Here is a 60,948-nt window from a genome sequence, read left to right on the forward strand (position 1 = left end):
TGGCTCACACCCTTCCGGCCAAATGTCATTGTTCTTGAGATTTCTGGACGCACACAGGCCCTCCCCTTTCGCTGCTCAGGCCGGCGCATCCAGTCATCCCAGAAGGCTTTGGGCCACTTGGGCTCCAGTTCAGCCCAGAGTTCAGCCAACAGTAACCAGCCTAAGCCAGGAAAGAAATCTGTGCGGTAGAGTAACTCTGGCTTACTCGAGTCTACCATCTGTTCTTTGCCATTGTCATTCCAGGCAGACACACACCAGAGGGAGGGGTCTGCTTTCAACAGTGGGTAAGTGGCCTGGAAGTACTCAAAGAAGTCTGGTGCCACCTCGAGATCATCTTCCACCACCACAGCTGCTGGGTAGTTGAAATTGTGGAAGATTTGGCCCAATGCCCAGCGGTAATGCCGTGCGATCTTGTAGTAGCCCTGGAACTTGCGGTGGTCGGGCTGCACAGCAATGTTGCTCAGGTCAGGTTGCCGGATGTGTGTGACTGCGCTGCCATAGGAAGCAATGACCTGGGCTGTCTCCTCATGCCCACAGTCCTGGCTGACAATGATGGGGAACAGCTCAGCTGAAGGCCGATAATGCAGTAGCTTGTCCAAACAGCGGCGGACGGTGCTGCGGTCACAGGCAATTACCAGGATGGGGATCACAGCTGGCGGTGGGGTCACAGGCACATGCGGCTGAGCAGGAGGGGCTGCAGTAGGCACCTTCCACCGCTGGCTCCAAAGAGCATGGTGCTCCCTAATCTGCTGCAACAGTCCCCGCTGACGTTCCAACTCTACCTCGGCATCCTGAGCTAAGCGGATCACCTCACGGGTGAGGCTGGCAGGGTCATCATCGAGAGCATTGTCTGACGGCAGCCTGCTAGGCACTGGACGTGTCCAGAAGAAGAGGAGCAGCAGGGCATTCCAGGCCACAAAGAGGATAGCACCCCACAGCACAAGCCCAGCAGACTGCTTCTTCAGCATCCTGGCCCCCACAGGGGAGGGCAGGCAAAGGTATGACTTGAGGCTGCCGTTGGCTTACCTGGTGCACTCTCCCACAATTCTAGAGATGCTTCCTCTATGCTACAGGATCAGAAAGCAGCCATACACCTAGAGAGGAGAGAAAGATAAAAACAACATTCACCAAAAAGGAATGAGGCCCCATACCCATATGGAGTAAAGGAATGTTAGCAGTAGGAAACAGGTAAAAACATGAGGGAAAGGGAAAGTAGGAGGCTGACTTAGAGATCTCATAAAGAAAAGCTACCTTTTCCCTTATTAAGACAGTCAACCTGCACTGGAAAATAGGATTAGGAAGATACTCTGCTCCACCAACCCAAAATGAGCTGATGAGTCTCAGAAAAGCAATTGAGGTTTGAGGGAAAGTAGAGGATGATGTTGGTGGAAGGAAAATATAAAAGAACTCTAGCTCCCCTTTTCCCTTTTATTTCCTATCTTCCATCTGGAGTTTAGGGAGAGGAATACGGGGTGAGATAATCTGCCTCCCATTCATCAAATCAATCTGCCCTAAAATTACTGATTTGAAAAAAAAACCTTAGGACTAAAGTCAGCACCTTACCTAATAAGAAAGCACAAGGCATTCCCATGAATGTCAGGAGCAAATCCAAGCTGCGCAAGATCTCCAAGGGTATTTAATACTGTGTTGGAGGTATCGGCCAATGCAACTGAACTACAGAAAACAATTAAAGATAGAAATGAAAAAGAAGCAAAACTATATCCAATTGCTGATACTAAAAATACACCTAGAGGACTCTAGAAGAATCCATGATAGACCTACACCAAAGAACTGAGAAAGGCAAAAAAATTTGCATACAAAAATCAGTCCTCATATCCACAAATAACTAGAAGAAATAATGGATAAGATAAACCTGCATGCCAAAGCTATGAAAATGATAAAACATTTAGAAATAAGCTTAACAACATTTAAAACTTACATGAACTAAGCTACATATTCTGAAAGACACAAGGATTTGAACACCCTTTGTTCTTGGTTAGGACATCTAAACATCATCAAAAATATCAATAAAAATACTTTTTCATGGAGCTACCAAAACTGACAATGAAAAATGAAACACATAAGAACGACTAGGAAAATAAATGAAATAATGAGCTATGAAGAGAGACTATCCCTGTCATGTATTAAAATATCACATTTACAAAGCCTCCATAACTAAAACTATGGTGCAGGTACATAAACAAACAGATCATCCAATGGGATAAAATTTAACTCCAGAAATAGATCCTCCATACATGGAAATCTAGTGTATGATAAAGGTGCTATTTAGAATTAATGGGGCCAAGATGGTCTAATTAGCAGTCTTATAGTACTATTTAGCCATTTTGAAACAAATTAAAATTAAAATTATTATAGAGAAGATCAAGTTTATCAGATATACATATATAAAAAATAAAAACTACAGAAGTGCTAGAAAAAAAAAACACAGGCAAACTTCCCTATAAACTGGGTGTAGACAAAGACTTTCTAGGTGCTATTCAAAATCCAAACACAATTTAAAAAAGACTTCTACATTTCTGTACATGAAACACTTTTGTATGAATAAAAATATTATAAGCAAGTCAAAAGACAAATGACAAACTGGGAGAGAATTGTTACTTTGTACATCACAAATAAAGAGTCAAAACCCTAACAGATGAAGAATGTTTAAAAACGGAGGAGAAATGACCAAAAATTCTACAGAAAATGGGCCAAACACAGATAAGCTACAAGAAATACATATTAAAATGGTTCTAAGACATGAAAAAATATTCAACTTCACTCAAAATAAGAAAAAAATATAGATTAAAACTATCCTGAGATATTTCTCATTCATCAGACTGGCAAAAATTCAAAAAACGTGTCCTTTTCTCTTAATATCAAGTGAAGAACAAAAATTCTTAATATTTATTATGTTCAATTATCAGGGATTTATTTTTCTTTAATGGATCATATTTTTGGTATTATATCTAAGAAATCTTTGCCTAACCTCAAATCACAGATTGTTCCCTATGTTTTGTTCTATAAGATTTATAGTTTCAGCTTTTATATTTAGATTTATGATTCATTTTGAGTGAATTGTTATATATGGTATATGGTATAGATCTAATGTCCTTTTGTAACAATTGGACAGTTTGTCAAACATATGACCTAGAAAGCACACTTCTAAGTATACAACCAAGAGAAATGAAAATGCACAGTCACACAAAAATTTATATTGGAATGTTTACAGCAATATTCTTCATAATCACCCCAAACTGGAAATAATAAAAAAAACCTTTTCAGAGGAATATGGATTGTGGCTTACCCATGGGACAGAATAATAATCAGCAATAAAATGGACAAACTACTGATACGTACAACATAGGAATAAATCTCAAAATAATTACACTAAACATAAACAACAAAATATTTTCAAAGGAATAATTATATTTATATAAAACTCTGGAAAATAGAAACTCATATATAGTGAGAGAAAGCAGATTGGTGGTTACATGGGGATAGTGGAAGAGAGAGCCACTGGGGAAGTTTTTCAAAGGGGCACTAGGAAATCTGGGGGAGGGTGGGTATGTTGATTACCTTGACAGTCTCATAAGTGTATACATATGCGAAAACATACCAAATTGTACATTTTAAATATGTATGAGTCATTGTTCATCAATTACACCTCACTGAAACTTCTTTTGAAAAAAAAGGATTGAGTTAAATGATAAAATTAGACTACAGATAGTAGCTCAAAGCATCAGTGCTGAATGATAACTATTATAATTATATAGGAGACATCCCAATTCTTACTGAACACACACTGCCTCTGCCATGAAAGATGCAACTAGTTCAGAACAAAAATATCATGCATACTTATATGGAGAGAGTGAGCGAGTGTGTACAAAGTGAGCAAAATGTTACCAATAGGCAAATCTGAGTAAAAGGGAATATGAATGCCTTATGCCATTATTATTCTTCATTTTTTATAAGCTTGAAACTATTTCAAAATAAAGTTTCTTAAATCAAACATGGAGACAACCCATACCTCTGTAGAGTTTCATCCATCAATAGGGCCCCAGCTGGGCACATAAGTAAACAAATTGAAATAATTCACTGAAATTCTTCACTCAGTGACATATATCACAAACCTGTTCTTTGCCAGGCTCCAGGAAGGAACCAGAACAAAACCTGCAAAAAAAAAGGCATAGTCTCACCAACCTTCCACAATACTATACCCCTGTTACTTGAAAGGATCTGAAACACCCTCCAATTCCCAGAGATCTGTCATTCCAGATCTTGTTACTACCTGGCCTTCTTGCTTCTGGTCTCAACCCTTTAGACCTCAAAGCTTCATGTATCCACTCTCTTCTGCCAGTTACATTCTGCCTTACAGTACAGTTCTCTATTTCCAGGCAAAACTTTGGGTCCCAGATATCTGGGGCCCTGGGTTCTCAAGCCCAATCTCAAAGATTGATCCTCAAGAGTCACCAAAGAGTCCTAAGAAATTTTCCCCACATCCCCAGTCCCTGCCAGCATCTACTACCATCCACAGCTCCAGAACACCAGTCTTCTCAGAAACCTTAAGTCCATTTCCACTTAACTACTAATAAATCCCTTTTTATCAGGGCTCTCATACTAATTAGTTTTCAGTTTCTTCTTCACTCCCCATTAGGATGTGATCAATTAGAACTTTCTCTCCAGTTTCATGGTAAGGATTCCCTATTCCAACTTCCCCCTTCCTAAGTAATCAAAAGGAGAAAGTCATTAGGAAAAGTGACTGGGAAAAAAAAAAAGAGACAACTCCATTAACTGATCTGCTGTCCTCAGGGCGAGAGGAGCAATCTGTCCCATTCAGAAGTGCAAACTCTCTGGCTAGAGGCAAAATCCCAAGGAACCATATCTGCTCTACAGATGACTTTTCACTCTTTAGACAATGGAATTAGATAGCCACACTGCAGGCATTACCTAAGGCACAGGAAGGAGACCACTTCCACAACCCTTCTAAACTATGCAATAGCAATTCTGCAAACTAGAGTGGACAGACTGCCTACCAGAAAAGCTATCCAGACTAGCCTTGGCTTCCAATATAGCCCTTATGCCAGGGTGAAGAACTTTTTTTCCTGCCAAGGCCATACATATTTATAATATAATTTGTAGACCATATAAAATTATCAACTTAAAAATTAGCCTGTTACACCGATGCTGTGGCACAGTGGGTTAACACCCTGGCCTGAAGCGCCGGCATCCCATATGGGCGCCGGTTTGAGACTGGCTGCTCCACTTTTTTTTTTTTTTTTTGTCAGGCAGAGTTAGACAGTGAGAGAGAGACAGAGAGAAAGGTCTTCCTTCAGTTGGTTCACTCCCCTAATGGCCACCACAGCCGGCGCTGGGCCAATCCAAAACCAGGAGCCATGTACTTCCTCCCAGTCTCTCATGAGGGTACAGGGACCAAGCACTCGGGCCATCCTCCTCTGCCCTCCCAGGCCACAGCAGAGAGCTTGACTGGAAGAGGAGCAACCAGTACTAGCACCCGGCGCCTCAACGGGGACTAGAACCCACAGTGCCGGCACCGCAGGCGAAGGATTAGCCAAGTGAGCCCACGGCGCCGGCCGCAGCTGCTCCACTTCTGATCCAGCTCTCTGCTATGGTCTGGGAAAGCAGTAGAAGATGGCCCAAGACCTTGGGCCCTTGCACCCACGTGGGAGACCCGCAGGAAGCTGTTGGCTCCTGGCTTCTGATCGGCAAAGCTCCAGCTGTTGCGGCTAACTGGGGAGTGAACCAGTAGATAGAAGATCTCTCTCTGTCTCTCCTCTCTCTGTGTAACTCTGACTTTCAAATAAATAAATAAATCTCTAAAAAAAAAAAAAACTTAGCCTGTTACAGATGTATTGAAAGTCCTGCCTGCAGTTGCCTTGTCAGGGCCAGACCAAATGATTTTGCAGGCCTTGTAAGCCCTGGAGGCAGGCTATTCCCCATCCCTGCCTCAGATCGCCATCCAAGGGTCTTTTTCTGTAAGTTTGCAACCAAAACCTATTTCTTTTTTTTTTTAACTTTTATTTAATGAATATAAATTTCCAAAGTACGGCTTATGGATTACAATGGCTTCCCCCCCATATCGTCTCTCCCACCCGCATCCCTCCCCTTTCCCACTCCCTCTCCCCTTCCATTCACATGAGGATTCATTTTCGATTCTCTTTATATACAGAAGATCAGTTTAGCATACATTAAGTAAAGATTTCAGCAGTTTGCTCCCACACAAACATAAAGTGAAAAATAATAGATGATTTTTAAAATGATGATGAAATCAGATCAGACCTATTGTCATGTTTAATCCCAGTGAGAGTCAAGTTGGGAATTGATAATTTCTTCTTCTTTTTTTTTTTTTACAGAAGATCAGTTTAGTATACATTAAGTAAAGATTTCAACAGTTTGCACCCCCATAGAAACACAAAGCGAAATATACTGTTTGAGTACTCATTATAGCATTAAGTCTCAATGTACAGCACATTAAGGACAGAGATCCTACATGAGGAGTAAGTGCACAGTGACTCCTGTTGTTGACTTTACAAATTGACACTCCTGTTTATGGCATCAGTAATCTCCCTATGCACCAGTCCTGAGTTTCCAAGGCTATGGAAGCCTTTTGAGTTCACCGACTCTTATCTTGCAAAACCTATTTCTAAACATGACATCTTTATACCCAGGTCCTACCTGTTCCTCCATATAGTCTCAGTGCTATATTCCTCCTGTTTATCCATATATTTTCCAGGGCAGAATTATTAGCTCTGTCTCTAAGTTACTGGTATGTGCATATATGCAAACCAATGACTGCATGTACTCTCCAGGAACTGACTGTATCCAGAGGGATGACCAAACCCAGCAAAGCTGATCCACTCCTCCAAGAAACACTACTCTGAGTCTTGCTTAGGCCACCAACAGGAGGGTATGGCAGTAACAAAGTCAAACGAGAAGACACAGAGGCAATGCTTGACATCACATTTTTTATTTTCCATATCTTAGAAAATCAATTTAATCACCTCTAAGATAGAAACCATAATAGATAGAAACCTTGGATTGCTGTAAGGACTGGATGAGATAATCCACGTCAGATGTTTAGAACAGTGCCCAGCACATGACAACATAATTGCTACCCAGTCATTTGTTTTGCTCCACTCTTTGTGCTGCTCTACTAGACTTCCTTCTAGTCTCTCAACACCTAACCCTACCCTTAGGGCCCTTAAATGTGCCTGTATGCCTGGTCTGTTCTTCCCTGTCTTCTTCACCTGGCACACCCTCATTCTTATCTTGGCCAGTACTTACTGGATGCCTTTGGACCACCTAACCACTTGTTCAACAGCTGTCAAACCCTCTCAGTTGCAAGCTGCATGAAGACAAGGAACACCAGTACTGCCATGGTGTGGTGCTAAGATGCTCAATGAAGATTTGCCTGTGACCTAAAAACATGACTTACTTGTGGATGCCACACACATCTACAATCCCTCAGTTATAAATCTCAAATCCCAAGAGCTCTGAAAACCAAGTTTTATTAATTCCTTTGGCAGAAAAATTCACCCAATCTCATTTGCAAAAATCTGAACTGACCTAATGAGAGGCTATTTACTTGGTGGATTATGATGTGTTGCTTCCAGTAATATATTACATAGTAAATGTACCATATCATCTTTTTTTTTTTAACATTTACTTATTTACTTATAAGGCAGTGTTTACAGAAAGAGACAGAGACAGAGAGAGATAGAGATAGACCACAACAGCCAGAGCTGGGCCAGACCGAAACCAGGAGCCAAGAGCTTTTTTCAGGTCTCCCATATGGGTACAGGGGTACAAGGCCTTGGGCCATCTTCTGCTGTTTTCGTAGGCACGTTAGCAGAGAGCTGGATGAGAAGTGGAATATGTGGGACTTGAATCAGCACCCATATGTGATGCTGACATTATAGGCAGTGCCTTTACTGCCTATGCCACAACACTGGTTCCCCCATATCATCTTTTTAAAGTCCCAAATATTAAGATTTTGAAACACATCTCACCCCAAGAACTTCAGATTTATGAAAAAGGAAAAAATGAAGTCACTCACACACTGTTTGTGTCCCATTTCAAGCTCTCAAATCCTTTAACCTGAGGTCTCTTTCCTTATTATTAAATTAGTTTAATCTTAAACTTCTGACATGGTTTTCCAGCTGGTCTACCTGTCACTAATCTCACTTCCCACTAAGAATGCTTCCTAAAGTATACACCTTCTACCTTAAAAATTATCAGAGGGGCCAGCGTTGTGGCACAGCAGGTTAAGGCACCACCTGCATCCCATATGGGTGCCAAATTGTATCCCAGCTGCCTCATTTCCAATCAAGCTCTCTGCTGGAAAAGCAGCAGAAAATGGCCCAAGTGTCTGGGCCCATATCACTCACACTGGGTGAGGCTCCTGGTTTCTTGCTTTGGGCTGGCTCAGCCCTGGCCATTGCCACCATCTGGGGAGTGAACTAGCGAATGCAAGGTCTCTTTGTAACTCAAATAAATAAAATCTTTAAAAAACAAAACAAACCTATCAGAAACCACCACAGCCCACAGAATAAAGTTCAAACTCATGACGATAACATGCAGGAGCCTTCCCAGAAAACTGACTGAAACATCCTTTTCTAACTTCACCTCCAACCACTAACCCCAGAGACTCCCTACTCTGGATTCAGCTGGCTATTTCCTCAGTAAGTACATTCACTGCTATGCCTTTGCTCTAGCCAATACCTCAGCCTAAAATGGTACTCAAAGCTCTATCGACAATCCACCCACACATTCTTCAAGGCTCCAATCAGGCAACTTCTTCTGTAACATTCCAGAGCCAGGCCTCCCAATAACTGCACTCCCACAGTACTCTCTCCACATTGTAACATAATCTGTAGCTGTATTTTACCTGGCTCTCATCTTACTCTTATGGAAAAAGATTCCATGTCCTACCACATTGTTTGGCACATTGGGAAATTCACGTGGCTAAATGACAAACTGCTTCCATTACTAACAAAATCAAGAAGAAAAAATATCAAACCAGCACCAAGTTGAATGAAATATTACATTTTCCCAAAGATGACCACCACACATCCCATTTCCCATGCTCTTGTTACAAAATGGCAATGGTATCCCTCTCTCTATAGCTAAGGGTCTATGTTCCCTCCTTTTGATTCTGGGAAGACCTGTGCTCTGGAAATGATACCATGTGGCTTGTGAGACAAGTTTCCAGTAAAGACGCTTGCTTTTGGAATCCTTTCACATGGACAGGAGATTCACAGGTACCCAAGCAACAGTTTCCTGCTGACAGCTAGCACTCACCACTAAGCAAGGGAGGAAGACTATGATTCCAGCTCCAGTCACATCTGACTGTATCACATGACAGACCACAAAGTGATTCATTATGTAGGTATATAAATTAATAAGTATTTTAGAGTAATCTAGAATCTTAAGTATTCCTCTCTGCCCTCCACATTCAAGCGCCAAGTCACAATTCTTAGGTTCTGCCTCCACTACATCCCCTTCCTTATCAGGTAATTATAGCTGAATAATGTATTACCTCAAAATTTACTGGCTTAAAATGACAATTTCTAGGTTTCAAATTTGAACAGTGAGCCAGAGAGGATGACCTATCTGCTCAATTATGTCTAGAACCTCAAGTGGAGGATTCAAAAATTCAGGGCTAGACTCCCTTGGAGGGTCATTTTTTCACGCATCAGTAGGTTGATGTTGACATCACCTGGGGCATTAGCCAGGGTGCTAGAACACCTCCACATTGTCTCTCCACATGGTCAAAGACTTCTATAAAGATGATAGCTGAGTTCCAAAGGTGAGTATCCCAAGAAATTAAAATAGGTAAGTTGCATCATTTTCCTGATCCAGCCTTGGATCACTTCTGCCTTATACACTGGGTCAAGGAAATCACCACTCCTTTCCCACAACCAAGGGCAAGACCCACAAAGCTCACTTCTAGGTAAAAGGAAGACAACATCAAATTTTAACATATGAAATGGAATACTTATGGGTGAGACCATTTTGTGAAAATACAACCTGTCACATCTTTTTAAAAACAGAATTCTCCTTAATCCTAACCTGAGTTTCTAATGTTGTTGTTTATGAGATCTGCCTATAGGGACAGATTCCAAACTGGCTTTGATTTTCTAGCGTTTTCACAACTCCTTTAGAGAAATGACATAGTGGATCTATAACAAGCACAAAGACACTGCAATATGGTGGGATACAAGAAGTCTTCAGTGCAACACCTTCAACCAAGCCCCAAGTAGCTCAGGGTAGGTACTATGGGGCTCACTCAGTTTCTTATTTGAAGGACTGCCTAAAAGCTGTGATCCCTTTCTCCCTCTGATTCCAAGGTAATTCTCCAGCCTGTCCTGTCTCTCTGGCAAAAATGGTTCTTAAACAGCAAATAAACACCAGATAGTCAACTTCTTATTATAAGCACAAAGTCATTTGAGCTTAAAATTAAGTGTAGGTGTGGAAGAAGGAATGTTGACAGACTTTCTCTTCTAATTCTGCCTTGCTTAGTATGTTAAAAAGCTCTGTTTTTTAAAAAAATCCGAACTACAGTACACAACACAGATAATGAAAATCTAACTCAATTACTTTCTTGTTCATTATTAGACCTCTGTTAGACTCTTGTGTCATGTACCAGGCTCCACAATTTCAGAAGAAAGGACTGAAAGGGAGTCAGAGAAAATATACTACATAATTCATGAACTTAGAGAATAAGACCTAGGAGGAAAGAGGCACAGGTTATTCATGGCGGGGAAGGGGGGACCTCCCCCACACATAGACACACATGGAGGGGAAATACAATGCTAGTATAGCAAAAAGCCTGAAGGCCTGAATACCAGCAATCCAGCACCAACCAGCAAGTCAGCTAACTCTGGGGAAGTTAACTGATCCCCCTTGCGCCTCAGTTCCCTCATATGTAGAGTAATAGGGTTGACCTGGATCAACTCCAAGGTTTTTGGTGTCAGGATGAAAAGACTGACAATTTTCCCAGGGCCCCAAACAAGAAAAAGTTAACCTGCACCATCACTTAAGTCAGACACACTGCAGTGCCTTGTAACTACACTGTGAGAATAAGTCACAAAAGCAGCAGGAGCACAGATGAGCTCAATGGTCTTCAGTAACCGACAGGTTCAGGCAGCTGTGATTCACTATGGGCAGCAGATCCTGGAGAACCTAGGCATCTAACAGCAAAGGCTGCACGATCTGCAAAGTATTATAAATGCAGAAAATACAACAGGACAACATCTCAGCTAATTTTCCAAAGCAAAAACTGTAAATACACTACAGCAGCAAGGGTTAACCAAAGTGCAGTTAAACCCTTGGGCTCACTCTTGTGGAGACACAGACATGAGCTGGCCACAATCCCTTTCTCTACCTCAGAATTATAAGATGGGGGCCTGCACGTCATAGGCGCCCTCTACTCCACACACATTAACAAACAGGTAGGAAAAAAGTTAATTCTTGACAATCTACATATTTCACAATTGAGTCAATTATTCCCTAGGGCTGGGCAGAAACTCCCTGTAACTTCTGGAAAAGACGCCAGGATGAGGTCTGGGGCAGAGGCCACTTTCCATTCCCATTCCCTAAACCCGCTGGGCAGATCCCACCTCCTGCCTGCCCCGCACCCACAGGCGTTCGGCGCCCAAGTTTCACAACAGCCACTTCAACCCGCGGGGCCCACCCTTCCTCCAACAGCTGGAGGCAGGGATTCTGAAATTAGAACCGGAGTTCCGACTTCCTGGCTAAAGAAGGGGAACACGCAGAGGGGACCAAGGTCGGCCAGGGCTGCTCTCGAAGAAAATCCCTCTTGCTGGGGCTCTCAAAGGGACAGGGGGCTTCCGGGTGACAAGACGGAGGCAGACCTGGCGCCTCTGAAGCGCCCTCTCCGCGTTCGCTAGGCCTCCCTAAATCGGTCTTCCAAATCCTCCCTGGGACAAACCCCAGAACTGAGGGACAGCGAAGTCCCCGGCTCCTACTCACCCGGTCCTCCCAACTTCTCGGCCCCGAACTTGGCCCGCCCAAGGGACTCGGAGCGAGCCCGAAGCCCCGTGGTTCCCTGGTGCTTGCTAGGCGCCACCCCCTTTCACCCGGCCGGCCTTTCCTGCTGCGCGTCGGGGCCAGGCGGCCGGCTGGCAACGTGGCCCTTCCCCGGAGAGGGCGGGCCGGCCGAGGGGCGGGGCGGAATGCACAGCTTCACCTCGCGCCACTGGAGGCCCGGGGCCAGCTCCGCCCCATCTTCCTGGCCCGCCTCTAGCCCACTTTTCACTAACGGAAGTTTTCCTGGAACCCCAACTTCAGGAGGCAGCTAGTACTTTTGAGCTCCCCTTGCTTCCAGTCTCAATTCTAAGGGGGGATGCACGATCCCACCCACACCTTTGGACCCTCCAGTCCAGACTTCCCCAGCCATGGAGCCCAGATGAAATGAAATACTGGATAGGCATGGTAGCCTGAGTGGGGCTTTGGGGCCAAACTAGATATCAAGGATCTGCGAACCAGTCCCACCTCTACCCCAGGACCCAACGGAGGCTGTGGCGTCTCAGCTGGGGGAAGCAGAGGAAGCAACTGGAACAGAAACCAGGGTGCAAAAAGGGAAGTCAGAGAGGAAACACCTGCTGCTAAAGGCCGAGACCCAACTGTTACACTCTTGTTCTTCTGTTGGAGGTGGGTATAAGAGCTGGTTAGATCTGAACCTAATGGCCTAAGGAGGGGAAGAATCAGTCACAGGCTTTTGCGGTAGCCCTGTGAAAGGGGATAGGATAACATCCCAGAAAAGCATGGATGTCTGAATATATATATTTGGTATTCTAGAGGATAAGAGAGCAAGAAACCAAAGAAATAGAGAAGAGATTCAAAACTCACAGCCACCGAGGGAGGAAACAGTCCCTTAGTTATCTGTAACCCAACTTAAAAGCAAAGTCAGAGAGGAGGTAAAAAAGCTGAAGACAAGCTGAAGGGCCTGACTCCAAAAAACAAAGCAATTTCCCTAGACAGCCAGGTCTGAGGTCTGAGGCCTGGATGCTATGACAAGCCTTTCCAGAACTCACAGAGGTACCTGCAAGTACATGCTTTGCCTACTTTGGCTCTTCATGAACAGGTCTGCTCCCTCCCATCAAAATCCTCCACTCTGCAAAAGCCACGACTGTCAACACCCACTGGTCTCATCATCTGACTCGAAGTGACAGTGGAGGGCTGAGAAATACTGCTGCCATGTGAAACATTCTACTGACATGAGACTCTCCTCAATCTACCGCCCTCCCCAGTGTTTCGCATCACAGAGTAGCCAGGAAACCTGTAGTTGTGGTTAATGAACGACTTTGCTTACTAATTTATTTCCACATGAATCCAAGAATAGTGTAGGTTCTAAAGACACAGAAGGTCAGCAAGTCCTAAAGGCCCCTATATGAAGGCAAAGAGCTAAAACAATTGTAAAAGGCCACAAGGCATATAGGCCTCCACAGGCCAGACCTGTTCCTCAGCCTCTCTTTTAACCTGCTCTTCAGGGTGTGTATTATCATACTCTTTTTACAGACAAGGAGTGTGAGGCTCAGAATAAATATCAACTTGCCAAAAGTCATAATCCTTAGGTGTTAGACATAAGCATTCTTGAATGCTACTGTTCTGTAAGATAGCCATGTATCCAGCATGACAGGCATATAGTGGGAAATCTTGGTAGGAGCAGCTAAAACCTCACCCTAAAGAAATACAAAAACTGACACATCACTGAGGCTGAACTGTGTCTGTGCCTGAGGTCTCCATTTAATAGATTGTGTCTCCAGCCCATGAACCTGTGCCAGCCATGCACCAAGGTCTCAGCATCTTTGCTCTTTACAATTTTCTTGTGAAGGGAGTTGGGAGGTGTGGGTCTCAGCGCACTCAAACTCAGTATAAAGGCGTGAAGAAAAATGATTGCTTTCTGAAAGTATAAAAAGTTGAGCAGCACTAATTTTTAGATATGAGATGTAAGAAGCTAAAATCATCCTCCAGGAGAAAGTATGGACATTGTGGGATGCTGAAGGTGGGGGAAGACTGACCAGCCCATGAGATGAGATTTTCACTAACCATGATACTTTTCCATCCAAGGCAAAGCAGTGGGAAATACAACTCACTCACACCCCTTATCTCTACAGTCCTTTGCTAAATTCTAAGGTAGACAGGAGGATCTACAAGTAGAAATTCTGTTTACAAGAGGACTATTCCAAGAAGAAAAGTACTGAAATGAGAATTGAGATAGGCTTAACTGTGGGATGGGGCAAAATATTTGGTCTTAGAGAAAAGAAGTCAGGGAGATAAATACCAAACTGATCTAGGGAAAGGAGACTCTTGATTCTTCACAGAAGTTTCATGGGGAAGGGTGATAGGAGAATAAGTGTAAAAACAGAAGCCAGATGCCTAGGTTCTGGGATGAGCCTGGGATTGGCTCATAAAACAGAAAAAAACAGGAATATCTACTCACAGGCTAAGAGAAATTAGAAGGGGCAATATTTCTCCTGCCTACCCCACCACCACCAAAAGAGAAAAAGAAAGAAAACAAAGTGAAAACTGTTTCAGGAAACTGCCTTCACAAAAACCACATCCAAATCTTAATCCTTTTTTTATAATTTTAAAAGAATTCATACTCTAAATTTAAGACAGATCTTGGCTCAAAATCACAAGCAGAAATAAAAGCAACATTTAAAGTCAGTATTTCAGTTCCCTTTCTTCCTGCTGTCAACATCTCTGTCCCTTCCCACTCCCATGGAGACCCAGAAACTCAGCTCATCAAGGTCAAAGAAAGAAGAGATTGACACGTAACCACCAAACAATGTCTTCAAAATGCAACTTTTGGAATAAATAATTCCCTTTGGAATAATAAAGAGTACAAATATATTCAATTAAAATCAAATACAATGTTGAGTTAAGTCTGTCACTGGTCCTGGTTAAGTGGGCTGTCACCTGGTAACTGCCATTATCCTGGCATCCTGGTGCTTCTACGAGAAAGCTGATGGCTGTATTGAGGCAGACTGTCTCTCAGAACAGTCAGGCAAAGGGCAAAACTAGTTATTTCAGTAGAAATGACAGGGGACAGGAATTCTGGCATACTCTAAGGCTGAAGGGTCTTAGCACAGAGGCTATCTGGCAGAGTTTCTCTCTGAAGGTTTGCAGCAGAAGCCAGGTGACCCCTTGTATCAACTGCTGAAGAAGCAGCACAGCACTGTACAGGTGATTTCAGTGTCTATCTTTCTACTCTTAATGCAAAATGCTCCTTCTAGTGCTTCTCCAATACAGGGAAAATAATCCCTCCTCTGTATTCTTCACAAATGATGCAACAGGCTGAATACTTCAGGTAGTACAGTAAATAATTAACAACACAACTCCTTGGTACTTCAAGGAATTGGAAGCACTAACAGGACAGTTCAGTCTCCTGAGTAGAATGAAGAAAGGCTTCTGATATAGTGGGATCCCAGGAAGCATCATGGAATCACATGGTCCTGAGGGATAACTGGGATATCTGTTCCTAGGCAAAGACTGGCACATAGAATTTGCTGGGCAAAGGTAGTGAAAATTACATGCCTAACCTGAGAACCACATCTTCTGAAGTGTCAGCAGAGCACCAAAGCAGCTATCCCAGGCATCAGACCATAGGAGAAAAAATGGCTCAGAGCTAGTGGCCTCACCCAGGCCTCTCTGCCTAGCCCTAGGCTGGTGAGTTAGGGAGGAAGGTTGGGGCTGCTTGACAAGGAAAGAAAGAAGAGAGGAGAGAATGCAATTCAGCAAAGGAGTAAGGCATAAATACAGGATTTTCAGATTGCAAATGATGTTCATCATTATTGTCAGTTCCTCAATCAATGTATGACCCAGGTGTTGCTCAACTAGCGAAAAGCAGAGATGCCAGAAGCCAAGATTCCCTGCCCTTCACCCAATCGTGCATACTCTACTGTCTCTCAAAAGTTCCCAACACTATGCTCCACCTCTTTATTGTTGTTTGCTGTCACTGAGAAAAGCAAGCACCTTAGCATAGGTAAACTGGAATTTAAGGAGCAGTCAGTAAGAAGACAACCTTGAATAGGTATGCTTGAAGTGGGAAAATAGCCTGCAAAACCACAAAGAGCTAAGAGATCTCGGCTTCAAAAAAACAAAAACAAAAACAAAACAAAACAAAAAAAAAACCATGTCATCTTAAAAGAGAAGACTAGGCTATGGCAGAGGAAGGAAAGGCACAGAACTCACTCAACAAAATGGAATCTGATGTCTTAACTAAGATATTTGGCCTTTGAGACTTAAACTTCCCTCTACTCTTTTTTAATTTGCTACCCCAAAAAAGGCACACTGCCAAGCTGACTGAAGAGTCTTAAGGGTCAGTGGAGTATCTGGCAGAATCCCTCATTTTAAGTTCTCCTCGAGTCTGTTCACCTTTCCTACAACATGACAATCCCAGGTATTAAGAGCAACAAGTGACACAAATCCAAGATAGGTTTTTAATTAAGGACATTGTCTAAGGCTTTTGCCAGCAAACTACCTCAATATAAGAAGTCCTAATTTAGAACTTTTCTCTGTGTACTAATCAAAGGCATATCAGGTAATGTCAACATTACTATTTGGCCCCGGGTACTTTTCAAAATGCACTATTATTTCTTCTCCTCATTATAACAACCTGTGAGGCATATACAAAGTAAGTTATCTCCATTTTACAAGCAAAGAAAACACAGCAGAGATAAATCAACATATCTAGGGTTGTACACTGACTTAAGAAAGTTAGAGGTGGAACACAAATACTACTGATCTTCATATTTGTGCTGTTTTATCTTTCCATGAGGTAACATGGCCTAAATTCCCTTACAGAAGGACAGACCACCATTCACAGGGTTATCAAGACCATGATGTGCCCTTCATCCTCCTGCAGTTCTATTTAGTTAGCTCCCCAGAGCAGGCTACCCCTACCTAGATAATCCATCCCACAGTCTTAGCTCAGACTGACTTGGAATCCTATTATCTCACTGGTGAAAAAGGCTTTGAAAATAATCTAATCCAATGACCTTATAGAAGCCTGAATTCTTTTTCTGTTCTCTTTGGCCAAACCTCACAATTGCCATTGCTTATAGACCCTTCAAGGTAATCCTGTCGTCTCAATAAGGAGAGGTTGGGAACAAGTCTACACCCTGAAGGAGTGAAGCGGAGGTGAAGCTTCCTGTGTACCCATTAGGTTAAGGGCTCTCAACAGGCTACAAGAGGTACCCTGACTTCCTGAATGGCAGCATCCCCAGATTTACTCCATTCAATAATTTCTGTACAGGAGCAGCAAGACCCACATAAGTAGGAAATGACATAAGAATCTTACCTTTCTTCTCTTATCTGAGTTGCTCCCCCAAGATCATCAAACTGCATCAGCACTCCATTTCCAAAACAGGGTATTCCAAATTAAATCCAGGAAAGTGCAGTTTCTCTCCTCTTATCCGGGTCCAAAGTCCATGGCTGAGTGGACCTTGATAGGGAAAGTCTGGGGGGGAAGGGGTGCGTCCAGGCCCCTCCCCCCCACTGCAGGCTTCAGCGTCCCTCTCAGAGGTCCACTACATCCCTTCATTCAGCTGGCTTATTAAACTCTTCCACTGGTGATGGACAGATCCCAGGTACTATCCCATCTCTTGCTCAGGCATGGGAAGTCATCCACTGTGAGGACTGGCCCATCTGTCTTCTGCTGGGGCTCACAAGAAGAAATAGGCCTTAGAACTGGCATGGCCCAGGAAGCTGATTCCTGTGTTGTCCTGCAGAATATTTAAAGATTACGACACCCTCTAATCTAGTATACAGGAAATGGATTCCTAAGACTTTCTAGTTCTCTTTCTCTAGCTAAATTACATTCCTTTCTTATGCTTTATCATAACAAAAAACTTTCATTAAACACTCCACAAAGTTATGGAAACTATTTCATTCACATATCGTACCACATAGCAGTTACCTCATCAATATACACACATAGATATGGTTCAGAATAAAACAAAAGTTGTTCCTATTTTCACTGGAGAAAATTAACCAAAAGCATTTATGTATGTGGAGACCGTCTTCTATAAAACAGATAAAAGAATGTCTTTCAGTTGTCTAAAGCACCACATACTAACTGAATCTCCCAAGCTTCTTAAAAGTGTTATGTGTTTTAATCCACCAGCTCTCTTGCACTGAACTCAATCTCTTCCAGAGCGAAACGCTAACACTTTCGAAATGCTGACACTTTACACATGCATTTCATGCTCCTTATCCTTCATTCCTCACCTCCCACTCTGTTTCGAAAACTGTTCCAGGTATATAATTCCCAATTTCTGTCAAACTCCTTCCCGGGCTACTCCCTACAGCACTCTGGAATGTTTGAGGCCTCCTGCTTACAGTAGCCTCACAGTGTTCCAATTTCTCATTCCGGGAAACCAAACCCTGTCCCTGTTGCCCCCTCCCATCTAAGTTTATTCTCTCTCTGGCTCGCTCGCGCATTCTCTCTCTCTCTCTCTCTCTCTCTCTCTCACACACACACACACACACACACACACTTCCTTCTTTCCTGTAGGGGCGTGGCGTCCACATGAACCCCCCCCCATGTCCCCCGCCCAGAATTTAACTCCTCCCACCCTTTTCCTCCGAACCTTGCGCTCACGGTTCTCCAGGAGTGACACTGCGATCCTCCTGGTACTCACAACTCCAACTCACAGCTGCCCGAACCACCTTCTCCCTAACCGCGCTGGGTCCTTACCTGGATCCCGCTCACCCTGTCTCCGCTGGGAGCCGCAGACTGCCCCGGATCGCAGTCCAGGCCCCAGGCCGGATCCCCACCGCCGGCCCAGGCCCCACCCCCTCGACCCCCAGCGTCCTGGCCCTCCCCTCGCGCTTCTTTCCCCCTCCCACCAACCACCGCAACCACTTCCGCCCGTCCTCCGGAAGTGGGCCCACGGCAACAGCCACCTCCCCATATCCCGCATATTTCTCTACCCCACTCCCCCGCCCATCACCACCGGCACCACAGGAGCAGGGGAGGTGGAGCTGCAGGGTTTGAGGTTGTTCTACAGTCACTGTTCACGGGGCTGACGACGAAGTGTGGGTAGAACCAGGTCAGTGTGGAAACGGGAGATGGGGATGCTGAAAAGCGGCCGAACAAAGAGGGCGGGGCAGACTACGGCCGAGAGCGCGTTCGTCACGTGGGACACAGAGAAGAAGAACGCATGCGTCGCAGTGCCTCAGTTTGTCGCGAGCCCGGACGTTCGGACTGCTGGCTGGGTGGGACTTGAGCGTTAGCGGGGCGGGGCGAGGCGAGAAGCGCGGAAGTAAGCGGAAGGTGTGCGGGCCGCCTGTCCCGCAGTCCGAGGGTCGCCTAGCAACGGCTCGGTTAACCAGGCTTCTGGAAAAGGCGGCGGCTTCCCGTTGCCAATCTCGAGAATCAATTTAGAAAGCCTGGAGGTCTGTGCCTGTGCGATTAGGTCCTGAGCACTTTGTGTAGCAGATACCAGAAGAAAGTTGCTTGGTTTTGTTCATCCCTTTTTCTCGCATCTTTAAATGAAGCAGGATCTTTCTGGTGTCTAAAAATAAAAATTAAAGAAACAAATATTGCACGCCCCTCCCACCCAGCATAACGCACCGCAGTACAGAGCGCTGAGGGTTTTACAGGTATTAACTGCGCACCTACAGGTTGACCACAGTGATCTTATGAGTGACAGAGGCTTGACTGCCTTGACAAGTCCGGAGAGTCCCTTCTGTCGCAGCAACCAGTAGTCTGCCGTGTCGCCACTGTCTCAAACTTTCCACTCCTGCAAACACTAGAATTCAAAACCCCGCGGTTACTTTTTTTCTAAATATGTTGCTCTTTCTCTTAATCTCAAACTGGATCCACGGGGAGCTACTGTTTTTTGCCATTCATATGCCTGTAACTAGATTATTGCCTGGATGGTAGATGGATTGGCAGTGTCTGTGATTTTCTCATGTTGAAAACGGAAACCTAGGTTCCAGTCTTCTGGGATATATTCTGTCAATTCTAGAAATGTAATAATTGCTGGCTCAGGGGTCTTAAGATATTTTTCTTTTTACTTTGCAATGATATCTTAATATTAGAAACAGCCTTAAAATATATTGCTACTACTCTCAAGTGTTAACAATACAGTCACAGATACTTCCTCATCTTCCTCCATCCCCAAACTTGTGCTACCCGGTTGTCTTTCTTTTCTGAATTAATGGGAACCAGAACACCAGAGCCATTTTCTACCCAGTCTGTCAGGAGATCTTGTTGACTCTACCTTCACACGGTGTGTTACCATCAGCACCTCAGCATGTGGGCAGTGCCTTCATCCCTCTCCTTCCTCATAGTACCTTGATCAATACATAGCAGCCACAAAGGTCCTGACATTTCTCTGCTCAAAATCCTGCAGTGACCCCTAATTTCACTTGAAATTAAAATACCCAAGTCCTTACAATAGCCAACAGACCCCAACACCAACTGGCTTGCTTACCAGACTGTTCTCCCCTTTGTCTCAGTGATACTGGGCTTACTGCTGTTTGTGAGCCCACCTCGGGGCCTTAGCACTGGCTATCTTCTGCTTATAAAACACTTCTGACTCCCTCCCCTCCTTCAGATATTTTCTCAGATGTCACTTCTGGTCTCAAACTACTAAACCGACCTCTTACACTCCATTCTTTCCATAATACTCAAGTATCCTCTCCTAACATACTTATTGTATTCATGTTTATAACTTATTTGTCTGTGCCTACTAGAATTTAAGTCCCATGAAGGGAGGCATGATTTTCTGCCATATCCCAAGTGCCTAGAATAGTTGCATGGACCATATTAACTGCGGAACAAACAAATGAATGAATGAATTTCAACAACTACTTTCACTATAAAACATTCTTATCTAGGCCACTCTTACCTGCAATTACATAAACTTTAATTATAATACCTAAAGTTTTACCTTGTGATTTTTAATCATGCTATAACTACTGTTCATGTTTCTAAGTATTTTCATAAGTATAACCATATTTACTTTTTAGGTTTTAAATGCATATAACGAAACTAAACAATTGTGTGAAAAAAAGATTTTATGTCCTCTCCTCCTCTAATTGTGTCCTTCTGAAGGAAACCACTGTTTTCTATTTTATGAATTTGTTTTAAAGATTTATTTATAAAGAAAAAAAGATTATTTATTTGAAAGTTAGAGTTACAGAGAGGAAGGGAGAGAGAGAGATCTTCCATCTGCTAGTTTGTTCTTCAGATGGTCACAACAGAGAGTGCTGGGCCAGGCTGGAGCCAGGAGCTTCTTCCGGGTGTCCCACATGGGTAGCAGGGGCCCAAGCAGTTGGGCCATCTTCCTCTTCTTTTCCCAGGCCATTAGCAGGGACCTGGATAGGAAGTGGATCAGCCAGGATATGAACCAGCATCCATATGGGATCCATATGGGATGCTGGTGGTGTTGCAGGTGTCAGCTTTACCTGCTATACCACAACACCAGCCCTGGAACCACTTCTTTTAAATTTAATGAGTATTCTTCCAAATATTGTTCAGTACACACACATATACATATGTAACAAGTACAGAATTCATAATTCAAAGACAGGTATACCTGAATTTTAACTTTGTTTTTTGTAACTCAATTCTATTCTTATTGTAGGTCTTATTCCCTTTGAAGGCAGAAAAATCTAATAAAGTAGATGCTAGTATCTAATTGTTTATGTAATAATGATTAGTTACTGATTAATTTCAGACATGCTCTCCTCTGCTTTTTGTTTTCACACAAGTCAGTTTTGTAAAAAATTTATAAAAATGTACCTTTATTGCAGAAAAATAATATCCACAAAAAGTGAAGTAAAGGGGCCGGAGCCATGGTTCACTTGGTTAATTGGTGCCAGCATCCCATATGGGCACGGGGTTCTAGTCCCGGTTGCTCCTCTTCCAGTCCAGCTCTCTTCTGTGGCCCAGGAGGGCAGTGGAGGGTGACCCAAGTGCTTGGGCCCCTGCACCTGCATGGGAGACCAGGAAGAAGCACCTGGTTCCTGGCTTTGGATTGGCGCAGCACCAGCCGTAGTGGCCATTTGGGGAATGAACCAATGGAAGGAAGACCTTTCTCTCTGTCTCTCTCTCTATCTACAATTCTATCTGTCAAATAAAAAATAAAAAAATTTAAAAAGTGAAGTAAAAACAAAAACTATTGTATATCCAGTAGGCAAAATAATCAAGGCTTCCAGATTTGTTCTGTTCATATATGCATACTTGACATCATATTATAACTGGCTTTTATGTTGTAAAAACATAATTCTCACTTGTTTTTATATATTTCAGTTATTTCCATGTTTTCACCTTTGCAAAATTACTTACAGCTAAATCTCTGTACTTAACTATTTCCTCTCCATAAACTCCTGGAACTGGTATCAGCAGGTGCACTCATTGTGGAAGACTTGGTGCATTTTATAGAGAGATCTATAAACAGGTGACATTGCTTTGATACCATTTTTTTTCATATCCTTCCAGCACCATTTCAGTGTTTTTTTGTCATATTTGCTGATCTCATGGGAGTAAGATTATGTATTGCTGTTTTAAATATATTTTGTTGATTAGTAAAGATGAGTCTGTTTTTTAGGTGTCATCTCTGTGAATTGTCTATTTTAATTCATCTTATTTATTTGCAAGGACTCTATAGAATGTAAGCCTTCATTGAAACTGCTTTCCCCATTTGTCATTTGCCCTCTAAGTCAAACTTTTTTGACATTACAGGAATCAACACCAGCTGAGATGGAAGTGTGATCTTGCTGATCATGCTCTGCCTTCACAATAAATACTAAGAGTAGGCTAGAGATTTTTGTATCAATCACTCCATCTAAGGACCAGCAGGTAGAATCTCATGGACAGTCATTTGGGTGGAGGGACCAGACATCAGGAGAGTGTGGCTGTGCATTTTATAACAGTTGGATTCTTCTCCTCATGAAAGCCTCATGTTTACATCAGAACAGCAGGAAAATGGCCCACCTCACTTTTGTCTTCCAAATCTAGCTCAAGGATTCCTAATTGGCCAAACCAAACTGCAGTTGGGAGTTACATTTCCAGCCTTTCCAACTAGGGGAGGAAAAAAGTCCCAGAGATCTACTAGCTAGTCCACAGTCTCCCACAAAACTAATGTATTAGAGCTTGTGATTCCAATTTGTTGGGTTATCTATTCTGGCTCCTATTCTATTCAGTGCAACTGGTAGTTAAGTAATTTTTTAAACTTACATATTTATGCAATACCATATGATGTTTTAATATATGTATACTTTGCATATGTTCAAATTGGAGTAGGTATATCAGACTTCCCAAATGTTTATCATTTATTTGTGGTGAAAACATTCAATATCCTCTCTCCTAGCTTTTCTGAAATATATATTACATTATTGCTACCTATATTTACTGTGCAATAGAACACCAGAATTTATTTCACCTGTCTAACTGCAAGTTAGTACCTGTTGACCAACATTTCCTTTTCTTTCCCTTCCCACTATTTTCCTTTGCCCTAACAATTACTATTCTCTCAACTTCTATAAGATCAGATACTTTTAGATTGCACAAATGAGTAAGATCACCAATACTTGGCTTTTGTACCTGGCTTATTTCATTTCACATAATGTCTTCTGGTTCATGCATGTTGTCTCAAATGACAGGATCCCATCCCTTTATATGGCTGAATAGCATGCTGTGGTATATGTATACCACATTTTCTTCATTCATTCATCAATTGGTAAACACTTAGCTTGTTCCATTTCTTAGCTATTATGAATAGTTCTGCAGTAAACATGGGTGTGCATGTGTTCATTATATTGGTTTCATTTCTTCTGCATATGTTCCTAGTAATATGGGATTGCTGGATCATATTTTAATTCAATTTTTTGTTCTTTGAGGCCCCTCCATACCATTTTCCACAATGACACTCTTAGTTTATTTCCTGCCAACAGTGTGTAAGGCCTCCCTTTCCTCTATATTTGCCTCAGCACTTGCTGTTTTTTTGGTTTTTTGATTATAGCAATTCTAACTAGAGTAAGGTGATATCTTATTGTAGGTTTGATTTGCATTTCCTTGATGGTTAGTTATGTTGAACATTTTTCTTATACCTGATGACCATTTGTATGTCCATTTAAAAAATGGCAAATTCAGATCTATTGCCAATCTATTGTAATCAAATCTTTTGTGTTTTTTTGTTGTTATTATTTGTGTTCCTTATATCATCTGGATATTAACCATTATCAGATGGATAGCTTGCAGATATTTTCTCCCATTCTGTAGATTTTTTCTTTACTCTGTTCTTTCCTTATGGCACAGGAGCTTTTTCATTTGATAAAATCCCCTTTGTTTATTGTTGCTTTTGTTTCCTGTGCATTGGGGATCTTATCAAAATATCCTTACCCATTCCAAAGTCCTAAAAATGTCCCCTTTGTTTTCTTCTGGTAGTTCCATGAAATTTTCATATATTTTAAGTATAATCCATTTTGACTTCAGTTTTGTATATGTTGAGAGATAGGGTTCTGGTTTTATTCTTGTGCATGTGAGTAAGCTGATAGTTTTAATAAACTGGACATAAGAGTTATTTAGCTTTACTTTGGAGGTCTTGGCCATTTTCCCACAATTTTTGAGACATATTTTTCAGATAACTATTTTAAATTTATTTCAGAAACTAGTATCTTGGTGGCTTCTTCCTACCTTAGCAAGTGTCCGTTCTACAAATTGTAGTCTGAAGCCTGATAGGTACAAAGGTCAATTTGTATATGTACTATTTTTTATATCCTCTTTTACCCTGGAAAATCTTTTTAAAATTCTGACCCAAAAGAAAATGAGGCACACTCATTTCCTTTCTTCATCTTGAGCCTTTTAGCTTTTTTTCTTTTTTTAAGATATATGTATTTGAAAGGTATAGTTACAGAAGGAGAGAAAGGAAAGAGACAGAGAGAATCTTCCATCTGCTGGTTCACTCCCCACGCTCCTAGCCAGGACAGAGCCAGGAGCATGGAACCCCATTTGGGTCTCCCACAATGAGTGGCAGCAGTCCAAGTACTTGGACCATCTCTCACTGCTTTGCTAGTTGCATTAGCAGGGAACTAGAGCTGACATGCAGCAGCAGAAAGGGCTCAACCCAGCTCTCATCAGGGATTGCAAGCCATGGCTTAACCTACTGTGCCACATTGCCAGCCCCACCTTTTAGCAACTTATTTTACATTCAGCCATTCACTTTTTTTCCCCAGCTTTCTTCTCCCCAACTCCCACACCACCATATTCTCTTGGGTTCCTCCTTACTCTCTGGCTGCTCCTTCTCAGACTTCCTGACTTTTCCTCTGCAAAATTTATATATTAGGCTCCCTAGAACAGTAACTTTTCCAAGCACTCAATTTTAATTCAGGTAACTCCATAGAAATCCCTTGGCTTTCATTAATAATTTTACGTCAAACAGCCAAATACGCATCTCTAAGCTCCTTTTCTGTTTACAGGCTGATATGTCCAACTACGTGCTTGACATTTCATCTTGGTCTCTTTGAAGATATCTCTAATTAAAGTGTCTTAAGCTTCATCAATATAGTCCATTTCCTCTCCCAGCATCCTCTTTATCAGCAAATACTTCTGTCACCCAACCAGTTACTGTGTCAAAAGCCCAAAAGTTTTCCCACAGGTCATCTACCAATTATTTCATGACTGTACCCATTCTCTCTATCCCATTGCAAGCTGAGATAGTCAGAGCATCTCGTACCTGGGTCATAAATAGGTGGCACAAGAACCAAATCTAGCCAACCAGCTCCTTCCTGGGACCTTATGAACTCAGGGAAAGTTTCTTGCAGTTGGTAAACCCCAACTACCAACCAGCCCATTCAGCTGTTCTCCTTGAAGAACACCTGGACAAACTATAAAAGTCTTGTATAACATTTCCCTTGAGATTTTTTGGCCTTCCTCAAACCTTTTGACACTCTAACGCCATCACCAGAAACATTTATCAACCTTAAAAGAAACCTCATTTCTGTTAATAATTACTTCCCATCCTCTTTCTTTCAACCCCTTTTGCTATCATTTGGTCTAATCTGAACATTTTGCGTGAATGGAATCATATATTATGTATCTGGCTTTTACTTAGAATAATTTTACTTACTTATTTTGAAAGGCAGAGTTACCGAGAGGGTAGAAAGACAGATGTATCTTCCATTTGCTGATTTCACTCCCTAAATGACTACTATGGCCAGAGCTGGTCCAGACTGAAGCCAGGAGCTAAGAACTCTATTCAGATCTCCTACAAGGGTGGCAAGAACTTTTATACTTGGGCCATTATCTGCTGCTTCCCAGATGTATTAGCAGAGAGCTGGATGGGAAGCAAAGCAGCCAAAACTCAACTGGCATTTCACTATGGGATGCCAACATCACAAGAAGCTGCAAGTTGGAGCTTAACCTGCTACAACACAACACTGACCACAGCATAATTTTCAAGGTCCATCCATATGCTTGAATAAACATTTCATTCTTTTTGATGACTGAAATATATTTCATTCTGGGTATGCCACTTTTCATTCATCAATTAATGGACATTTAAGGTTTTGTTTTTTTTTTTCTATTGTGCATATGTTTTTGCAAATGTATCTGCCCTGGTTGAAGGGAATAGAGTGACAGGATCAATCTACATGGGAAAGGACACATAATCCCCTAGATGGTGTAGGGTGTATTTAAGGGAATTGTGTTCTCTAAAGGGCAGTAGGTAGGGGCCAGTCCCATCCTAGATTTTAGGAAATGCCATTTTATGTGGTCCAGTTTCATATAAAATGTTTATTTGAAAGGCAGAGTGGCCAACAGAGGGAAAGAGAAGAAGAGGAGAAACACAGAGAGGGAGATACAGAGAGTAGTCTTCCATCTGCTGATTTACTTCACAAATGCTGCAACAGCCAGGTCAAGGCCAGGCCACAGCCAAGTACCAAGAATTCCATCTAAGTCTCCCACATATATGGCAGGGGCCCAAGTACTTGGACCATCTTCTACTGTTTTACCAGGTGTATTAGCAAAGAACTGGGTCATGAAGCATGGTTTCTGGAGATTCAGTGTCCCTTTATAAAATGAGGATGATGAAACCTGTCCTTTACCCCTGGCAGGGTATTCATGAGGATTCAAATGAAGTAATGGGTGTGGGCACCCTTTGGAAACTAGAAAGAGCTATATAAATTTCTGTAATGTTTTGAAGTTCACAGATAGCAATCAGCAGTGCTAGGGTGCTGGTATGTATTGAGCTTTCAAGAGGTAACGCTCAGTGCCCCTTTCCATTTGAGAATGAGAAAGCTCTGAGCATCCCCTCCCTCTGGAAGCTGCTCCTGTTTCTTGTTTGGCCTCTTTTTGCAAGGCTTCTAAAGTGTAATTACTTCATAGAGAAAGTATTTTTATTTATTTTTTATTTTTTTATTTGACAGGTAGAGTTATAGACAGTGAGAGAGAGAAAGGTGTTCTTTCCATTGGTTCACTCCCCAAATGGCTGCTACGGCCGGTGCTGCGCCAATCCGAAGCCAGGAACTAGGTGCTTCTTCCTGGTCTCCCGTGCTGGTGCAGGGGCCCAAGCACTTGAGCCATCCTCCACTGCCCTCCTGGGCCACAGCAGAGAGCTGGACTGGAAGAGGAGTGTCGCTCCCCCTCTTCGTGGAGGAATGACACTAAACCCTGCCTAGGCTTCCTATCTGAGTCACGGCACCATTATGTCGCTCCCCCTCTTCGTGGAGGAACGACACAGGACCCTGCGCTGTTCTTTTGTCTGCTCGGCCCTTCCCGGGTTTGCTACTGGTTCTTCCCGGGTTGGCTACCTCCGTGGAAGGGCGGTTCCCCCTAGCCACTTTCCCCCCTTCCGCGGGGGAGCGGCACACCGCCGGCCGGCTCTCTCGGGGGCTGCACAGGTGTTCCTTCAGATAGATGTTCCCCTTAGATGTTCCTGGTGCATGTTGTCTCTCTCCTCCTTTATAGTCCTCTTCCACCAATCCCAACTCTGCTACCCACACGCCGAGTACACTGCTCTCCTCCAATCAGGAGCAAGATCAGCTCCTGCAGCTCAGTCAATCAAATTGGCGAGAGGCAGCTGCGTAGAAGTTGTTACTCCCTTCTCAGCGCCATATTGTGGGAAAGCAGATAGTCTAGTCCAAGTTGCTCCCCACAAGGAGCAACCGGGACTAGAACCGGTGCCAATATGGGATGCTGGCACCGCAGGCAGAGGATTAACCAAGTGAGCCATGTCGCTGGCCTCCATAGAGGAAAGTATTTTTAAACAGCTTTCTTGAACACTGTAAGTTCCGAGTATTACAGGTTGGCTTGTTTTTAGGTCTGAGTCTGCATTTAAACCATATGTATTTCCTGATATACAGTGAGTATTTGCAGCCTTGAATCCTGATGCTAAGAGGCTGAAGTTTTCCTCTACTGGGTTCCCACTTGGAAAGCAGCAGCAGATGACCTAAGTACTTGCACCCCTACCACACAGGTGGGAGACCCAGATAAGAGTTTCTGGCTCCTAGCTTTGGCCTGGCCCAGTCCTAACCATTGCAGCCATTTGAGGAGTGAATCCGTGTATAGAAGACCTATCTCTGTCTCTCCCTCTCTCTGTGGAACTCTGCCTTTTAAATAAATAATTTTTTAAAAGATTTATTTATTTGAAAGAGTTCCACAGAGAGAGGAGAGGCAGAGAGAGAACCAGCATCTGCTAGTTCACTCCTCAGATGGCTGTGATGGCTGGAGCTGTGCAGATTCGAAACCAGGAGCTTCTTCCAAGTCTCTAATATGGGTACCGGGGCCCAAGGACTTGGGGGATCTTTTACTGCTTTCCCAGGTCATTCCAGAGAGCTGGATGGGAAGTGGAACAGCTGGGACTCAAACTGGCGCCCATATGAGATGCCAGCACCGCAGGCGGCAGCTTTACCCATTACACCACAGTGCCAGCCCCCCAAATAAATAAATCTTTAAAAAGATAGTGGGCTGTGTGTGGAGGGAGTGGTGATGGGAACACAGAAACAGAAGTGTCCATATTCAGGATATCCCAGGTCACATGGAGAGAGGAAACTCATTCTCAGGAAATAACAAGCGCAAAATTGAAGTCGATTCAGAAGTTCTATGGTAGTGTTTAGAAGTATGTAAAAATAATCAGGATTAACTCCTGGAAATACCCTCAGCCAGGTCTCAAAGCAAAGCAGAGACAGGAACTTCTTGTTTGGGGGACACAAATCCTTCAAGTACAATCAAGCTCAAGTGGATGCTTTGCAATCTTAAGTTTGTTGCTGAGAACTTGGATTTTGATCCTGATTCCCACTCATCACATACCCCAACCAAATCCTTTACTTCTGCTTTTCTAAAGCATCTTCACCTCATGTAGGAATGGTTGGAAGGTACTTAGAGGAAAAAACTGTAACTGTTAAGGTTTGGAAGGTAACAACTGTAATTCATTTTTTTTAAAATGGGGTTTAAACCAGAATAACCATATTCAATTACTAGAAACATCTTAAATATCAATAGCTAATCACAAAAAGGGAAACACATGTTAGTCTTTCAAAATATAATTTTCTGACCTGTTGTTAAGTGTGTGGTTCCTGTTTTCTACATTATTTTGAGACAAAGGTGTGGCCCACAGATGGCCCTAACTCAGAATCAACACTAGGCTTCTTTAAAACAGTGGAAGAATGAAAGTTAAAAGCAGTTCAGCACTTTCAGGAAACACTCTTTAGGTAGCATCTGGAAGCTGTTCACAGCAAGTATTTAAAAAAAAAAAAAGTTACAGGCTTCTGAGAGTTAATTGACTACTGCCTCCACCTCACAGTTGTCCTACTGATTGATGTCAGTAACGTCTAGTTTGTGTCACACCACTGATTAATTCCTAGCAACTGTTAAGACTTGCCTTTTCAGATACTTGACCTTTCTAAATAAAACAAACCATTTGAGGTCATGTCTGAGAGCATATCAAGTTTACTTGCTTGTATTCTGACATGCCTTCTCGAGTGGGTGAAAAACAATTTGGAAGCCCACCAGAGAATGAATGTATAAAGTAGGTCAGAGCCACAACCCAGAGTGAAGAGTTTATTTCAATTAAAAAATCTTACTTTATATTTTTCTGGGCTTTGTCAGTCTCTGGAAAACCAAGCAGTTGGTTTCAGGCACACGGAAATACCATACTCTTCCTCCCCTCCTTCAACCTGTTGACTCAATTTGCCACTCTGCTTGAAACTTCAGTGTGTTGTCAGCACTGCTGTTTCTTTGCCTTGTGTAAAGCTGTCCCTGGTCTTATCTCTTCCCTCATTACTCAGTCCCACATCACTATCAATAGTACCTTGAGGAGTTTGAGTGAAATTATGAGCAGGTGCAGGCCTGTAGTAGATAGGAACAGCCATGGAAGAAACTAGAGTTTTAGTGAATCATCATGTGGAAATCCTGAGGAAGCTGTGGAATCAAAATTAAGAGGGGTATAAGGGGCAGCATTATGGCACAGTAGATTAAGCTACCACCTGCAATGCCGGTATGTTACATGGGTGCCAGTTTGAGTTCTGGCTGCTAAACTCTGCTATGATCCAGCTCCCTACTTATGTACGTGGGAAAGAAGCAAAAGATGGCCCAAGTATAGAGTTCCATGCTTCTGGCTTCAGCCTGGCCCAACCTCAATCTTTACGGCCATTTGGAGAGTGAACCAGTGGATGGAAGATCTCTCACTCTCTAACTCCAGTAAATTTAGTAAAACTAAATCCCCAAAGAACAGAAGTCTTGATGGGAAGTCTACAAGTTTGAACCAAGAAGGCTAAGTTTGTGAGGCACAGAGGTTAGGAGCACAAATGAGAACTGTAGCCTTGGATTCACATGCCACCCTATGTGCCCATGGCAACTCTTCAACTCTGTGCTTAAGTTTCCTCACCTACCAAGTAGGAAATTAATGGCCACCACATTGTGTTGTGAAAATTGGAGGAGTTGCCAGGGATGGTGCCTGGCACATAATACCATCTCATGCTATTTTTTATAAAATTTCAAAGATCATGGTGATTTATTTAGAATAAATAAGAGGACTGTCAGGATAACCTGATAAAATTCTCTGATTTTAGAAATGAGGAAACACTTGGTCATTAGATGACCTTTTTCAGTTGTTGTGAATTTTTTATATTTACTAGTGTCTTTGGATCATTCTAAAAACTTTGATATATTTAAATCTGGTATAATTCTTGAAGGCAGGAACTTGTGTCATAACAATATTAGGCACACATAGCAGGGTTTAGTTACCACTTGCTGATTTTTTAAGATACAAATTTTCAGGGCTTTTATTGTGCTACAGTGGGTTAAACTGCCACTTGTGATGCAGGCACCCCATATCAGAGAGTTGAGTCCCAGCTGCTCTGCTTGTGATCCAGCTCCCTGCTAATGTACCTGGGAAGGTGGCAAAAGATGGCCCAAGTGCTTGGACCCCTGCCACCCACATAGAATACCAGGACAAAGTTCTCTACCTTTCAAATAAAATGAAATTTTTTTTCAATTCATCAAAAGGAGGTGGGGTCTGGATAAATGAGTGTTAATAAAGAGAGGAATGGCCCCCGAAGAAATTGTAGCTGAGACTTTTTGGTTCTTGACAGTCAGAGAAGGTATGTTAATGGAAAAGTTTGATGAAAGTGAAAGGAATGAACACCAAGGACCATGGCCTACACTTTACCACTCTACCCCAACCCTCCACTGTTCAGCCGCAAATGAGCTGTGCTTCATTCATGTGCTGATTCCACAAACAAGTAGCTCTACATATGCTGGACATTGGGCAGTGTGTACAAAGGCAACGAGTAAAAGGCAAGAGAAAGGGACTAGCTCCTATCGTGCTACTCAGTCCATTGAAAAAACAGACTTATCAGCAGCCTTACAACACTACTGAAGCCACAGAGGCCCTATGAGGCCCTGGATCTTAGAACCTGTATCAAGCCTGGACCAGAGGTGACATGTATCCTTGTTGTTAGCCATTGCTTAAGGAAACAACCTGAACAAAGGCAGGGTAAAGCAGTTTACTAAATCATCCATTTGTGGGCAGTTTCAGACAGCAGCCAATTTTCTCCTGGGATGTGAGTGGGTGGACAAGCAGGGAGAGAAAGGAAAAATCCAGTCCAAATTCCTGATTCTGAGGAAATAGGGTAGAGCTAGCAATGCTGTCCTGTGGTGGAATGAGAAGGTGAAAAGGTCATGCCAAGATTGCCGCTGAGATGAGGTCATGCCAAGATGGCCACTGACAACATAAATTTCGTGGCAACAGGCCGTGATTGGATGGCTTTGGAAACCACATGACAACAGAGCCTGACTGACAACAGGCTGTGATTGGATGGTTTCAGAAACTGCCTGGCAACAGAGACTGACTGGCAACAGGCTGTGACTGGATGGCTTTGGAAACTGCCTGGCAACAGGCTGTGATTGGTTAGGGCATAGACCACCCCTTTACCGGATTGGCTGCCTTGGCTATATAAGTAGCTGTAGCAACTGAAATAAACGAGTCTGCGGGCTGCCTGCCTCTGGCCTGCTTTCACCGGACTCTTGGGGTCTGTGTGGTGACTCCACGCCTCTTGCCCCCACCATGCTCCTCCTCTCAGAACGAATCCTCTCAGAAGAAATCAACCGCAATACTGTTCATTTGGCCCTAGTTAGCTAGCCTCAGACTTTAATTAAAAATTTGTCTTTACCTAGATAATTTTTTTTTAAAGTTTTTATAGTGCATGAGAAATTCAAACCGTCACCATAAATAAAGACATTGCAGAATCTTTACACCTTTGGATTTTTAGCAGCAGTAATGTTAGCCTCAGACTCTTCAAGTCATTCATGAATCAAAACCACATGGAAGATAAGGTGGGGGGGGGGAGATTTACACATAAACCTCCAAATAGAATCCATACATCTTGATCAGATTGGAGATGAGATTACACAAAAACTTATGGGGACAACTGGGAAGACTTGGACATTTGTTGTGATTATGAAGTAACTGTTTCTTAGGCATCGTCATGATATTATGGCTATATGGGAGGCTATATATTCTCAGGAGAGTCATTAAGGCTTTAGGAATCATGATGTCATATTGACAATTGTGTGTATCCATGTATTTGTAGGAAGGGAAAGCAATTATTAACCAAGTAATCTAGATGTAAGGTATGTGTGGGTTTTTTATTTGCTTGTTTGTTTAAGAGGCAGGAAGAGAAAGGGTTCCCACCTACTGGTTCATATATCCAATACCCACAGCAGCCAGAGGACCAAAAGCTGGGAGCCAGGAACTCAATCCAAGTCTCCCTGTGGGAAGAAAAAACCCACCCTCTTGAGCCATCACTGCCAACCAAAGTCTGCATTAATAGGATGTCAGAATCAGGAGCCAAAACCAGGATGTTCTAATGTCAGATGGAGACATATGAACTGATAACTTAAGTCCTAGACTGCCTACCATGTGTTGTTGTTGTTGTTGTTTTTACATTTTTTAAGTACTTGAAAATTGTCATAAAAAAATGTAGGGAGGTACATACATAGAAAACCTTAGGTAGAATTTGGGCTATCTTATATTTGAAGAAATGTTAGACTTTTATTTTCCTCAGCCAGTTTCAACTAAGCAGCCAGTACTTCACAAGGAATAATTAATTCACCCCCAAAATGCATATCCACATGTAAATTGATGTGCTTTTAAGTGTTTTACCTCTTGCACGTCTCCAGCAATTTCTCCAGTAGATAAAATTCTGTATCATTTCTGCATGCCCAAATCACTCCGCAGATTAATCAGCAAGTAATACAGAAAGATGTTTATTAGAAAACTGCATTCAACTTGCAGAAAACTGAGGTTCCAGGGCACTATGAAGAAATTAGAGGTAAATTTCTGTTCATTTGGTAGAGACATCAGTTCTCTTTTGCATTCATTCCAAATCTTGTACAGCGTCTAAATTAGAAAGGCATCATTCTCTGTAGCTATACTAGTAACAGACACAGACTGTTTATTATGGTAAAATGCAGTTATTGCAGGTTTCTATTGTTAGCACAACCATTTTCCTGAGAAACCTCTCCCTGACTTGTTTGGTTAGTTAAAATTTTGTTGTTAAAATTAGCCTAGCTTATAACAGAGAAAATTAACATTTGTTGAGAATTACAGTTGCAATCTGGAAAAAGATTGAAGCAACCTTGAAAACATGTTCCAAGGTTTAACAAAATACTGGTTATACACATAGTTAAAAGCTTAAATACACAAAGGGTGTGTTGGTTATGTAATCTACTTATCAAGAATTGTGATTAGTGTTGAGAAGTCAAGCTGTCTTGGCCAGCGTTTCACCCAGTGGCTAAGATGCCCACATACCATATTAGAGTGGGCTGGGTTTGACTCCCTGTTCCAGTTTGACTCCAGCTTTCTGCTGATGTGGACCCTAGAATGCAGCAGTGATTGCTCAACTAGTTGAGGTTCTGAGTTGAGTTCCTGTCTCTTGGTTTCCCCCAACCCTGCATCCAGTTGTTGTGAGCATTTGGGTAGTGAACCAGCAAATAGAAACTCTGCCTCAAGTTACAAAGGTAGTGAATTAGTTTTTCCCAAAAACATTAGCATGCATGGGGTGGGGGATGTCTGCAAACCAGTTCTAAGGATCAGTTAACAGACATATCTGAAACCTGATTTAACATGATCTCTCGACTCCCTACTACTACAAATGAATGCTACTCCATTTTCTTCACTTTCTCCCCTTTTGATCAAAACCCACAGCAAAGCATTGAAGATCAGTCTAAGAATTAGAAATGTCACTGCTGACATGGGTCTGTCTCAGGAAATTATGTCCATCATTAGGGGGTGTATTTGGTAGCTGTAATAGTAAAATAAATTAATAGAAATAATAAAACAGGCATTTGAGCGACAAGGAGGCAGCTGAAGCACCAGAGCTTCAGGTAGGCCAAGTGACTTGTATTCTCTGAGGTCAACAAGAAGTAGCTTGGTAATTACTTTCTGATTGTTAAGATACCATTATTTTTACTTTAGTAGTAGTCCTGACACATTGAGATACACAAAAGACAAGCAATTTAAAGAAGGAACAGACAATAAGCAATGATAATTAGCAAAGAAACAATTTGTAATCCTGACTTCAGGAGTGCCCCTTCTCCTGAAGGTAACTTCTATGTTAAAGAACTTTAAACCTGTTAAGAGAACTAGATGTAAACCTAAAATATCCCATTAGGGATTTAGCAAGTTTATGGAGCCTTGTGGCTTCATATTTAATCTATGAGTATATATTAATTCAAGTATAGAATTAGTATTTTAAAATGCAAGGGGGTAGGTGTTTGGCATATCATTTAAACTTCCTCTTAGGATACTTCATCACAATTAAAATTTCTCTGGGGAACTCCACCTACTACAGGGAAGCTGAAGGAACTATAATAGAGAAGAAAACAATGTTGTTACAGGTAAGGCGTGGCAGAATTTAACCCAGAAGAAACACAAAGTGGTATGTTAATTCACCATTATGTGCTGCTCTGAACTGCTTTCCAGGAACTTCTCCACACACCCTTATGGTGTAGGTGAGCCAATGTAAAGAGGAAGGATAAAACAGTATTTCTCCATTTGCCATATCTGTGGTAGAATTCCTTTCCCTGACTTGTGACCAATCACTTCTTTCAAACTCCTTTGCATAAGGGGCCTAATCAGTGGGATGGCATTAGGATGTGGGACCTTTGCAGGGTGGGGAGGAGGGGGTCATTAAGTCATGAGAGCAGAGCAGAGAATGAATTAGTGCCCTTACAAGAAATTCAAGAGACCTCTGTCATCACTGGAGGATGCAGCAAGGTGCCACCTATGAACTTGAAAATGAACCCTTACCAGACATACAACCTGAGGTGCCTTGTTTATACTTCCAAGTCTCCAAAGTTTGAGAATTAAATTTGTTTATAGGCTACTCAGTTTGACATTTTATTAGATAAACCTGCAGATTAAGACACAAACCATTACTGTTTACACTGTACATCCTTTTTCATTGTTTTCCATGGGAAATTGACATAATAACCAAAGTTACCTTTACCAGAAAGTGAAAGGATTTAACCTTCTGTTTGTTGAGGTTTTTCATTCTAGATATTTATATTTTTATCCTTCTCATGCTTATGACATTTTCCCATACATATTTAGTGAATAAAATCTGGTGTTAAAAGATCTTGACCAGGGCCGGCACTGTGGCACAGCGGGTTAACACCCTGGCCTGAAGTGCCAGCATCCCACATGGGCACCAGTTTGAGACCCAGTTGCTCCACTTCCGATCCAGTTCTCTGCTATGGCCTGGGAAAGCAGTACAAGATGGCCCAAGTACTTGGGCCCCTGCACCAGTGTGGGAGACCCAGAAGAAGCTTCTGCTCCTAGCTTCAGATCGGCACAGCTCCAGCCATTGCGGCCATTTGGGGAGTGAACCAGGGGATGGAAGACCTCTCTCTCTGCCTCTCCTCTCTTTGTGTAACTCTTTTAAATAAATAAATAAATCTTAAAGGGGGGGGGGGTCTTGACTATCTCCCAGGTAATAGAAGTATTTTAGGCTGATTCAAAGTAGATCTGCTTCCAATTTACCTGCTCTTGTTCACCATTTCAATTCCATCTTCAGTGCTGCTAATTTGACACTTTTTAGTGTTGGTTTTCCTAAGTTAGTGATTTTTTTTTTCTTCTTGCATCTCAGTCTTTGGAAGAGGATGGGGTGGTCTCAAAACCACCTCACATCCCCAGCTGGCCTGAGTAGGCTCATCTGCACCAATTCATTGGACCTGCCATAGAGTGTATACCTAGAGCATAGAGACCAAGAGAAATCACATCTGGGATCAGTCTGGAGAGCACAAATTTAGCCCTATGTATACTTGAGGCCCATGTCTAGGGATTCCAGATCATCCAAATAGATGGCAACCACACTAGAAGTGTTCTTGTGGCTGGGATGCTCAGAATCCTCATACAAACCTGGTTATCCCCTCTTTTGTTATTTCACCTGTATCTCCCCTTAAGGAAAAAGTGCGTTAGGTCCACTTGGAGATTTTTCTAAGTGTAGGTATGTGGGTGAGGGTGGCATGGGTCTAGAGCCATAGGCACAGGGCACATGGAATGCTCAGGTGTCTCAGTCATCTCAGAGCTGGACTGACCTATAGCAAATAGAAGACCAGCCCATTTCATGGCATCCTCCACCACAGGCCAGCCCTATCACAGTAGCCACTTTAGAAGATGCTAGAGTGCTTCAATGCTGCCTTCGATCAAGCTGTTCTATTGTTCAACTTTCTCAAAACACTCCAATACAATGTCCTGCCCAGATACCACTACTTCCCTCTTCTTGGTCAGTCATAGTCATTTTCCTCTGAACACCTAGAGTTTAGTTCAGATATTAAATAGGGTGATTTTGCCTGTGATCTTCCATTTAATAATCTGCCAGAAACTAGTTCCTACCATCTTTTCCTCACCCAGTGGCAGTGAATTGCACCAGGAAGACCCTCAGTAAGAATTTGCTGAATAAATTAGTCCATTTGATAAGGTCCAGTTTGCCAGTGTCACTTGTGAAGGACATCAAGCAAGTGTAGTCACAAAATTCCAAAATGGAGTTTTTCAAAAATACTCTGTCTCTGTCTTCACTCCATCCTACCCTTCTCTTCCACTACATTCCTCAATATTTACTGATAGAGGTTGGAGACAGTGGAAGAATTATACTCTTAGACAGAGGCATTGAAATACCTGGATAGATAGGAATTCTAGAAACAAAATTGTGGCTAGACATTGTTCTTTTTTTTTTTTTTTTTTTGGATTTTCATAGTTTTAATTCAGAAATGAAAAGCTACTCAGATCAACTTATTTGAACTCACATCCAATAGGAAACATTCAACTTTAGGATAAAAAATAAAACTGGAAAGAGTCTACTTGTTTTGGGTAAGGGTGTAGGTCTACAAGCCTGATTGGTAAGTCATAGCTTTGTACAGTTAATAAACTGTGTATTCAAGTATGTATCATTCATACTTGGCATATACAGAATTTATCCAATTCTAGCAAGGTCAGCACAATTTGAGAAAATTTTCAATTCTACACCATGGATCTCCAGTATGAAAACTCAGAGTTGATGATAACCACAGCAAAAGTGGTTATCTCATTTCCTGCACATATAATCAACTTTTAAGATATCAACTTTACAGACTTTACAATTTGTAGGAAAAAATGGCAGTTGTTCCTGTAGTTGCAGACACTATGCCATCAAAGTGTACTGATTTTAGAGATTGTTCTTTCAGAAAGATTGTGGACTGTGAGGCCAAAGACCAGACTTAAAATTCAGCCTGTACTGAGAGGTCCCACCCACAGGATTCTTCGACAAGTTACTTACCTTGCAGAAGAGTCTACCCTTACCTTTTGAGTAACAGCTAACAGTTTCATGCAGCTAAAAATATTTCAGGGGCAGGCATTAGACCTAGGAGTTGAGACAGTTACAAAGTCTATACACCACGTCAGAGTGGTTTCAATTTCCAACTTGCTCCCAATTCATTTCCTGCTAGTGCAGACTCTGGGAGGCAGCATGTGATAGCTCAAGTGGTTGGGTCCCTTGCTACTCATAGAGAAAACCTAGATTGGGGACTGGCACTGTGGTACTGTAGGCTAAGCCTCCACCTGTGGTGCAAGCATCCCAAATGACCACCAGTTCCTGTCCTGGCTGATTCTCTTCTGCTCCAACTCTCTGCTTATGGCCTGGGAAAGCAGTGGAAGATAGCCTAAGTCCTTGGGCCCCTACACCCACATGGGAGACCCCAAAGAAGTTCCTGGCTTTGGATCAGCTCAATTCCAGCTGTTGCGGCCATTTGGGGAGTGAACCATCAGGTGGAAGACCTTTTCTCTGCCCCTCTCTCTGTAACTCCACCTCTCAAATACATAAATAAATTTTTTAAAATTTATTTATTTCAGAGGTAGAGTTATAAGAGGGAGAGACCAGGAGAAAGGTCTTCCATCCACTGGTTCACTCTCCAATTGGCCGCAATGTCCAGAGCTTTGCTGACTGGAAGCCAGGAGAAAAGGAGCTTATTCTGGGTCTGCTACGCAGGTGCAGGAACTCAAGCACTTGGACCATCTTCTGCTGCTTTCTTAGGCTATAGCAGAGAGCTAGAACAAAAGAGAAGCAGCCAGAACACAAACAGGTGCCCGTATGGGATGCCGGTGCTGTAGACAGAGGCTTAACCCACTATACTACAGCACCAGCCCCAAATAAATAAAATCTTTAAAAGAAAACCTAAATCAAATTGCTGGCTTCAGCCCAGCCCAATCCTAGCTACTATGGGCATTTAAGGAATGAACCTGGGTGTGTCGAGGGGGACCTGTCTCCCCAATTTTTTTTTTCATGTCAAATTCTGTTAAACAGAATTGTTTGTGTGTGAATAATACCAACAAGTTATGGTCCAGCTCCAGTATGAGAATCATATTGCTTACCTGCAGTCCCCTGAAAACCCATTCTGTGCTTCCAGTTCAGGTTCCACATAATTTCTGATAAGACCTAAGCTACTAGCCCCTTAGAATGAGCCCTGTGCTACCCTCCTGGTTTTGGATCTGGTATAATGTACTCCACAAAAATCTGATTTACAAATGGGTGTAATATTGCTCCATCTAAATTAAGTCACCACATCTTTATATTTGAGGAATTTTTTTATTGTAGTTTGACCTTACCTTGGCACAACTATCTAGCCTTCATGGCAAAAGAGTGAAGCCTGAACAAATATTCATAACTGTTTACAGCAGACAATATACACATGTACTGCATGGAATCTTTACAATAACACATTCCAAAACAATAAAATAATTAAAAAGATTAAGAAACATTAATTTCCACTTCTCTCTTGATTACCATTAACTAGCCTTTTAGCTCCTGCAATAAAATTCCCTCCTTCCCAACATTCTTATTCACTGGAATCCCTGAATCAATTCTTACTGTCATGTAAGGTGCAAATTAATGCTGAAAATGTGTTAACATTATTCAGTGTGCCAAAATCCTCTCCATGGAAGAACCTTATTATTGTAGTATAATATGTGAATACTACCTTCTAGGTTTTCACTTAGACACACATTTGTCATTCGAGAAAGTTCATTTCAAAACTTTAAAATATTTTACCCACTCGTGTATTACAATATTATATTCCAATCAATTTACACTTTTATGAGTGACCTTTCTCCTATCTCCTGTTAGCTAAGTTTATACTTTGTACATTCACTACAAAGAAATACAAATTTTGTTTCAAAAGTTGCCATCTGCCCCCACCGAACCATTCAATTATATCAAGTTTATACTTCATGATCACAGTTGATAAATACATTTATATTCCATGAAGTCTCTCTCTCCTGAATTTGCTATTAGAGGCTTTTCTTGTATTTTTCTCCCACTGACCAATTTACAAGTGAGATTCAAAGCAATACCTAATTTTTTATATTAAGTTTTTTCACTAAAATATGAACTTAGGGCGTCTGTATGTTTAATTGATGTCCTTACCTCATTTGTGTGTTTCTATGTCCAGCTATATCTGCTTATTTTGAATTATTTTGTGTTCCATCACTTTAATAGTTTTATCTCCAGTATGAATTATGCTATATTCCAAAAGAGCTCAACTATCTTGACAGTGGAGCCTTTCTTGCTGGTTTTGATTGAAAACCAGATAGAAAACATTAGTCAAAATCATCTGGAATGGTTTTAACTTCAAAAATTAGAAACCATGAATATAGACCACAGACATTCTTACATTCATAAGGGTCCCCTCTCCCCACCTGGAGTTCTTTGAGACTTGTTAGTCTTCTACAGAGGCATCCTCATCCTAGTCCCATCCAGAACATTCCCTCCCTCATAAGTTCTCTTCTGTAATGTGCCACCATGATATCCCATATTTGTCACATTCAAGGACTCCTCTCCACTATGAATTCTTTTATGTTTGGTGAGATTTGATCTGATATTAAATGCCTTCCCACACTCATTGCATCGGTATGGCTTCTTTCCAGTGTGAATCCTTTTGTGTTGGTCAAGGACTGATCTATAGTTGAAGGATTTCCCACACTCACAATTATAGGGCTGCTTTCCACGGTGTATGCTTTTATGGTTTATAAGACTTGAGTGTGAGATATATGCCTTTCCACATTCATCACATTCATAGGGCTTCTCACCTGTGTGGATCCTTTTATGTACAGTAAGGCCTGAGCTGTTCCTGAATGCCTTCCCACACCTATCACATACATAAGGTTTCTCACCTGTGTGAATTCTCTTGTGTTGAGAAAGAAGTGAGCTGTAACTAAAAGATTTCCCACACTCAACACACTTGAATGGTTTCTCCCCAAGATGGATTCTTTTATGGCTCATAAGAGTTCTGCTTGAAAAAAAGGCTTTCCCACATTCATCACATGTATAGGGTGTTTTGCCAGGATGGGTACTTTTATGGTTAATAAGGCTAGAGTGTGAGATGTAGGCTTTTCCACACACATCACATTCATAGGGCTTCTCCCCAGTATGTATTCTTTTATGCACTTTAAGGCTTGAGTTGTTTCTGAAAACCTTCTCACATCTATCACATTCATAGGGTTTCTCTCTAGTGTGGACTCTTTTGTGTTGAGAAAGGAGCGAGGTATAATTAAAAGATTTCTCACACACATCACACTTATAGGGCTTCTCCCCAAGATGAATTTTTTTGTGATTTAAAAGTGTCCGGTATGTGATGAAGGCTTTCTCACACTCATCACACTTAAAGGGTTTCTCTCCAGGGTGTATACTTTTATGATTTATAAGGCTTGAGAGTGAGATGTAGGCTTTGCCACATTCTTCACATTTGTAAGGTCTTTCCCCAGTATGGATTCGTTTATGTACTTTAAGGCCTGAATTATTTCTGAAAGCTTTTCCACACTCGTTACACCCAAATGGTTTCTCCCTTGTATGAATCCTTTTATGCTGTTCAAGGGCAGAGCTATAGTTGAAGGATTTCTCACAATAGCTACATTTATAGGGTTTTTCCCCAAGATGGATTCCTTTGTGATTTTTAAGGCTAGAGCGTGAGATATAGGCTTTCCCACATACATCACATTTATATGGTTTTTCCCCAGTATGGAGCCTTCTGTGGACCTTGAGGCCTGAATTGTTTCTGAAAGTTTTGCCACAAACATCACAAACATAAGGTCTTTCTCCAGTGTGAATAGTTTTATGTTGAAGAAGAAGTGAGTTATAACTAAAGGATTTTCCACACTCCTTACATTCATGGGCTTTCTTCCCAGGGTGAATGCTTTTATGAACTGCAAGGCCTGAGCTATAGCTGAATGCTTTGCCACAGACATCACACTTGTAAGGCTTCTCTCCTGTATGGATCCTTTTATGCACTATGAGGCCTGAGCTATTCCTGAAGGCCTTCCCACATTCATCACATTCATAAGGTTTCTCTCCAGTGTGGATGACTTTATGCTGAATGAGGAGAGAGCTATAATTAAAAGATTTCTCACACTCATCACATTTATAGGGTTTATCTCCAAAGTGGATGCTTTTATGGTTTAAGAGTGTTCTGCATGTAATGAAGGCCTTTCCACACTCATCACATTCATAGGGTTTCTCACCCGTATGGATCCTTTTGTGGACTCTAAGGCCAGAGCTGTTACTGAAGGTTTTCCCACAGATGTCGCACTCATAGGGCTTTTCCCCCGTGTGGATTCTTTTGTGAACTCGGAGACCAGAACTGTTCCTGAAGGCCTTTCCACATTCACCACATTCATAGGGCTTCTCCCCAGTGTGGATCCTTTTATGTTGGTCCAAAACAGAACTGTAATTGAAGGATTTTCCACACTCATCACACTTACAGTTCTTCTCCCCAGAATGGGTGCTTTTGTGGTTTATAAGGCTGGAGTAGGACATGTATGCTTTCCCACATTCATCACACTTATACGGCTTCTCCCCAGTATGGATCCGTTTGTGGACTCGAAGGCTGGAGCTGCTGCGGAAAGTCCCTCCACAGTCATCACACTCATAACGCTTTTCCCCAGTATGCATAATTCTGTGTTGAACAAGGCGGGAATTATATTTGAAGGATTTCCCACATTCATCACACTTATGTGATTTCTTAACAGTATTGTTTTTCAGTTGTAGATTAGAGTGAGAGGTTCCATTAATGTTCTCCACACATCTGCCTTGTTCAATGCTTTTCTGTTCTACAGGGGCAGTCTGATGTGGAACATGTTTTGTGCTTTCATGTAACCTTTTCTCAGATGCCTCATCTTCCTGTTCTGTCTTAATATTTGCCATGTTCTTGGGTTTGTCAGTCTTTTCCTTCATGCCACCCTTGTCTTCTTTCATTCGTTTTCCCTCAATCTTTTCCAGGTCAATCTCTACTTTGCTATCCCAGTCATAGGTTGCACCAACCTGATATTCTTGCAAATGATCCTTATGAAGGCCTTCTACTTTTGGCCATGTACAGTGTGCATTTCCAACATTTTCATATTTTTCAGCTGATTCTTCATCCTCAGTGCCAGTCTTCAAATGTGACACTAAACCAAGAAAATGAAAATTATACCTATTTACTTTGTTTACCAAAAAAACTAGAAGAATCACTTCAAAATTTATACATTCACATGACCAATACTTATTGGCTGCATGCTGTGTGACAGGTATCCTTTTTAAGGACTGGGGATACAGCAATGCACATGACAAAATTTCTGCTGTGTGCATGTAATGTTCAAATGCTAAAGCTCAAGATTTTCAACATAATGAAGAGTTTTTCTACATAATGAAGAGTTTTTCTATTCTTATCTAACAGTTGAGCAAAAGGACAGGATGAATGGATTGAAATTATTGAAATGATGAACAGAACCAAGAGCAACACTGATCAGTATTTGACTATCACCACCTAATCATGAAAAAACAGAAGGAAGCAGACATCTCTGAAGGAAACACAAAAATTAGTTAGAAAAATGTTATTTTTTTTAATTACAAAGTTACATATAATCAGCACACAGGCAAAATTAAAGAGAGTCAGTACTTAGGTATGCATGCCAGGGAGTGAGTTATGAAATCATAATAGTCATTGCAGAGATGAAAAAGAAAATCTGAAATTGTCTGAAGTTGGTTTGTCTTTTTGGACCTTTCCTCTAAGGAAATTATTACTCTGGAAAGTCAGTAGTCAGGGAAGAATGCCATGTGGAAAGTCCAATATGCCAGGGAGAGATACTTTCATTTCTATGTGTGAACAGGCTGTTTATAGTCAGGGCATATCATAGATTAGCAAAAAACCACGATTTTTAAAAAAGCAAAAACATAAACAATCAGACAAAGGAAATATTGCCTTGGTTCAAACATCTAGCTGTAGGTCCTTGAGTTATTTAACCTCTTTTGGCAGCATTTTCCTCTTCTCTAAAATGAAAGCAATAGAGTTGCTATAAATACTAACTGAGACAACATATTTAAAACACTGATAACAATGCCTGTCATTTAGTGATTCTACATATTATTAATTTTATTATTAAGTACTATGATTAAGAATTTGGGATTACTGGATCTGGATCAGAACCTAGAGATAAACCCTATGACTGGAAGAATAAACTCATTCCCAAAGCCAGCTTTAAGGGCTAGACAGAGACAGGTCCTCTTTGTTCCTCTGTAGGCACTCTATAGAGGACTGTCACTCTATCAGCATCCACAATCCACTGACAAACTGACTCCCAAGAGCAAACAAAAGAGTTCTAAGCTGGTTATCCCCCAGCCTTAGATAATTACACATTTGTGATTAACATTAGGTAAAAATAAAGATGACTCCTTCTTACCTTGGGTGTCAGACTGCACTGGGTCAGGGCTAAGAAATTCTGTCACAAAATGACTATTAAGTAATTAAATATAAGGTAATAATTAGTACTAAATAAGAGATCATCAGAGATTACAGCTCATTATCCTTCCTATTTTCATTGCTTTGGACAGAAGAGTCCATATCATTTGAATTGTGAGGACTACTTGGTAGGCAGTGGAATTCCAGAACCATCAACTGTAACACATACTTTATTTGTGCATGAATCCTTCTCCCACATACATCAGGGCCTTTGTTTCACCAATTTCCTTTTTGATCTAGGCTCTACCATTTCTACTTACCCTCAGCCCTAAGGACCAAAAAATGTTCAGGTTCATACAGACATAAAAAGCAAATCTGCTGCTGGCACCATGGCTCACTAGGCTAATCCTCCGCCTGTGGTGCCAGCACCCCGGGTTCTAGTCCCGGTCAGGGCACCGGATTCTGTCCCAGTTGCTCCTCTTCCAGTCCAGCTCTCTGCTGCGGCCTGGGAAGGCAGTGGAGGATGGCCCAAATGCTAGGACCCTGCATCGACATGGGAGACCAGGAGGAAGCACCTGGCTCCTGGCTTCAGATAGTCGCAGCGTGCCAGCCGTAGCAGCCATTTGTGGGGGGAAGGGGGTGAACCAACGGAGGGAAGACCTTTCTCTCTTTCTCTCACTGTCTAACTCTGCCTGTCTTAAAAAAAAAAAAAAAGGCAAATCTGCTAAAACATACACACACAAGGTGCTAGGGAGAAAAGATGAGGAGAAAACTTTGAGTGGATACTAGACATTAAAACATACTACAGGGGCCAGCACTGTGGCACAGCGGGTTAAAGCTCTGGCCTGCAGCACCAGCATCCCACATGGATGCCAGTTCTAGTCCTGGCAGCTCCTCTTCCAATACAACTCTCTGCTATGGCCTGGGATATCTTCAGACTTCAGGCATTTGGGGAGTAAACTAGAGGATGAGAGTTCTGTCTGTTTCTCTCTCACTCTTGCTTTCATCTACAAATTAACAACAATTAAAAAAAAAAAAAAAAAAACACACAGGACCGGCACTGTGGCGTACCGGGTAGTCGCTGCCTGCAGTGTGGGCATCCCATATTGGTGCCGGTTCAAGTCCTGCTCCACTTCTGATCCACCTCTCTGCTATGGCCTGGGAAAGCAGTAGAAGATGGCCCAAGTCCTTGGGCCAATTGGGAGATGAACCAGTGGATGGAAGACCTCTCAACCCTTCCCTCCCTCCCTCCCTCCCTCCCTCCCTCCCTCCCTCTCTCTGCCTCTCCTCTCTGTGTGTAACTCAGACTTTCAAAAAAATAAATAAATCTTAACAACAACAACAACAACAAAAAAAACAGGATAGTGTCATGGTATGGTAGGTTAAACCACTGCTTGGGATGCTGGCATCCCATATCAGAGCATCAGTTTGAGTCCTGGCTGCTCTGCTATGACCTGCTCTCTGCTATGACCTGGGATAGCAGCAGAAGATGGCCCAAGTCCTTGGGACCTTGCACCAGCATGGGAGACCCGGAAGAAGCTCCTGGCTTCAGATCAGTGCAGCTCCGGCGGTTGCAGCCATCTGGGGAGTGAACCAATGGGTGGAAGACCTCTCTCTCTGTCTCTACCTCTCTCTGTAACTCCGTCTTTCAAATAAATAAAATTAATCTTTAAAAAAATTATTAGGGAAAAGATGGTAATTCAAATTATTGAAGGAAATACTTAGAGAAAACACGTGTAACTGCCTCTATAACCTGGGAATAAACACGGCTTTCTAACTGTGACCAAATACAATCAAACAGATACATTTGACTATATTAAAATACAATTGTGGGACCAGTGTTGTGGCACAGTTGGCAGACCCACTGCCTGTGACTCAGCATCTCACATGTGCACTAGTTGGTGTCCCAGCTATTATTGCACTTCCAATCTGACTCCCTGCTGATGGCCTGGGAAAAGCGTGGAAGATGATCTAAGTGTTTGGGCCCCTGCCACACATATAAGAGACTCAGATAAAGCTCCTGGCTTTTGCTTGGCCCAGCCCTGGCTGTTGCAACCATCTGGGGAGTATACCAGTGGATTAAAGATCTCTGTCCACTCTGCCTGTCAAAAATAAAAAAAAATAAATAAAAAAATAAAAAAAAAAGATCTCTGTCTCTCTCTGTGTAATTCTTTCAAATAAATAAATCTTTGACATAAATAAATAAAACTGCAAAATAAAAATATCATAAGCAAAACTGAGAAGTGATGGTAAAGTAAAAGAAGATATTTGCAACATAAAACATCATGGTGTGTGTGTGTATATATATATATATATATATATATATATATACCAATATCCCTAACAGAAAAAGAATTTTCAAAAATTGAAGAGAGGAGCTGGCATTATGGTGCAGCTGGTGATGTAACTGCCTAGAACACCAGCATTCCATATGGGCACCAGGTCAAGACCTGGCTGTTCCACTTCCAACTCAGTTCCTTGCTAATGTGCCTAGGAAAACAGAAGAGGATGGCCCAAGTACTTGGGCCCCTGCGCCCACATGGAAGACCTGGAAGAAGCTCCTGGCTCCTGACTCCAGACCAGTCTAGCTCCAACCATTTGGGGAGTGAACCAACAGATGGAAGATCTCTCTCTGTCTCTCCTCTCTTTATAACTATGCTGAAAGGCATAGTAAATCTTTAAAAAACACTAAGACTAAAAAATGATACATAAAAATAGGGAAAAGACACATAAAATTCACAAAAAGAATATTAAAATAGCCCTTGAAACTGTGAAGATATTCAACTTCAATTATGGTAACAGAAATACAGACTATAGTAAGATACCATTTCTCAACTGTTAAACCTGAAAATGTTCGAAGTTGGACAAAAAACTCTTGTCAATGAACATACTCTCATACATTACTGAGAATACAAGTTGACACAACCTCTGTTAGGGAGAAGTTGACAATATCTAACTCTCTCTTCCTCTCTCTCTATACATACATACATACACACACACACACACACACACACATATATATATATATACATACTTACCCTTCAATTCAGAAATCCCAGTTCTAGGAATTTATAACTGAAGATACACCTCCAATAATACAAAAGTATGTATACATAAAGCATTCACCATAGCATTATTTATAACTGCAAAATCTGGAAAACTCTCTACATGTCCAAGCATAGAAGACTGGTTAAATAAACTATAACAAATATATGTTACAGAGTACTAAAAAAGAATGAGAACATCTGTGAATTGATATGTGCAATTTCTATGATATACTATAAAGCCAAAAAAGCAAAGTTAAGTGAGGAAAATATGCTTTAAGAAAGAAAAATAAGACAAGCATGTAACTGCTTATCTTTATAGTAATACCAGAAAACAAAAAAAGTTTGCTCCTTATAAAGGGTTTAAGTGGGAAACAGAGTAGGAGGAATAGGGAGAGACACTCCTGAGTATACCTTTTTGTATAGCTTTTATTTAGAAGCACAAGAATGTTCTGCATATTTAAACAATAAAATTAATAAGGATGAGAAGGGGGGTAAAACAGCTAAGAATGAAAGCAAACAGAAACAAACCCATTTGTGTTTCACATGAATACCATAAACACAGAAAGGAAACAAAAAGAAATAATGTCACTTAAGACCATAATACTTGACTGTATACTGTATACAAATATTGTATACCAGTCTTAGGAAGGCTGGAAGGGAGTTATAAGCAAACAACTGATAGTTAGCAGGTCTGTTTTCTATAGTGGTATGAACAAAGAAATTCTGAAACAATTTTAGATGCACTATGGGACTGAGTAAATGAGGTTTGCTGGGAGTTCAAATGCTGGCTGCTCTGCTTCCAATCCATCTCCCTGCTAACACACCTGAGAAAGCAGATGGCCTCTGCCACCCATGTGGGAGATCCAGTCAAAGCTGCTGGCTCTTGGTTTCAGCTTGGCTCAACTCTGGAGCGTGAACCAGAGGATGGGAAGATCCTCCCCCTCCTTGTAACCTTGTTTTTCAAATAAATATATCTTTCAAAAAAAAAAAAAAGCAGTCTTCATGTCTCTTTTCCCCTCATGCCTTATCTACTTAATCTGATTTCTTCCATTCAGACCATGCTATTTTAGCTTCTTCAAAGTCAGCTGCCTGCTCCCCAGGCTACTACCTTTAGGTGCTCCCTACCCCCTCCTTCCATCCTGAAACTTTCCTTTTCTGACTCAATATATTTATATACACCCATTCTCCTTTAACAGACCCAGCACCTACAAGCTCTCAGACCTTCATCTCTGTCCCAGAGCCTATTACAGACCCTCACATCCATCCCTGCATGCTCCTTTGCCTAAATCAGAAATAGGTTCTCTTATCTATATCCAAAACAGCTGCTAAGATCAGCTGATTCTATTATCTAATTGGTCCTCAAGCTCCCTCCCCACCCCACCTCCATTCTCTTTTAAGTTTTCTGCTGAAGCCTTCCTAAATTTTCTGAATGACTGCCCCAGTCTCTCCTTTCCTGCTTACCCCATCCAATTCTTCCTCCACCAGCTGTGAAGAAGTTTGCAAAATGTACACCCAGTCACTTTCTGCTATGGTCTGAATGTCCCCTCCAAAATTCACACTGAAATTAAATTGTCATTGTAACATTTTTAGGAGATGGAACCTCTAAGAAGTAATTAGGCCTAACCTGTACCAATGTATTACTGATATTATTGTGGGAGTGGATTCCAAATAAAAAGGTGAGTTTGGCTCCATTTTGCCCTTCTCTTTGCCCTTCTGTCAAGTGATGGGTTTGTAGCAAAAAGCTCTCAGTGGAAACCAGCACCTTGATCTTAGGCTTTCCAACCTTTAGAACTATTCTAATTTTAAATTCACCAGCCTAGTTCTCTCTTTTTTTTTTTAAGATTTATTTATTTATTTTTTCACTGGTTCATTCCCCAAATGGACACAATGGTTGGGGCTGCACCAAGCTGAAGCCCAGAGCCCAGAACTCCATCCAGCTCTCCCACATATGTGTCAGGGGCCCAAGTATGAGTTACCAAGCATTTTAGCAGGGAGCTGGATCTGAGGCAGAGAAGCCAGGACACCAACCAGTGCTCCAGTAGGGGATGCTAAAGTGGTAAGTGGTGGCTTAACCCAATGCACAATGCCAGCCCCTGTGGTGTTTTCTTATAATGAAAAACAAACACACTTCCAAATGCTAAGTTCTTTAAGGCTATTCATTGTGACAACCTAAGTCTTCTGCACCCAACACTAAATGGTAACAAGCTAATTCACCCCTCACTCCCACTGTACTCATTGATTCTCTGCCTGTCTTTTCCTTAACTCTCTCTGATAGGCTAATTCTTAGTTCCTTCCATGTCTGCTGAAATTGTTTGATTGATTGCTGACTGGCCCAGTCTGTATTAAATCAAAAATGTTAGTATTTCACTGCTTACCTCTCTAACTTATGCAAAAACTAGTAGTCTCTCTGTTCTGGCTTTGCTTTACCTCCTGTTTGGGTAGGAGGGGTGGGAAGAGTACATTGTTCCATAATCTAATGTAATGCATTCTCTCCTCATTGAGTGAAATGTGACTGGATCTGTATAAATGTGCATCATCATTGAAAACAGATGGCTTGAAATGAAATTCATATTAATCGATACTAGAATAACAACAACAAAAAGAAACATAGGCTAAAACCCACTAGAATAAGTGCTGCTAAAATATAAAGGCAACCAAGAAAATGTACCAAAATGTTAAGTTATCCTTACAAACAATACTGAAGATGCACTCCGGCGTCTTAGTCCTTTCTAAGCTGAATGCTGCACAGGAACTTACATTATGAACCATACCCATCTTTTTTGTTTTCCAGGCCCTGGGCTAGTCCTTAGAAATGAAGAAACAGACAAGACAAGGCTCAGCTATCAAGTCATCTGCAGACTAATAGGAAACTGACAGGAAAATAATATGTGATATTTTAAAACAACTGAGACAAATGGAGTGTCGCTCCCCCTCTTCGTGGAGGAACGACACAGGATCCTGCCTAGGCTTCCTATCCGAGTCACGGCACCATTATGTCGCTCCCCCTCTTCGTGGAGGAACGACACAGGACCCTGCGCTGTTCTTTCGTCTGCTCGGCCCTCCCCGGGTTTGCTGCTGGTTCTTCCCGGGTTGGCTACTATCCCTTCCACCTCCGTGGAAGGGCAGTTCCCCCTGGCCACATTCCCCACTTCCGCAGGGGAGCGGCACACCGCCGGCCGGCTTTCTCGGGGGCTGCACAGGTGTTCCTTCAGATAGATGTTCCCCTTAGATGTTCCCGGTGCATGCCGTCTCTCTCCTCCTTTATAGTCCTCCTCCGCCAATCCCAACTCGGCTGCCCACACGCCGAGTACGCTGCTCTCCTCCAATCAGGAGCAAGTCCTACAGTTTATTAGCTGAACTGGAGGCAGCTGTGCGGAAGCTGTTTACTTCTCTCCCAGCGCCATATTGTGGGAGAGCAGATGCATAGAATAAGTCTTAATTCCAGTAACTCAGTCTAGTCCGGTTGCTCCCCACAATGGAGGAAAATTAGAATGGTATAGACTCTGCTTCAAAAGATTAGGAAGAGCACCATAAAGACAGAAGTGGGTATTCCCAGCAGCGGGAAGATCATATGCAAAGGGGATGGTGTTCACCCCTCTTCAGACATCTCTAGTGGTGGGCAGAGGCAAAATCAAAGAAGTAGGCAAAAATAGGCGCTACACAATATTTAGTATGTTTCATACTAAGGAGTTCAGACTTAATCCTCAGAAGTTTTAGGCAAAAAAGTAGCAAACTTGGATATGCATTTTGAGGAATCATTTATTTTATTAAATCAAGAGATTAGTAAATACTTTCTCTAAAGGGCCAAATAGGAAACATTTCAGGCTTTGTGGGCCACAATAGGAGTGTTGATTATTATTACTATTACCTTACAAATGCAAAAATCAGTTTTAGCTTGCTGGTTATGCAAAAGCAGACTGTAGGCCCAGCAGTCTATAACCCTCTTAGATAAAAATCAAGGAAGGAATCAGTTAATTTAAGATGATGTGACAGTGGCTCATGGTTATGGTAGATGTACCCTTTTAAAAAAAAATGCAGATTAATGAATGCTAAAGTGAAATCGCCTAGCGTCTTGAATTTGCTTTAAAATATCTCAATCAATGAAAAATACAAAGGCAAAAGTGAAACAAATCTAACAGAATCCTGATAATTGCTGAAACTGAGTGATGGGTGTATGGGAGGTCACTGTACTAGTCTACTTTCCCATATAAATTTTAAAAATAAAGATCATTCCTACTACTTGCAGAAGAAGAAAATGGATTGAGAAGAGAATGAACTTAGTTTTGAAATTGAAGATCGATGTGGTCGCTAACTCATGCATCCTCTAAGGACACAAGAAAGGAATTACTCCAAAATCATCACTCCTCCATAGAGAAGGATGAAAAAATTTAAATTTCCTAGAAGTTCTAAAGGCTGGGTGGGAATCCCTTTCTAACCTATTATCAGTAGAGAATTTCCTTATAGCCTGGTTATATTTGTCAAAAGCCATAGAATGCCATCCACTCTTTCCAAATAACTTCTATGGTTCCTGTTCACATTCTACCACCAATGCCTAGAAAACTGCCTGCAGACAGTAAGAACCTTCCCTTAATTCCTTCTGTCCCTGCCCCTGGAGAATCAAAAGCCATTTCTCAAGAGACTAGACAACTTCAAGAGATGAACTGTAATTCCCTCTGGCTGAAAATATTTTCTCATTAATAACACACTGCATCAAGCAACAGGTGCAATGTGCCAATAGCTAATTTAAGTTCAGAGTCCAACCATGCAGGTGTTCTACAAGCCACCCTACCATCTCAAATGTCACATCTGTATTCTGTATCTTAAATTCTCAGATACTATATTTGACTTGAAGATGAACAGAGAAAGAAAAAAATTAATAGGAAATATGATCATAAAATGCTTACCAGCTCAGAAAAGTTCCTAGAGAGAGAAGGAGCAAGTGAATGACACGAATAAGAAGTAAGAGAGGTGGGTGATACACAGGTAAGAGAGAAAAGAGTTGGTGCTCTAGGTATTATTGCACTAAATTTATGAATATCAGAATTGTAGATGGTTAACATGAGTTGGTTCTATTGCTTAAGAGTAAAAAATAGCAATGGTGGGCTTTCCTTAATGTAAAATAAATGAACATTCTCATATCTATGGTGGAAAAAATATTTCTAGCCATCCTAGGTAATAAGTAAAGGAGATTATGAAAGGTGGCTTGAGTAGTCATGAATAGATTAGTCTGTTGAGCTAGTTTGTTAAGACTAAACATCATATAGGAAAATATCAGGAGGAAAAGACTATTTTATTTGTTCTTTATACATGAAGGATTATTATTAATAATTTGACATCTTTAATAACCTGTCAATAATTGCTTAAGTTAATGTAGAACAAAATTTTTTATGATTATTCAGTCCTTTCTTTAAAAGCCCTCATCCTACACATCATACAGTATACAACTGTTTGATAACAAAAATTGGCAACAGCCCATACTTCCTCAAATAAATCCCAAAAATTACAGACATCCAAAACATCCAAATAATGGCCAATCACGGCACTTTACAAAAGAAAAATCTTTTAATGCCCTATCTTGTAACATGCAGAGATCTGCAAGACAGAGTAAATGAAAGAAGGGGCAGGTGTAAAGTACTCTATCATCTATGTTTCTTAAAGGGAACTAACGACATTTATATTTGCCAGTATTTGCTAAAGAAACCCTGGAAGAATACATTCAAAACTTCCAAAGCTACTTAGGGATGTTAGAAGACCGTTGAGAGGAGTGGGAGGAAACCTTTTCACGGACAACTTTTTGTTTTTAATATCTGAACCATAATAATGCATCACATAGTCAAAACTTCATTTTAAAAAAGTGTCTTAAGGGCCGGTGCTGTGGCTTAGTAGCTGGCAGATGCCGGCTGGAGTCCAGCTGCTCCACTTCCATTCCAGCTCCCCAGTGTGCCTGGAAAAGCAGCCAAAGATGTCCCAAGTCCCTGGGCCCTCCAACCCACATGGGAGACTAAGAAGCTCCCAGCTTCCCACCAGCCCAGCTCTGGCTCCTGTGGCCATTAAGGGAGTGAACCAATGGATGGAAGCTCCCTCTCTCTGCAATTCTATCGTTCAAATAAATAATAGGACCTCCTGCTTTAAAAAGAAAACATTCTTGCTGGCTACCTCGTCTAAACGTCTTGGAGCAACACACGCTCCATTCACCCTTTAGAGTCCCACAACCGGGCTCCTGCAGGGTGCCCCGGACTCTAGGGGCCTCTCCCACCTTCCTCTCCATAGTCCTCTCTGCCTCAGCTCGCGGAGCCCGCGGCAGGTCGCCTCCGGGAGCACCGGCGTGCTACATACCAGCGAGGCTTCCCAGGTCGAAAGCCAGCTAGGTCTCCCTGGGGCTCCATCCACACTTGGCGTAGGGAGTCTCTCATTACCACTGGTCACTACCAGGAGGTGGGGTGGAGAGATCGAGTCACACATCACCTGTGGAGTTCCCTATGGTGCTCGAAACAACTCAAATACCAAGGCAAAACTAAACTGCAGGGGAGAAGGGAATCCTAGAGCGCTCATTTTCGGAGCTAAGGAACACGGGAGCGAGGCCACGGCGGTTTACTGAACTCCAAGTGGCCTGAACTCGATCCTGACCAGCTCAGAAGACCGGAGGTGGGGTCTATGTGGAGCCCAGTGTGATTCAGAGCCGCGCCCCACACTCCTCTACAGGCCTAAGGGCTCCCTCCCCTCCACGTCCCAAATCGCGAATCCAGAGATTTGAACCGGGACTGGGCACGGTTCCCCAACCCCCCACCGCCCAGCCCCGCCCGAGACCAGAGGGGCAGCCAGGACCCAGCCAAGCAGAGAAGGGCGTGGCAGGCCAGGGCCTGGGGCGGGAGCGCGGGCGGCCGCAGACTCACGTACTGGCGGTGGCGGCGCCGCGGGAGCCCGGCCGCCGGCGGGACAAAAGCTGCGACGGCCCGGCCGGAAGAAACGGCTCAAGCCACGGGGCACTTCCGCGCCCGCTCTGGGACGCTGGAGGACCAACTCGATGGTACGTCCTCACTCAGCATGGCGGGGTGTGCGGTGAGGATGGTTCTTTCAACCGCTGTTTATGCCCAATCCGTGGCGCGGCCTGGAAGCGAAACCAAGAAACCACAGGAATGGCTTCTTGTTTCTCAGCCCTTTATAGCTCGTGGTAGGATTGGGGGGGGGGCGTGCACAGTTAAAAAAGTGGCCCAGTAGAAGAAATAAACAGCTAACAACCTGCCTGTGGACTGGAATACACCATTACAAAGTGAGGCTGCGAGCCACGGCCCGGGCGGGTCGGGGAGAGGGCGGTTCCGTGGCGGCTCCCGCCTTGCTGGAGGACTGAGTGGGGGCGGGCGCAATGTCCCCAAGCATTGCAGACCCGAGTGGCATCGCCCTGACTGCTAGCACCCAAACCCAGAGTATAAAATGACTTTCTAAAGCTATCCCACCCCTTTTTTTCCGCAGTAACATCTAAGTCATTTTCATCTTATGTTTGAACAGCTGTGAAATGCGTGCAGAAGTAGGTCAGGAAGTTCACGGAAAATAGAATTAATAAATGTGGTCTTTTTTTGTGCAAAAAAATTCAAAATCGTAAATGCCAGAGGCTCCAAAAACTTTCAAGACACTACACGTAAATGTTATTATTTTTGCACCAAAATAAGCCTGCCTTTCAACTTCTTTTTCCCAGTCTCTGTCGTGGGAAGCGACTGGTTTAGGACAGATAGTGAAAGAATTCACCAGAGTTGTCTACTACAAGGAAACAACACAGCAGGCAGCACAACTGAACGCTGAGAGCCGCCATGGGGTGAATGGAAGCAATGGGAGCACAGCCAGAGGCGCACCAGTAACAGCAGTCAGTGGCTTCTCAGGATGAGGTATTCTTCCCGATCCAAAAAGCTCTCCCAGGAAAGTGCTTTGCATTTCTGGGTGGAGCTGGGGAGCCTGCAAATCATTTAGCTTTGGGATTTGCCCCGAGTCCTGGGGCAACCCTCTGCAATAGCATGCTTTCAATTTTGGTATTTTAATAGCAAAATTCCTTATCATTCTTTCAAATGTGTCCAATGTTATTTAAATCCACGATGATTTGATATTACTATCCACTTTAACATCCTGAAATTTTACATCTTTCCGGGTTTTTACTTTGAACTTAAACGTTTATTGTGTTCAACTCAATGAATTTTTTCCCGATATAAAATATTTCCAGTTTATATGTCTCACTGAATTTTATCCTACTCTAAAAGTTTCTACTTTATTTTGTTGTAAACTCTAGCATATATTTGCATACTTAAATTAGAAGTTTGCAATTTTTTAACTTAAGTTTTATTTTCTAGATTCCTAGTAAAATTGTATAAATATATTGCAAAATTATTTTAGCAGTTTTTATATAGAAAGGGAAATGCTTTAGAAGTGTTAGGTAGGAAGGTAGACATTAGCCAATGTGTGTGTGAGGGGCCTAAGAACATAAAAGGGGAATTCATGCAATTGAATGAGGGAAGAAATGTAGACTCATGTTTTGGAAGTAGATCAAAAAAGTCTCTCCCGTGATAACCCTGGTAGGTGGGTTCCAGCCCTCTCCCAGGGACCTATTAAGGGAATCTTCACAGCCCAGTGCCAGGATGTCTATGAATTCTGATGACCTCTGCCCAGCAATATTCCAGAAGAAGAGAATGGAGGTGGAGATATGGTGAGCCAATACGCATAAAACCTGAGTCTGAATTAAAACTAGGCTCTCAGTTCTTTGCTGAGATGCCCACCTGGCCTTCCAAGTGTATACTCTTCATTAAATTTCACTTGCATGCTCACTGCCCATCTCCATCTCACATCTGAAATTCCCTTTTTATGGGAAAACAACATCCTACGTTCCAGCCATCCCAAGTAAGAGAAGTGCAACTCTGAGTAAGATGCATTTTTTAATAGTTCAAGTTGTTTATACTGCTCAGATGAATTTTGCTTACTGCTCAACTGAGCCAATGCTTGGCACCAACTATAAATTCATTGTTTTATTTTTATAGATGCACGAGTTTTTCATGGGTGCGTAGAGAGAGTAGAGATTTCATTGTAACAACAAATTTTTGTGCCACCTTGGGCTCCATGCCAAAGCTTCGGGCCTTGCAGGACGTCTGGGCCAGAGCTGTCCTGGAGCAGACTGGCAGCTAACCCTCCTGGAGTTGCCCCCAAATAGTTGTCAGGTTCATGCAGCTTTTGAGCACTTGAAATGTACGTAGTGAGGCTGAAGATCCAAACTTTTATTTACATTTAATTTAATGTAATCTAATGGCTCCAGTATATCCCTAAAAGAACCTTTGGCCAGTCCTCACAGATCACTAGAAGAATTCACACTGCAGATTGAAGACTGCTGTGTTAGGATAAGGAGTAAGCAAATTTTTAATTTTTATCTTTTACAACTCTGGAATTTTCCTCTTTCTTCTTTGCTTTCCTCACTCCTGAATGCCCCCTGCCTTACTTCGACCATGGCCAGAAGACTGGGTTTCTCCCAAATAGGCAGCAAGATGGAAAAGTATTTACATCCAGTTTAGGACATTTTGCTCAATGAAATGAATTGTGTAGTGGGAGTGATCACTGGGAAGCTCACAAAAAAGATCTTAATTTATGTGATTTTTATTTTAGGTGATTTTTGTTTCCTTGTTGAGCCTTGTTATAAGTCTTCACACATACACATGCTTTTTCCAACACTTGTTTCTGCAATGTCTACAGATTATGATTTCCTCTGTTTGTATGACTATTAAGCACATGAAATGTGGCTAGTCTGAATTGAGATGTGCTAGGAATGTAAAAAACCACACTGGATTTCTTAGCCTAGTAAGAAAAGAAAATGTAAAATATCTTGTTAATATTTTTGTGTTGGTTACATACTGAAATAATAACATTTGGCTCTACTGGATTGAATAACATTTTCCATTAAAAGTAATTTCACCTATTTCTTTTCTGCTTTAAATGTGTCTTCTAGAAAAACCAAAAATCACACCCAAGGCTCACACATTTCTGTTGGATAGTGCTGCACTAAATAACCTAGAAGTAGAGCAATAGTATTGTACTGGAGTTTGCCCTTGGTTTGAGGCTCATCTGCCTCCCTTTACTTTAAATATGGTTTAAATGTGAACAAAAGTTGAGCTATCCCCACAAGGACTTAGTTCCAACACCGTTTTTAGACATTTAATTTAGTCATAAATTAAAATAAAAGTCTACTTCCCCTTTAGCATAATATCAGTTCACTATGTAAAATTTAGAAAAGAGAAACCTTAGAAAAACTATTTGATTATAATGCTGTTTAATGGAGGCCGGCGCCGCGGCTCACTAGGCTAATCCTCCGCCTAGCGGCGCCGGCACACCGGGTTCTAGTCCCGGTTGGGGCGCCAGATTCTGTCCCGGTTGCCCCTCTTCCAGGCCAGCTCTCTGCTGTGGCCAGGGAGTGCAGTGGAGGATGGCCCAGGTGCTTGGGCCCTGCACCCCATGGGAGACCAGGAAAAGCACCTGGCTCCTGGCTCCTGCCATCGGATCAGCGCGGTGCGCCGGCCGCAGCGCGCCGGCCGCGGTGGCCATTGGAGGGTGAACCAACGGCAAAGGAAGACCTTTCTCTCTGTCTCTCTCTCTCACTGTCCACTCTGCCTGTCAAAAAATAAAAAAATAAAAAAATAAAAAAATAATGCTGTTTAATGGAAACCACTATTAGCATATTAGTAGACTTCCTTTCTTTTCTATCAATAATTTGGGAGTGTTTTCCAGATCAGTGTAATTTTATGTCATCTTTTTATTAAAAATATTATATTCATGCATGACCATTTTCTGTGCTGTTGTTCTTTGTGGAGTCTCCTTAACTTCTGTTATTAATCACTGAGATTCTTTTCAGTTAAGCCTTTTTAAATCTATAAATCATGCTTTTATAAATAGTAGTTTGCAAAAACTTTTTCCATTTTTTTAAATAGTTGACAAGAATTATTAGGGAATTAAAAGTACCAATAGGATTAATGGGTAAACACTGGAAGTATTTGGAGTAAAGAACCAGAAAAGGATGTTACCAATTGATGCTGGATAAGAAAAAGAAGTGCAAAATACAAATATTGAAAGGCAGGATTTTAATTCTTCTACTCAAAGATATGGGTTTTTATTTTTAGACAGCCCAAGAGAATAAACTAAAAAAAAAAGAAAAAAAAAACAGAATTCTGTGAGGTATATGATTTGAAAATTAACAAATAGAAATCAATCATTTCCTTATATACCAACTATAATAATTAAAACAATGGAAGGAAACACTACATTTTCTTTTTTAAAGAATATTTATTTATTTTATTCAAAAGGCAGAGTTACACACAGAGAGGGAGAGACAGAGACTGAGAGAACTTCCTTCCACTGGTTCACATCACCAGATGGCCAACGACTGGAGCTGGGCCGATCTGAAGCCAGGAGCCAGGAGCCAGGAGCTTCTTCCCAATCTCCCACACAAGTGCAGGGACCCAAGCATTTGGGCCATCCTCTCTGCTGCTTTCCCAGGCTATAGGCAGGGAGCTGGATTGGAAGTGGAGCAGCCAGGACTCGACCTGGTGCCACTGCAGCAAGCAGAGGCTTAACTTATTAAGCCACAACACTGGCCAGGAGATTTATTTTCTTAACATTTATGGAAATATAGTACATATACCAAGAAATGCACAAAAGTATATAGATAAATGCACTTTTTGTCGTAACAAGTACCCAAATTAAAAACAAAACATTACTAGTACCCCCAAGAGTCCTCACTATTCCCCCTGCCCCAAGAGACTACATTTACAGTAGAAACAAACAAGCAAAAGATCAAATACTAAGGAACTATTGTGTCACAAGCAAGACCTGAATAAAGAAAATTTATAATGATCCTGTAGACATAAAAGACAAACTAGGGACAGGCATTTAGTTTGGCAGTTGAGACTGATTGGGGGGCCAGTGCCATGGCACAGCATGTTAAGCTACTACCCATAGCACCAGCATTCTTATGGGCAGCTGTTCGCGTCCAGGCTGCTCCACTTACAATCCAGCTGCCTGCTAATGCACCTGGGAAAGCAGGGGAGGATGACCCAAGTGCTTGGGCACCTATAACCATGTGGTAGACCCGTGAGAAGAAACTCTTGACTCCTGGCTTTGGCCTGTTTCAGCCTGGCCATTGAGTCCATTTGGGGATTGAACCAACAGATAGAAGGTTCTCTCTCTCTCTCTCACTCTGTCTCTCTCTCTCCCTCTCTAACTCTGCCTTTCAAATGAGTAAATCTTTTTTTCTTTTCAACTTTTATTTAATAAATATAAATTTCCAAAGCACAACTTTTGAATTATAATGGCTTCTCCCCCATAACCTCCCTCCCACCCACAACCATCCCAACTCCCATTCCCTCTTCCATCCCATTCTTCATCGAGATTCATTTTCAATCATCATTATATACAGATCAACTTAGTATATACTAAGTAAAGATTTCAACAGACTGTACCCACAAAGACACACAAAGTATAAAGTACTGTTTGAGTAGTAGTTTTACCATTAATTCTCATAGTACAACACATTAAGGGCAGAGGTCCTACTTGGGGAGCAGGTGCACAGTGACTCCTGTTGATTTAACAATTGACACTCTTGCTTATGACGTCAGTAGTCACCTGAGGCTCTTGTCATGAGCTACTAAGGCTGTGGAAGACTCTTGAGTTCACCAACTCCAATCTTATTTAGACAAGGCCATATTCAAAGTGGAAGTTCTCTCCTCCCTTCAGAGAAATGTACCTCCTTCTGTGATGGCCTGTTCTTTCTGCTGGGATCTCACAGAGATCTTTCATTTATATCTTTTTTTCTTTTTTTTTTTTTTTGTCACAATGTCTTGGCTTTCCATTCCTGCGAAACTCTCTCTCTGTAACTCTGCCTTTCAAATAAGTAAATCCTAAAAAAAAGACTGGTTGGGATACCAATGTCCCAACCTGGTTCCAAGACCACCCTGGCTTTACATCCTGGTTCTACTCTTGATTCAGTGGGTGATGGCTAAAGTAATTGGGTTCCTGTGACTCATGTGGGAGACTCAGATTGAATTCTTGGATTGCAACTTTGGCCTAGCCCATTGCAATTGTTCCATGCATTTGGAGAGTGAACCAGTGAATGGAGATATTTTTCTCTCCTCTCTATCC

The 60,948-nt window shown here is 42.0% G+C and overlaps 2 protein-coding genes and 3 long non-coding RNA genes across 12 annotated transcripts in view; 2 read left to right on the plus strand and 3 right to left on the minus strand.

Moving 5' to 3' along the window:
- Window positions 1-1,008, minus strand: part of MGAT1 (alpha-1,3-mannosyl-glycoprotein 2-beta-N-acetylglucosaminyltransferase) — a gene marked incomplete at its 3' end in the record, with an annotated part of 2,451 nt that extends 1,443 nt beyond the window's left edge. The window contains 1 exon segment of the mRNA NM_001082745.1: window positions 1-1,008. This exon segment is cut by the window's left edge and continues 1,443 nt beyond it. Coding sequence (NP_001076214.1) covers window positions 1-968 — 968 coding nt within the window. The 5' untranslated portion in view covers window positions 969-1,008.
- A 17,960-nt stretch (window positions 1,009-18,968) lies between these two features.
- LOC138845162 (uncharacterized) lies at window positions 18,969-52,931 on the plus strand. Its single transcript, XR_011381963.1, has 2 exons — window positions 18,969-19,103; window positions 50,585-52,931. It is a non-coding gene; the product is annotated as an uncharacterized lncRNA (long non-coding RNA).
- Window positions 30,049-33,817, minus strand: LOC138845163 (uncharacterized). Its single transcript, XR_011381964.1, has 2 exons — window positions 33,666-33,817; window positions 30,049-30,421 (listed from the first exon to the last, which is right to left on the minus strand). It is a non-coding gene; the product is annotated as an uncharacterized lncRNA (long non-coding RNA).
- Window positions 39,605-55,064, minus strand: ZFP62 (ZFP62 zinc finger protein). 8 transcript variants are annotated; one of them, XM_070056532.1, is made up of 5 exons: window positions 54,691-54,738; window positions 54,130-54,218; window positions 45,818-45,934; window positions 44,748-44,800; window positions 39,605-43,475 (listed from the first exon to the last, which is right to left on the minus strand). In XM_070056532.1, exons 3-5 carry the CDS (start codon window positions 45,844-45,846, stop codon window positions 40,762-40,764), a joined length of 2,796 nt encoding a protein of 931 aa, XP_069912633.1. In that variant the 5' UTR covers window positions 45,847-45,934; window positions 54,130-54,218; window positions 54,691-54,738; the 3' UTR covers window positions 39,605-40,761. The 8 variants fall into 8 exon arrangements, with proteins under 8 accessions (XP_069912633.1, XP_069912632.1, XP_051709834.2 ...); XM_070056531.1 differs by lacking the exon at window positions 54,130-54,218 and having other exon boundaries at window positions 54,691-54,726; XM_051853874.2 differs by lacking the exons at window positions 44,748-44,800; window positions 54,130-54,218 and having other exon boundaries at window positions 54,691-54,749.
- LOC138845161 (uncharacterized) lies at window positions 54,687-57,736 on the plus strand. Its single transcript, XR_011381962.1, has 2 exons — window positions 54,687-54,820; window positions 55,487-57,736. It is a non-coding gene; the product is annotated as an uncharacterized lncRNA (long non-coding RNA).
- The last annotated feature ends 3,212 nt before the right edge of the window (window positions 57,737-60,948 follow it).

Source organism: Oryctolagus cuniculus, chromosome 14 (genome assembly GCF_964237555.1).
Source record: "Oryctolagus cuniculus chromosome 14, mOryCun1.1, whole genome shotgun sequence".
NCBI classification, from domain to species: Eukaryota; Metazoa; Chordata; class Mammalia; order Lagomorpha; family Leporidae; genus Oryctolagus; species Oryctolagus cuniculus.

Excerpts from the sequence above, each read along its gene's own strand:
- ZFP62 (XM_070056532.1), bottom strand. The coding sequence starts at position 45,846 with ATGCCCACACTGCAGGCAGCGACTACCCG. Across the intron at positions 44,801-45,817 it reads CTGCAGGCAGCGACTACCCG|TCATTTTGTGACAGAATTTC; the intron begins GTACGCCACAGT and ends ATTACTTAATAG. Across the intron at positions 43,476-44,747 it reads AGTGCAGTCTGACACCCAAG|TGTCACATTTGAAGACTGGC; the intron begins GTAAGAAGGAGT and ends TTCTTGGTTTAG.